Source organism: Helianthus annuus, chromosome 12, assembly GCF_002127325.2.
Source record: "Helianthus annuus cultivar XRQ/B chromosome 12, HanXRQr2.0-SUNRISE, whole genome shotgun sequence".
NCBI classification, from domain to species: Eukaryota; Viridiplantae; Streptophyta; class Magnoliopsida; order Asterales; family Asteraceae; genus Helianthus; species Helianthus annuus.
Window position 1 is genome coordinate 24,244,167 of NC_035444.2, and position 72,089 is coordinate 24,316,255.

General features: G+C 37.7%; 3 protein-coding genes across 3 annotated transcripts; 2 read left to right on the top strand and 1 right to left on the bottom strand.

The window, feature by feature from the left end:
- Window positions 1-33,462: 33,462 nt before the first annotated feature.
- Window positions 33,463-35,801, top strand: LOC110892607 (protein FAR1-RELATED SEQUENCE 5-like). Its single transcript, XM_022139762.1, has 5 exons — window positions 33,463-33,484; window positions 34,138-34,945; window positions 35,039-35,297; window positions 35,512-35,719; window positions 35,773-35,801. Exons 1-5 carry the CDS (start codon window positions 33,463-33,465, stop codon window positions 35,799-35,801), a joined length of 1,326 nt encoding a protein of 441 aa, XP_021995454.1.
- A 6-nt stretch (window positions 35,802-35,807) lies between these two features.
- On the top strand, window positions 35,808-36,936 carry LOC110896494 (protein FAR1-RELATED SEQUENCE 2-like). The gene is made up of 2 exons (XM_022143810.2): window positions 35,808-36,075; window positions 36,247-36,936. Exons 1-2 carry the CDS (start codon window positions 35,827-35,829, stop codon window positions 36,868-36,870), a joined length of 873 nt encoding a protein of 290 aa, XP_021999502.1. The 5' UTR covers window positions 35,808-35,826; the 3' UTR covers window positions 36,871-36,936.
- A 3,322-nt stretch (window positions 36,937-40,258) lies between these two features.
- On the bottom strand, window positions 40,259-57,562 carry LOC110892609. Its single transcript, XM_035981224.1, has 6 exons — window positions 57,229-57,562; window positions 56,547-56,713; window positions 43,756-43,954; window positions 42,703-42,861; window positions 41,870-42,633; window positions 40,259-41,545 (listed from the first exon to the last, which is right to left on the bottom strand). Exons 1-6 carry the CDS (start codon window positions 57,560-57,562, stop codon window positions 40,259-40,261), a joined length of 2,910 nt encoding a protein of 969 aa, XP_035837117.1.
- Between the last annotated feature and the right edge of the window lie 14,527 nt (window positions 57,563-72,089).

Below are 72,089 nucleotides of genomic sequence, written 5' to 3' on the forward strand. Positions count from 1 at the left end.
TGTTTCCCGCTGGGATAGCGACTTGGTGATAACACCTTATAGGTTAAGTCAAGAAAATAATGTATGAGGCTCATAGTGTTTCCCACTAGGATAACGACTTGGTGATAATGTCCTCTGAGTTTAACATAAGATGAAATTGCTAAAGCTCATGAATTTCATCCATTATCCATCTAAATTTGACTTTAAATATTTTTGATTTTTACATAAGATGGTAAGAAAATCCTTTTACCTTATAAACTTAAGGCGGAATCAGGTGGAGTTGTGGCTTCCTTAGTGTGAGACCCACAGAGGATTGAATCATTTGAACTTAAATAATCATGATTAGGGGCCTGGAAATTAGTGGTTGGGTTTATGAGGATAAATATACCTACAATCGTTTTCAATGTGTAATTATATCTAATAAAGTAACCTAATGTCTTGAAACTAAATTAACCTGGTTGTGATTCCATTGTGTAATTCTTTTTCAGAGGCGAAAAAGGTTCAAGTGTGGGGATATTTGATGCGTTACAGAACGCACATTTTTCCCTTGTATTTTGCATATGTTTTTGATAGTTTTTGAGTCGTTTTTTGTCATTTGTAGTTTGTACTTAGCAGATTGATGTTTTGCGTGTGTTCGTGTGTAAAAGGAGCGAAAATCGAGACAAACTCATGAAGAAATGAGCACACAAGGAAAATCTGAGTGAAGGCGTGCGACATAAAAGAGTCTGAACTTAAAACGGCCATATCTTGAGCTTTAAAGGAGTTACGGGATGTATAATATATGAATTTGGGGTAGCACGACAAGTAGAATCCAAATACGAGGTTTTGTAGACTTCTTGCGGACCGCAAGACTTTAGCCATACGGTCCGCAAGGCCATGGCAGTGGAAATCTGACACGGGAAGCCTTGCAGACCGCAAGGCTTTAGCCATACGGTCCGCAGGGATGCAAAAACTGAAAAAGTTAGTTTTTAAACCCTATCAGTAGTAGGGTAAGGGATATATTGCAACCAGACAAACAAGAGCATTTTAGAGGCTATTTTGACGAACTCTTTGAAGATTTGAAGGTTCTGGATCATAGGATTGAAGCAGGAGCGCCCCGGGTTTGTATTTCGGTTGATTTCTAGTATATAAAAATGTGGAACCATGCTTGTCTTTTCTTTCATTATTAATTTTAAGATGCTTTTGAATTTGATGAGTAGCTAAATCATTAAAACTACTTAGGCTTGGATGATTTTTTATGAATGTTTGACAATTATCTTGACTATTTGACTTTGATAATGTTTTGGAGTAAATTGGTTATGATTTGTTTCTAGAATTGATTGTGCATGCTTTTGTTTTGCTGAATTCATTGATATTGTTGATGAGTTTGATGTTTTTGGAAGGGATAAGTCACCACTAGTTGTATTAAACTTGCTTTTGGGTTGTTTATTCGCGATTCTCAATCTAATTGTTTGAAAATTGGTAACAATTCATAACACAAATTAGTTTAAAATCAGCTAGACATTAGTGTGCATCCATCTTCTTTGATTCGAAAGGTAATTAGAAGTTGCTAGGTTATTTTGTGTATTGTTTGGTAGTTTTAAGCACCTGATAACTTGGGGTTCGTCTACTTATTCGTGTGTCAGTCATTCCTAGGATTTTGGTGTGTCATCTTGTAGCTTGCTTTATATCTAGAGGGTTGGTTAAGGGTAATCTTTTTAATCTGATAGTTGTGGGATTTGGGACCTTTAATTAGGCTTGTTTCCTGATAGCACTCCATCACATGTTTTACTTGTTTCCATTGATCGGTTTTTAGGTTCTTGAGTTTGTGAGTCACTTTCCTTGTTACCTAATTACTATAGGATTTATTCCCTTTCACAAGGGAGTAGTTAGTTAGAAACCAAAACCTAAGTCATTGGTCAGATAGTTATCTGCATGCGCCATTAGTGATTCCTACCTAAGTTGTTTGTTCGTCTCTCCTAGTTGAGTTCACAGTTCTTAGTTTCCTTCGTGTTCATTAGTTTCGTTAAGTTAGTTAATTTAGTTAAAATATTAGTTAATTAGTTGTAAAAGTAAAAACCAAATTCTCAAAATAAATTTAGGGATAGAATGGTGATTAGGGTTAATTATTAGAGGAGCTAATAAAGAGTCCATGGTTCGATACTCGGTCTTACTTTTCATACTACTTTCACGTCTCGTTCACTTGTCGTTGTGTGTAGTTAGTGAGTCCCGTTTTTAAAACTTGGTCATAAAAATAGTTGTAAAAATCACATATCACCTATATTACTATTTTAGTATACTAAACTAACTACAAATAAGGATTGCCATAATAATAATAATAATAATAATAATAATAATAATAATAATAATAATAATAATAATAATAATAATAATAATAAACAATTGAGTAGGGGAAGCGTATTCCTTGGACGATACTTGGTTCTTATAAAAAACTATAATATACCCGATGGGTTCTCTACCCGTTGTGTGTATTTAGTTTTAATAAAAAATTATTTAGTACAAATTTAAAGCTAGACAATCATGTTCCTAAGTTATTAAATTAACGCACTTATGTGTGCTCAATACTATTAAATTAATATATATATATATATATATATATATATAATTCGCACGACATCAGGGACTTTAAGGGGTATGGTCCTAAATCTTGCGCAAGGCCTTACAGGCCATGCACGCAGAAGACCATACCCAAACTTAGCAACACAACACTCAATTATCACCATAGCTATTGTGCAAGCCCTCATCCGTAAATGCATAGCAGTGACAACTAATGCAAGTACTAATAGTACGGAGTTTGTAGCCAATTAGCATGCGCCAGGGCCAGGCCCTGCTAACACAACTCCCACGATGATGAATCGTATAAAGGACAACAAGTACAAACGAACAGTGACGTGTAACCAATCAGCGTGCGCCGTTGACTGCTCCATGATCTTCACTCACAGTTGGTGACAGACTCGATAACAAGGGCAATCGACAGGCCATGTGGCTCCAGTCACCGTGCACCAACGCCTCAATCCTTTGCAAGCACTAACGGTCATGTCAAAAGGGACAACCGGATATTCCTTTTCCTACGGTTGCTATGGATGATAATGCCGCTAGACGCCCTGTCCACCAACGTGCCACTAAAGGCTTATTTGGAGGCCAAACTTCCATCACGACACCCAATGCACCCGCTAACCAGAATTGGCGGATCCCATCCCATAACATGACCACGATTTCTAACAGCGCTCAATTCCATGGTCTGGAGGACGAGGATGCACCATGCCACATCACCTGTTTCTTGCGTATGTGTAGCACATTCAATCTTCATGGTGTTACCGTTGATGCCAACCTTCATATAAATTTCGGTTCGATTTCGTATCAAATTTCAGGTTCGTTCATGTGGAGTTGAACAGGTTCGCTCATAGGTAAAAGAAATTCAGGTTCACTCATAAGAGTAGATCAGGTTCGCTTATTTGGTTAGAAGACAGGTTCGCTCATAGGCTTATTTGATTTGAGATGGTTCGCTCCAAATTACGTGTTCAGTCCGCTTATTAGTCAGGTTTATGGTCCGCTCATAGTGACAAACAGATCCGCTCCAAATCATGTTAGTGGTCCGCTTATAAGTTTGTGTGTTGGTCCGCTTATAAGGTTTAATTGGGGTTCGCTCTTTTGTCATCTTCTTCACATGATGTTCTGATCATTAAAGGTTGTCGGCTAGTTGTGAATTGTCCACATTCAATCATTGGATAGGCTAATTGTTCACTACCTATTAAAAGTAATCAGCACGAATCGTGATTATTAAAGGTGGTCGGCAGGTTGTTATTATTTGAATGCACCGACCCACTATATACAGCGGCCCATAATTGCACCGCCCATAGTTGTCAGCTAATTGGGTAGGCTGTTGTTGTTATATTCGGCCCAATCAAAGAAAGCACTCATAAATGGCCCATGTGATAAAGGTTGTAGTCGGCTGAAGTGTGTAAACAAGAGGTCCAATGATAGTTCATGTGTCATAAATATTGCCGCCCATTAAAAGTAATTGGCCCAATCATCCGTATTTTGGTTAGTGTGTTGTCATCGATCAGTGTAGTGTGTTGTCAATGTGCTGCCCCATTAAAAGTAACAGCCCATTAATCTGCCCACTTGTGAGTGATAGCACCGACCCACTACCTTTTGTGGCCCAATCAACAAGTGGTATTTGTGATTATTGTCGGCCCATACACATTATAATACGTATCACCAACCCACTAAAAATTTGGCCCAATTTTTGTGGTGTTAAGTGTTTGTGAGATTGGTGATTAATTCTCGGGTCAAATCATTCTAAGCCCATCAGTGTTTCACAGCCTATTCATTTAGAGATTTTATCTGAACAACATTTATCGGCGAATCTTCGACAACGAGTCTTAGATTGATTTCTTCAAACGTATATTTTTACGTATTCGTTTCATTTTGAACTGATCATTTGTACGTTTGTTTGCAGGAGAAACGTGGTTTGCCAAACATCGGATATTCGTCCAAGCAAATTTCCAACCGATCTGTTTGTTGCTTAGTTTTTATCACTAAATCGGATATTTATCTGATTCAGTGATTTGACAAAGTGATTAAATTGGTTTTAGACTGTGTGAATTTCATTATTGATTGAAAACTCGTCATTGAGAATCTTTTAATACCGAAGATGGATTCTGAAATCTATATTACACTGAACAAGTTTGAAAATTTTACAGGTATCAAGGGAGAATCAACTGAAGAATTGATCAAAAGGTATATCGAGTTGTATTGGGAGATGATGAGATTGAAGATAACCAAGACTGATGAGGAATGGGTTGACAAGTTGGCAAATGCTTTACCGGGTGATATGTGGAAAACGTATTTGTCAGATTTGAAGAAGATATATTTAGATGTGACTTTGGGCTTGTTTATCGAGAAGATTGAAGAACTAGAACTTGAACTCCGAAAGAATAAAGTAGCAACTGATAAAGTAGAATTCAAATCTGAGGAAAATGTTCGAGAGGAAGAGGAGCAGGTTAAAGAAATTTCAGCTATCAAGGTGGAGAAGAAAGCTGAAACTGTAAATATGACTGAGAAGTGCTTAGATTGTGAAAATCTGAAATCTGAAAATGTCAAACTCTTGAGGGAATTAGAGAGTTTGACATTAGAAAACGAAAATCTTAAAAAATCAGAAAATGTTTTGAAAAATCAAATAAAAAATTTAGAAATTGAAAAGGTAAAAACTGAAAAAGATTTTCAAAGTCAAATAAAAATTCTTGAAGATGGGAGAGATGTGTTTAGTAAGAATAACATCGAAAAGCAAAAAATGATAAATTCTCATCTTCAGAAGATTATTCAACTTGAAAAAGAAGGCGATTAAGCTCGAAAGAAAATCAATGAGCTTGAAAACAAATTGAAAGGTTTTGTGATTTCTTCAGCGTATGTGAACATTCCATGTCCAAAACCGATCAATTCTGTTCCAATAAGTGACGATGTCACAAACTTTGACAATGTCAAAGTTGAAGATTGTGATGAGAAATCTGATGATGTAAATGAAAAAATTGAAAAACAAAAATTGTTTTTAGAATTAAAAGAAAAATTCAAAAATACTGTTTTGCGATCTACTGAAATAGGTGAATGCTCAAAGCAAAAACCTGTTAAGAAGATTGTTGAACAAAAACAAATTGTTGAAAAGTCGAAAAATGTTCAAAATAAAAATAAAAGCTCATCAGATCAATCATCCAATCGCAATCAAAAAGTACAAAAATTGAAAACCGAAAACTCAAAAATTGTTGGTAATAAGTGGTGCAGGTTTGACCACAGTGCTCAAAAGTCAAATCCAACAATCAAGAAGAGGAAAGGGTATCACCAAGCCAAACAGTGCTTTGATCTGAGCGTTTGGTATGAAAATGGTGATTGGTACGATAACAGAGTGTGTTACAATTGCGGCTATCAAGGACACATTGCTGTTAACTGCCAGAGACAGAGATTTGAGACGAGGAGATGCTATAATTGTCAAATCAAAGGACACATTGCCAGGGATTGCCCAAGAAGATCAAATGAAAGATTGAGGGGTAATTCTCAGAAATTGGCAAAGAAACCAGTCACTGTCAAGCCCAAGGAACTGAAAGTTTCAGAACAGAAAGTCAAAGAACAGAAGGTTCAAAAACCTAAAGTTCAAGAAACGAAAGTGAAGCTTTCTCAGGGGCAAAAAGACAAAATGCGAAAGAAGAGGAAGAAGGCCAGAGAATATCTGGAGAAGATTTTGTCCTCGGGTTCACCCGACAGATCGAATAAGAGTTCTGATGAATCTACTCCCTCGTCTGCAAAATCAAGCAAGATGAATTCATCAGATACAAATCTGAGGACAAAAGAGGATATAAAGAAGAAGGTAACATTTGGTGGCAATGAATCTGTTTCTTCGGAAGCAAAGGAGCCACATGTCGGCGATGAATCTGGCTCATCAAAGTCAGACAAGCCACATTCAGGTAATGATTCTTGTTCGTCAAAACCAGAAGAGCCGGTTGTTGAGATAAAAACTAAGAATTCAGGTTTAACAATGGATGATACGACCTTTCCTCCATTGATAAACAAGAATTCAAAATCATCCAAGGACAGTCAGGCTTGGGTGAAACTTTTCAAATGAAAAACCTGACTTGCCGGAGTTCCCAGGTTGGTAAGCGTGGAACATGAATCGGCACATTTCTTGAGAAATTTTACTCTGTTGATTTTTCGTCTTTCAAAAGATAAATCAGGGACATAAAGTTGTACTTGATTCATCTTTCCTACAAGTGGTAATTTGAAAAACAAAGTGATGAAACCCCGTGTTTATGAAATGTCACACAAAACTAATTTTCCGGAAAAACCATTTTGATTAAAACAAACTTAAGTGTTTTGAAATCATATTGGGAAAATAGTTTGTTGTGAGGGGAAGTTCTGATTGTTTACACCAAGTGGATGGAGAATTGAAGTGATTCTCATCAAGTTGTCAAGTTTGTACAGTTTGTTTTCAAATTTTCCTAGAAAATCAAAATTGAAACATATTTTGATTTTAGGGGGAGAAAAATTTTAAAAAAATTAGAAAATTTGAAAATGTCAAAAACATCGAAAAAATCAAAAACGAGTTTCGTTGCGAAAAAAGGAAATGATAGTAAATCAGTGGACTATCACAGCATGCTAAAGATATGAATTGTCAAATGTGATAAACGGTCTCACTAAAGATGTGACGATAGGCTCAGCTAGACTAGTAGATTTGCGATAACGATACAAACTTAAATGTAAAAGCCTAGTTCTAGTGGGAAACATGGTTGAAAGCATAGTACTTAGTTTTGTCCTTCTTGACTGTGTGCCTGCTCAGTAATCGCTGATTGTCGAAAGACATAAAACCGGTTAAGTTTGTGAATTTTCACTACTTTGCTGAAAAATCGCTGTGATTGTGCATTTCATTTTGCAAAGATTTAAACTTGTTTGATTTCTTTATTTTGTTTAAGCATCAGACATTGTCACACCCCGAATTCCACGTGTTTCACCGGTGGGCCCGGTGGGGGATTACCGTGACGATGTTGGCAACAATATAGTCAAACCACACAATTATATAAATGCACAGCGGAAGCTTTAAAGATAAATATATACTTCAACCTCTGGTTGTAATATCAAATGTATTACAGAAGTCGAATGTATCCACAGCGGATCAAAATAATAATAAAATATTGTTCATTCAGATACGGCATCGAGTTTGCGAGACTATTCGTGATGCTTAGGAAGCTAATACCAGCCCATTTCGTATAGTACCTGCACTTAATCTTTTTGGGGAAAATACGTCAGTTTACACTGGTAAATACATTCAACTGACACATTTAAAAATGTTTATTAAAATTGATTTGAATGCACAAGGCACAAACTCTTTTATAACTTGGGAAAATTATTAAAATCTTGTGAACGTTTTACATGTTCTTTTATGCGTTCAGTAGCCCCGGTCGTGCCGGGTTAAAGATTTATAGACACACCACATTGCGTAAAACCGTAGTATAAAAACCAACGGCTACGTCTTTTAATTTAATGTCGACAATATATACCGGGTGTACGCCTACACCGGGATGTCGATGGTCGTGGCCATTTCGTAAAATGATGCCAAGGATATCCGGGACAACGGTCATTAAACCCCCCAAAGGCTTTTAAGAAACAAAACTGTTTAAATGAGCCGATCATATTATTTAATTAACCACCTAAGCGATGGAAAAATATAATGCTCAATCAAGCGGTATTAACATACCGTAACCCAAGCCCGTATAGGGGAAATAAGTTAAAGTATTTACCTTTGCAAGTATTATTCCTTAGTTTGATTAAATCACCGATAGCTTTTACCGGGGCTCCTAATCTGGAACGAAGGTTTCAATTAACCTCTTAGAATCCTAACGGGTCTTTATATTGGCCGTAGCCTAGACCGGTTGGTTCCGGAATATAAATATGGTTTAATCGCGCGAAAAGGCGAAAACCGAGAATGGAATGTGATTCTGCCCCAAACAAGTTCAGAGACTTGTTTTATATGGGTTCAAGGTTCACACTCTGGATTTTGGGGTTCAAATAATATAATTTGACCCGTATAGGCTAATTTATGAAAACTAGTTTCATAAGCCGAACCGTGCGCGCAATAGGCGAAACGGTTATCCATGAGAGTCTTACGCTTATTTCCTGAGTCAATATGCCTTAAAGAGGTTGTGGTATCAGTAGGATACCTTCCGTGATGCCCGTAACGAGTTTAAGTTAATATTACGCCCCGTAGGGGTTTTTCGGTCATTTTAAAGACTTTAAAAGGGCTTTTCGAGTTCTACAGGAAATCTGAGTTTCCCGAACAGTTTATAAAGTCTAAAATACTTTATTTGTTATTTAAAATCAGTAGCAACTGGAATCGGGTCAAAAGACCTTGTAGAACTCATGTTTTGGCCAAAAAAGGGCATATTCGGTATTTACCGAACCGTAGCCATAACCGCAGGTTATGAGCAAGGTAAAAATTATTAAAAATCTCTAAAATTCCCAAAATATTATTTTATAACAGTGGGTAAAAGTTTTGGTGACGAAATCTTGGTTTAGATAGGTGTTATGCTAATTGCGCCTTTTATTACAAAAGTTTATTTTAACCGCGCTATTTAGCATAACTCTCATTCTAGACCTCGGATTGACGTGAAACTTTAAGGACATGCTTATAATTTAATAAGCAAGGTTCTGGTCCGTTCACGTGTCCGAAATACTCGTTTTATTTTCAAAATGGCGTTACGGTCAACTTTTAGGCGATTAACGGAAATGCGCAAAAGACTCGGATAACTCATGAACCGATCACAGAGGTTTATACCATCATGTAACCTGGTCCTAAGAGAGTCCTAAGGTATATCTATACCTCACTAAAACGGGTCAGAACTGAAGTCAAAGCAAAAGTCAAACTTTTGCGACATTCGGCTCCGAACCGAGTCAATATAGCAAATGGTCGATTCAAACGAGCGCAAACAAGTTTACATACTTATTTTCATGTTTTATGATTATCAAAACAGGTTTCATAGCATATACATTACAGATTATGTACAAAATGGCAAAACGACTTTCTGTTGACTTTTTAAGTGTGCGTTTGACTTGATATTTGACATAGTTAGAGTGGTGATCAGAGGGAACCCTTTTAGGGGTTTATTACCCACATAAATACCAACTCAAAACTATTTTTGATCCGACAATTCACTGGACCATTTGTGATTTATTGCTATGACAATCGTTAGTTACGACGGTTGAGTTTATAAGCTAAATCTATGGAAATATGAAACCACAAAGGGTTAGACCACTTACAGAAGCTTAATGCAAGACTTAAGAACACAGAGGAACACTTTAGAGCTCTTGGAATGATCAGATAGAAGTGTTTGAGGTGTGGTGAACATATGCTCACAATGTGGCTATTTATAGTGTTCAAAAGGCCTTTAGATCATCACAACTCATTCTACAACTGAGTATGGATGATGGGCAGGTGTCCCTAAGTATTATGGGTCGAGTAGGGGGCGCCCATGCCTCATTTATTGGAGATTTGATCGTTCACAAGCTCAAAAGGCAAGAAACTACAATTATTCTGCATCTGGGCGTCTAATGCGGCCCGCATGGGAGTTCCATGCATGTTTAATGCGGGTCGCCTGAGATTTAAATATCAGGCGAGTAAAAGAGGTGGCTCGCGGCCCGCCTCAACTTAGGCCAAAACATCACGCGGGTCGCGAGGGGCCTGTTTTTCAGATTTTTAAAATCTTTTATAATCATTACGAAATCCTGGTAATTAATAACGAAATCTTTCGTAATTATTAACCTGACCTTTCGGGTTTGAAGGGGTAACTTTGCGGTTTGGCCCTTGGTTAATCATAACTAAGGACCTCGTGTTATTTACCCGCGTTGTTAAGTCCCTATTTAGTTTATTAATTATTCGGAAAGCCTTAACTTTCATTGTTGACGCTTTTAACCCTTCTCATACGAATTTGATCGTAACTTTCTCGTTTCATAACGAAACTTCGCGAAGTTTATATATTATATTTTAGTGAGTGTACAATACCGTTACAAAGCCTTGGGAACGTCAAAGGGTCACTCAGAGGTATAATTAAACATGTTGACACGGTTAACCCCTGTAGCTTGTAATCTCTCACTTTCTTTCGCGTTTCGCTTCTGTACGATCTATGATTTATTCGTTTGAAGGTTCAAGCATTATTTAGGGTTACTATACAGTATATTTACCCTTGTTGACATTTATAACCCTCGAATTTATATACTTTCAAGGTTTGTCAAAATTTGTCCTTTATTTAATATAAATGCCACGTGTAATCAAATGACACGTGTTAACACATTATTGGACGCAAAAATTCGAGGTGTTACATCCTCACCCCCTTAAAATAAATCTCGACCCGAGATTTACTCAAATAAATAGGGGTATTTTTCTTTCATTGTGTCTTCGACTTCCCACGTATATTCGGGACCTCTACGAGCATCCCATTTGACTTTTACAATCGGTACGTGCTTTCTTCGAAGCTTTTTCACCTGTCGATCTTCAATCGACAAAGGTTTTTCTACAAACTTTAAGCTCTCATCTATATGCACATCTGTGTGTGGAATCACCAATGATTCATCGGCGAAGCACTTTTTGAGGTTGCAGATGTGGAACACGTTGTGAATTCCATTGAGCTCTTCAGGCAAGTTCAACTTATAGGCAACTGATCCGACCCGTTCAATGACCTCAAAAGGTCCTATGTACCTCGGACTCAGCTTGCCCTTCTTGCCGAAACGCATCACCCCTTTCCAGGGCGATACTTTAAGCAACACCTTTTCACCCACTTCGAAGTGAAAATCCTTACGCTTTGGATCAGCGTAGCTCTTCTGCCTATCGCGGGCAGCCTTGAGACGTTCCCGTATCTGGACAATCTTGTCCGTTGTCTGGAAAACTATCTCTGGTCCCGATAATTGGACCTCTCCTACTTCCGCCCAACAAACAGGCGATCTACATTTCCTACCGTATAATGCCTCGAAAGGCGCAGCCTTTATGCTGGTATGGTAGCTATTATTGTAGGAGAATTCGATTAGGGGTAGATTCTTATCCCAGTTACCACCTAAATCGATCGCACATGCACAAAGCATGTCTTCTAACGTCTGTTAGTACGCTCACTTTGACCGTCCGTCTATGGATGGTAAGCCGTACCAAAGTTCAAACGCGTGCCCAAAGATTGCTGGAAACTCTTCCAGAAGTGAGACGTGTATCTAGTATCCCGGTCGGAGATAATAGACACAGGTATGCCGTGTAAGGCTACAATCTTATCAACATAAAGTTGGGCTAACATATCGGAGCTATACGTCTCCTTGATGGGTAGAAAATGAGCTGATTTAGTCAGCCTATCGACTATGACCCATATTGTATCGTTTCCTTTCCTGGTTTTGGGTAACTTGGTTATGAAGTCCATAGTTACGCATTCCCACTTCCACTCGGGAAGTTCAGGCTGTTGTAGCAGGCCAGACGGCTTTTGGTGCTCGGCTTTGACTTGAGCACTAGTCAAGCACTTTGCTACGTGGGCGGCCACAGACTTTTTCAAGCCTATCCACCAATAGTTTGCCTTTAAATCTTGATACATCTTGTCTGCACCAGGATGGACAGAATATTTGGAACTATGGGCTTCCTGGAGGATAACATCTCGTAGTCCTCCATAAATCGGAACCCATATTCGTCCGTTTAATCTAAGGATTCCATCCTTGCTAAGAGTTAACTGCTCCTCAGTTACTCCTAACTTTTCATTAGGATAATTAGCTTCCAACACAGCCTCTCGCTGTGCAGCTAATATCCTTTCAATTAAATTGTTCTTGACCTCAATGCTCTTGGCATTGATTCTAATAGGTTTTACCCTTTCTTTCCTGCTTAAGGCATCAGCGACCACATTCGCTTTGCCGGGATGGTACCTGATCTCGCAATCATAGTCATTCAAGGTTTCCATCCAACGGCGCTGCCTCATGTTCAACTCCTTCTGGTTGAGTAGGTGCTGGAGGCTTTTGTGATCAGAATAAATCACAAATTTAATACCATAAAGGTAATGCCTCCATAATTTCAGTGCAAATACAACGGCACCCAACTCCAAGTCATGGGTGGTGTAATTCTTTTCGTGCACCTTTAATTGCCTTGAAGCATAGGCAATCACCTTGCCCTTCTGCATAAGCACACACCCCATGCCCGTGTGTGATGCATCGCAGTAAACTACGAATTCTTCTGTACCTTCCGGTAATGTCAGCACAGGTGCGTTGCTTAGCTTTTGCTTCAGTATTTCGAAGGACTCTTGCTGCTTTGGGCCCCAAATAAACTTTTATTTCTTCTTGGTCAGGGAAGTCAAGGGCGCAGCAATCCTCGAAAAATTTTCAATAAACCTCCGGTAGTATCCTGCTAACCCCAGGAAGCTACGGATTTCGGTAGGCGTCTTTGGCTCTTGCCAGTTCATGACTGCCTCTACCTTAGCGGGATCCACTTGGATACCACGCTCACTCACAACGTGACCTAAAAACTGAACCTCTCGTAGCCAGAATTCACATTTCGAGAATTTGGCGTAGAGTTTCTCACGCTGTAGTAATTTGAGAATGCAACGGAGGTGCTTCTCGTGGTCATCTTGGTTCTTGGAATATATAAGGATATCGTCGATGAAGACTATGACAAATTTGTCCAAATACGGCTTGCAGACGTGATTCATGAGATCCATGAACGCAGCCGGTGCATTTGTGAGCCCAAAAGGCATCACTAGGAACTCGTAATGACCATAGCGAGTCCTAAATGCTGTCTTATGTACATCCTCATCTCTGACCCTTAGCTGATGATAGCCCGACCTCAAGTCGATCTTCGAGAAATAGCTTGCTCCTTGCAGCTGGTCGAACAGATCATTGATCCTTGGCAAAGGATATCTGTTCTTTATGGTAACTTTATTTAGCTCTCGATAGTCGATGCACAACCGCATCGATCCGTCCTTCTTCTTTACAAATAGGACTGGTGCTCCCCAGGGAGATGAACTAGGTCTGATAAAACCTTTCGCCAGCAGTTCATCCAACTGGGTCCTCAGTTCTTTCATTTCCGTTGGAGCTAGCCTGTAAGGCGCTCTTGCTATCGGAGCCGCTCCAGGAATGATGTCTATTCTGAACTCCACTTGTCTATCTGGTGGCAAACCAGGTAGTTCTTCAGGAAAAACCTCGGGGTATTCAGAAATGACAGGAAGATCCTCGATTTTCGGCTTAGGTTCTTCTATTATCACCTGAGCCATGTAAATTACGCAGCCTCTGTTCAAACACCTTGAAGCCTTGAGCATAGATACGTCCTCGGGTAACCCGTACTGCGTATCTCCTCGAACGGTAAGCGATTCACCACTCGGAGTCTTTAATACTATATGCCTTTTGCCGCAAATGATTTGGGCCTGATTACGGGATAACCAGTCCATGCCTAGGACTATGTCGAAACCCGCTAGTTTGAAGGGAAGTAGAGATAGAGGAAAAGAATGGTTCTTAATGGACATTTCACATCCCTCTAATACGGCGGAGACGGTTTCTATCGTGCCGTTTGCTAACTCTACCTCGTATTTCATATCTAGGGTTTTGATCGGCATATTTAACAGTTGGCAAAATTTCTAGTCTACAAAGGATTTATCGGCGCCAGAATCGAATAGTACTCTTGCAAATATATTATTTACGAGAAAAGTACCTGTAAGCACATTGTCGTCCTGAACCGCCTCCTTTGCATCCATGCGAAAGACTCTCGCATTTGACTTCTTGGTCTCCTCCGCCTTTTTGGCGTTCTTAGGGCAGTTACTCTTGATATGCCCCTTTTCATTACAACCATAGCAGGTTGCGTCCTTGATCTTCTTACATTCCACAGTCTTATGATCCTTGGACTTACACAGTCCACAGGAAGGAGTCTTTGGTTGTGACTGTGAATTTGATGCAAACCTGCACTTCCCAGAGTGGGGTTTCTTGCAGATTTTGCAGTTGGGTCTTTCACCAGCTTGCCCATCTTTCTTTGCCTCCGACCCTCTTTTGCCTTCACCGTTTTCACGATGCTTCTTCCCTGATCTTCGTGAGGTATCATCCTCACGTTTTCTCTTCTCAGCCTCCTTGCTCCTTAGTGTCCTCAGACGGACAGCGTCTAAGGTGAGAGACAAGGAGAGGTCAGTAACTGACCTGAAGGTCGTCGGCCGGGAGGCCTTTACACTCGCCCTTATCGCAAGCTCCAAGCCCCCAATGAAACGGGCGATTCTTCTAGACTCTGGTGTCACAAGGTACGGAACCAGGCGAGACATCGTATTGAAGCTCGTCAAATAAGCCTGGCAGTCCAGGTTCGTCATTACCAGTGACACAAAGTCAGCCTCGATCTTCTCAACCTCATGCTAAGGGCAGTAGTTTTCCTAAATGAGAGCAATAAATTCCTCCCATGTCATCTTGTATAAAGCAGACTTACCTGATGCCTGCACCAACGCTCTCCACCATGCCAGGGCCTCGCCCTTAAATGACTGGGACACATATTTCACCACATCCCTCTCTGCACACCCGCTGATGTCCACAATAGTGTCCATCTCATCTAGCCAGGTGATACAATCAACAACACCTTTCTCCCCTGTAAATTCCCGGGGCTTACAAGATACAAAGTATTTGTAGGTGCAACCCTTAGCATTTGATGCATCAGTATATTCCCTATCGCGATGAACGCTGTTCTCAGTGGACGAGTGTTTGTCGTCATCTTTCTTGGGTTGAGAGGGTGGTTTGGAGTGTGTCTTTGGTTTAGAGGGTGGTTTTGATACGGTTCTGCCTTGGGACTCAGTATATTGACGATCCAGAGCTGCCTGAACAGCATTGTCAATCAGAGCCTTTAGCTGTGCGCCTGTCAGATGCACTGGCGCATTGTCGTAGTCATCTCCGTTTGTATGGCTGTTCTCTCCATTGGGATCCGCCATTGTAACTTGAATCTGCTACAGAGGATAACAAAATTTTATTCAGGAGATTATTATATAATTGTCCTTTATGACAATTTGTCAACCATGGTAACAGAGACCATATTTGGTTAACTTATTACTCATTAATTATTAGGATTTGAATATATCCTATTTCAGCTATATCAATAATATTGGCGGCATAAAGCCTAATTACGAGGATGTTTTATATTATTAGCCGAGATTTCAGAGAATCAAAGGCATAGAGATTTGAACCGTAGTTCTTTTATCTCTTTCTGACAGAGAGTCATAGACCACCACTGCCTTTTGTCTTTATAAGACAATTATTATGGCCCATAGGTACTACACCTCTAATGGATGTTTCAATATGGTTGGCCCGTAGGCACTACATCACTAATGGATGTTTTAATAAGATTGTCCCGTAGGCACTACATCACTAATGGATGTTTTAATAAGATTGGCCCGTATGCACTACATCACTAATGGATGTTTAAATAAGATTGGCCCGTAGGCACTACATCACTAATGGATGTTTAACATTATTGGCCCGTAGGCACTACATCACTAATGGATGTTTTAATAAGTGATCATCTCTACTGATGATTTAACCCATGATTTATAAATCATTTAGTTGGGTTTTGAAATCCTTAAAGGGTTATTGTATAAGAATGACGCGCGTGATTTTAACGAATCACATCTGCCATGATTGTTAACATGCTTGCAGCGGTTAACAGGGAATCTGAATCTTTTAATTAAGTCCTACCATCTTGGCCGGATCTTAAAAGACACCAGGCTAGGTTTCACTCTTTAAGATTCTTTATTTAGGCAGATCAATTTAAAAGGATTGGTTTTGATTTATTTCATACATATTAAAACAAAACTCATAACATACATTCCATAATCTCAAATACAATCACATATTGCCCTAAACGGGTCTTCCAAATAGTACATACCTCCATAGAGGTTTAAAATAAGTGACAAGTCCACGCAGGGACTAATACAAGATAGGTGTCCATGCAAGGACTAAAAGATAAGTCCACGTAGGGACTGAAATACGATAAATGTCCACGTAGGGACTTCTTTTAAAATAGAAATTACATTAGTACAACTATTAAGGGCTAGTGGTCACGTTTCTTCTTTTTGCCCTTTAGTAGGTTCGCCAAGCCTTTGAGAAATCCTCGGTGGCTCTTTTTCTCTTCCTCGAACTCTCTCTCCACACGATCTAGTCGATGGAGTATCTCTTCCTGTTCAGGAGGAGAGAACCGTGGTTGTGGCGCTTGTTGCGGAACTGGAGGTCTGGGAGGTATTGGATACCCATGAGTTGAGTAGTCCGGTGGTCCCATGTTTCCATGAGCTCCGTCGGGGTAGCGCGCATTATATCTAGCCGACACCACATATGGGTCGCGCTCATAATTATAGTTGTATTGTGCCTGAGATGGTTCGAACGGGTTGTAAGCCGTTTGACCCGTGTAAGCAGGTATGGGTTGGTCGTACCCAAATGGTGGCGAATTTGGTGCAGCTGGTGCGGAGTTCGCCTCCTGTATAGGACTTGAAGGTCCTTCTTCTTGTAGTGGCGGGTAGTGGCTACTACTAGAGTGTCGAGGAGTGCTGAAGTGTATACCCCCTCCTCCTCGTGTGGACATACGAGCATTTGTTCTCCTACGCCTTGGCGGATCAGGTATTACTGGTTGCGCCGATGGCGGAGGTGGTGGCGTAACTGCCACAAAGCGTGAATCCTCAGAGGGATCCTGTGGATGTCGCGGTTGTTGTGATGCCTGTTGAGGTGGCGTGTAGTACCACTCATGTCGGTCGAACAACGCTTGGAAACTGTCTGGTCCCTGATAGGGTGTGCCATGGAAGGATGACCCATCAGAGACTTCTATCGGATGCGTGGGCGTACCACGAGCAGGTTCAGTTGGATCAGTATCTTCATCCATATGGTCTTCGGAGAAGTGATCTTGTGGCCCTAGTGGAACAAAGCCTGAAGGTTCCTGTATGTAGTCAGCCGGATTAAACTGACCTATGAAGTATGGAGTAGGGTCGTCGTAATTTCGGTGCGATACCGAACGTTGTAGAGGTATGAAGGAAGGTTGTGGGTTGTTGGGATCATTTTCTGAGTTTGGCCCAAAGGAGTGCCGGTAGGATGGCGTCGAGCTGTACGAGGTGGAATGCCTCGCGGGTTCGTAAAGGTCTCTTCGTCGTTGTGGTTCTTCGCTCCTTGTCATTGAAGGAGGTCTTGTACCTGACGGTCCAGCTTCGTGATCGTGATGTGTCACGATATCTCCTCTGCCTCTTCTTCCCCTTCCTCTTCCTCGGAATATTACGGGCGGCATTTTTCCTGCTTTATAAAACTTTAAATTCCAATAATAAAAGAAAAAGACAAAATTGGAATAACAATTCGATTTTGTCTTAAGTTCTTGTCTAGACTCAAGTATGTGCAATTGTGTCATTGAGATTAAACACATTAGGATAGTGTTTAATTCACTCAAGGTTGGCTCTGATACCAACCTGTCACACCCCGAATTCCACGTGTTTCACCGGTGGGCCCGGTGGGGGATTACCGTGACGATGTTGGCAACAATATAGTCAAACCACACAATTATATAAATGCACAGCGGAAGCTTTAAAGATAAATATATACTTCAACCTCTGGTTGTAATATCAAATGTATTACAGAAGTCGAATGTATCCACAGCGGATCAAAATAATAATAAAATATTGTTCATTCAGATACGGCATCGAGTTTGCGAGACTATTCGTGATGCTTAGGAAGCTAATACCAGCCCATTTCGTATAGTACCTGCACTTAATCTTTTTGGGGAAAATACGTCAGTTTACACTGGTAAATACATTCAACTGACACATTTAAAAATGTTTATTAAAATTGATTTGAATGCACAAGGCACAAACTCTTTTATAACTTGGGAAAATTATTAAAATCTTGTGAACGTTTTACATGTTCTTTTATGCGTTCAGTAGCCCCGGTCGTGCCGGGTTAAAGATTTATAGACACACCACATTGCGTAAAACCGTAGTATAAAAACCAACGGCTACGTCTTTTAATTTAATGTCGACAATATATACCGGGTGTACGCCTACACCGGGATGTCGATGGTCGTGGCCATTTCGTAAAATGATGCCAAGGATATCCGGGACAACGGTCATTAAACCCCCCAAAGGCTTTTAAGAAACAAAACTGTTTAAATGAGCCGATCATATTATTTAATTAACCACCTAAGCGATGGAAAAATATAATGCTCAATCAAGCGGTATTAACATACCGTAACCCAAGCCCGTATAGGGGAAATAAGTTAAAGTATTTACCTTTGCAAGTATTATTCCTTAGTTTGATTAAATCACCGATAGCTTTTACCGGGGCTCCTAATCTGGAACGAAGGTTTCAATTAACCTCTTAGAATCCTAACGGGTCTTTATATTGGCCGTAGCCTAGACCGGTTGGTTCCGGAATATAAATATGGTTTAATCGCGCGAAAAGGCGAAAACCGAGAATGGAATGTGATTCTGCCCCAAACAAGTTCAGAGACTTGTTTTATATGGGTTCAAGGTTCACACTCTGGATTTTGGGGTTCAAATAATATAATTTGACCCGTATAGGCTAATTTATGAAAACTAGTTTCATAAGCCGAACCGTGCGCGCAATAGGCGAAACGGTTATCCATGAGAGTCTTACGCTTATTTCCTGAGTCAATATGCCTTAAAGAGGTTGTGGTATCAGTAGGATACCTTCCGTGATGCCCGTAACGAGTTTAAGTTAATATTACGCCCCGTAGGGGTTTTTCGGTCATTTTAAAGACTTTAAAAGGGCTTTTCGAGTTCTACAGGAAATCTGAGTTTCCCGAACAGTTTATAAAGTCTAAAATACTTTATTTGTTATTTAAAATCAGTAGCAACTGGAATCGGGTCAAAAGACCTTGTAGAACTCATGTTTTGGCCAAAAAAGGGCATATTCGGTATTTACCGAACCGTAGCCATAACCGCAGGTTATGAGCAAGGTAAAAATTATTAAAAATCTCTAAAATTCCCAAAATATTATTTTATAACAGTGGGTAAAAGTTTTGGTGACGAAATCTTGGTTTAGATAGGTGTTATGCTAATTGCGCCTTTTATTACAAAAGTTTATTTTAACCGCGCTATTTAGCATAACTCTCATTCTAGACCTCGGATTGACGTGAAACTTTAAGGACATGCTTATAATTTAATAAGCAAGGTTCTGGTCCGTTCACGTGTCCGAAATACTCGTTTTATTTTCAAAATGGCGTTACGGTCAACTTTTAGGCGATTAACGGAAATGCGCAAAAGACTCGGATAACTCATGAACCGATCACAGAGGTTTATACCATCATGTAACCTGGTCCTAAGAGAGTCCTAAGGTATATCTATACCTCACTAAAACGGGTCAGAACTGAAGTCAAAGCAAAAGTCAAACTTTTGCGACATTCGGCTCCGAACCGAGTCAATATAGCAAATGGTCGATTCAAACGAGCGCAAACAAGTTTACATACTTATTTTCATGTTTTATGATTATCAAAACAGGTTTCATAGCATATACATTACAGATTATGTACAAAATGGCAAAACGACTTTCTGTTGACTTTTTAAGTGTGCGTTTGACTCGATATTTGACATAGTTAGAGTGGTGATCAGAGGGAACCCTTTTAGGGGTTTATTACCCACATAAATACCAACTCAAAACTATTTTTGATCCGATAATTCACTGGACCATTTGTGATTTATTGCTATGACAACCGTTAGTTACGACGGTTGAGTTTATAAGCTAAATCTATGGAAATATGAAACCACAAAGGGTTAGACCACTTACAGAAGCTTAATGCAAGACTTAAGAACACAGAGGAACACTTTAGAGCTCTTGGAATGATCAGATAGAAGTGTTTGAGGTGTGGTGAACATATGCTCACAATGTGGCTATTTATAGTGTTCAAAAGGCCTTTAGATCATCACAACTCATTCTACAACTGAGTATGGATGATGGGCAGGTGTCCCTAAGTGTTATGGGTCGAGTAGGGGGCGCCCATGCCTCATTTATTGGAGATTTGATCGTTCACAAGCTCAAAAGGCAAGAAACTACAATTATTCTGCATCTGGGCGTCTAATGCGGCCCGCATGGGAGTTCCATGCATGTTTAATGCGGGTCGCCTGAGATTTAAATATCAGGCGAGTAAAAGAGGTGGCTCGCGGCCCGCCTCAACTTAGGCCAAAACATCACGCGGGTCGCGAGGGGCCTGTTTTTCAGATTTTTAAAATCTTTTATAATCATTACGAAATCCTGGTAATTAATAACGAAATCTTTCGTAATTATTAACCTGGTTAATTATAACTAAGGACCTCGTGTTATTTACCCGCGTTGTTAAGTCCCTATTTAGTTTATTAATTATTCGGAAAGCCTTAACTTTCATTGTTGACGCTTTTAACCCTTCTCATACGAATTTGATCGTAACTTTCTCGTTTCATAACGAAACTTCGCGAAGTTTATATATTATATTTTAGTGAGTGTACAATACCGTTACAAAGCCTTGGGAACGTCAAAGGGTCACTCAGAGGTATAATTAAACATGTTGACACGGTTAACCCCTGTAGCTTGTAATCTCTCACTTTCTTTCGCGTTTCGCTTCTGTACGATCTATGATTTATTCGTTTGAAGGTTCAAGCATTATTTAGGGTTACTATACAGTATATTTACCCTTGTTGACATTTATAACCCTCGAATTTATATACTTTCAAGGTTTGTCAAAATTTGTCCTTTATTTAATATAAATGCCACGTGTAATCAAATGACACGTGTTAACACATTATTGGACGCAAAAATTCGAGGTGTTACAGACATCCTCTGCGTATACGGGAGTATTGTAACAACTCTCATTAAAATCCATAATTAGGATGATAATTAGGCGATAAGAAAACCCTAATTGAGACACCCAAGTAATTCTGCACTAACCCTAAAAATTTCAGAACAATTGGAATTAGGATCAGGGCCCCTAAAACTCAGGGGGGGTTAAACCCTAGTGATAATTATCTCTAAAATACGTTGTCCAATTTGAAATTCGTTTTCATGTTGAGTCATGCAAGCTAGTCCCGAACCCAGCTAGCCTATATAATTAGACTGCATCCCTTACGGACCGTAAGGGGAAATGGCATACGGTCCGTAAGCATGTCCCAAAAATCAGTATAAATAGCAGACATTGGGACTTGCTTAATTCGACGAAGAAATTCGTTGTGTAGAGTACGTTATAAGCAGAAACAGTCCCAAAACACACACTAATATCGAATTGCTGCCGCAAAACAGGGTAATCACTCGATCGCTATTACGATTCATTTTCTGACTGATCACTATATCCAATGGATGTTTAAGTGCCGCCCACATAGGGTTATACTTTGTCGTTCGTCGTTAAATCGATGGATGTTTAAGTATTGCACTTTGTCGTTCGTTGTGAGAATTTGATCTCGTGAGTTATCGTAAATGCTGTATTGATCACTAACCCGGTTTTGTGTGCATTATTATTTAAATTAGGTTCACAAGGCTAAACCATATTCTGTCCGTGTTAAATCTGCAATGTGAGTCATTCTCTTTTTATCAACTGTTTTACAATACTCCAAATTATTTTCAGAATTATAAATTACAGTGATTAAGTTTATGTAATCACCAAATTACAGCCAGTATGTGGGGTATTGTGCACATTACTACTGTTTTAATCACATTAGGTGGGCGAACCTAAAATTAAGTGATATACGTCATTCATTGGGGCAGCCAATGGTGATATGACCACAGTCACAGATCCGGTCGAGTGACAAATACTGTGGGTAGTTGGTAGATATCAGAAACATATGTAAAAACTCTTAATACTGTAAATTATAATAAACGAGTCATTTTAGTAAACTGAATGATTCACTCAGTATTTCCCGCTGACAAAACCTTTTTCAAACATGTTTCAGGTGATCTATTGTAATTCAGGAAAAGTGCTGGGGAGCATTTCAAGCTTAAGAAAGTGGCTAATTATAAAATAGAGAAATATGTTTTCTAAAAATAAAGATTTATCAGTAAAATCATGTTATTGTAAATTACCGGGATTTTATCCCGAATTGTGAAATAAAATAATCGGGAAAAGTTTTTAGCTTTACAACGATCCTGATGATAAACTTCCGCTGTTAACTCAATTAAATAAATATCACGGGATTTCTGTCCCGCGGCTCCTGAAACGGGTCAAACCGGGTCGGGGGCCGTGACAGAAATGAGGTGGTATCAGAGCCACTGAGTTAAGTTAATTAAGTATTTAGAGATACTTAATTTTTCCTGATTACTATTTATGTGATTATGTGTTATATTAAACTGACTATGTGTTAGTTACAGTATGGGTAAGCAAAAGCTACAAAATATCTATCTTAAATTAGATAGGTCAGTCTATGAAGAGGGAAGTTCATCCCAAAACAAATCTTCAAAACTCCCTACAATTCCTGAAGAAGGAATATTTGTGCGAAAAGCACAATATGAGAAACCACTTTCTCCTAGAAAAAGGAGTTTGATTATTAAGAAAAGTAAAGAGCAAATCTGAGAAAAGAAGATTAAAAAGGAAACCCAGGAATTAATCAATAAATCACCTTGGGAAGACAAGCTAGATGAGAAATGGGCAAATTTATATATGTTAGCCACAGTAGCAGAACATGCAGATCTTTAAAAACCCTAAGTCTAGTAATAGCACTTCCCAGAAAATAAATAAATAAATCCGAGTGTGTTCTTTCCTGTTATTTTGTACAAATAGTGTGCAATAAAACTTCAATGTTTATTTGTTAAACTTTGTTCCAAAGTTTTAACGTAGTATTTTTGTGCATTTTGCATATATGCTACACAGCATGAATGAGATATCTGAAGCCTTTCAGAACCTCGATCTTTACCCGGTGAATGTAGAAGTTTCCAAAGAATTCACTGGATACTTTGCTGATGTGGAACAACCCGTAGAATTCAATGCTCCACCTTTGACAAAGCCAAAACGAAAGAAAAGAAAGAATTATGTATGGGGTAGTCGTATCCGTAGGAAAAAGCCAGCCACAAAACTTCCTAAAATAAACAACCCTTTAGGAAAAGGAAAAGAAATTGTAATCAAAGAAAATACTAAACAACAAGAGATGGAAACTGAAGTCAAGAAAGACTCTAGGCAAATGGAAAAACAGTTTGAGGAATATTCTAAAGATATAGAAATGGAAGTAGGACAAGGTTCTAGACCAACTCAGATAGAAATTGGAGAGAGCTCAAACCAAAACCAGGGAATAACTTTTCAGGAGGAAATAGATTTCCTATTGGCAAGCTGTGAGACTATTCAGCCTGTCAATACTAATGTTTTTACCTATCCTAGTGAAAATCCACTCCCTATGAATCTTGAACCAGCAATCCCAGAACCAATAGTCCATTCCCAACCTGTAGAAATGGACGAATGGTGGACAAATGATTGGAAATTTCAAAATATTGTCAACGACCCTTATTCCTTTCTTCCACAATTCGATCCAGAACCCCTACCTAATCCACCAATGAGTAACGAAAATATGGCGGAACTTCGTCATTATGGTGAAGAATTGATGGATGCAGGAAATAGAATTAGGGAGATAGGGGGACAAATTGCCTGGAAGTATGATGAAAGGGAACTTCGTTTTTAAGACGACAAGTGGCGAGAGATAGGAGGGTGGTAAAACTATAGTTGTGTAATAGTGAAAGAAATAGTGAAATCAGTCTGTAACATAACTACGAATAAAACTTTGTAAAATATTGGTGTGTATTGATGCATACTATAACAGATATAAAATGAAATCGAGAAATAGATAGTTTTGACTATATGTGTATTGTAAATTGTCTGATTGTTTGTGTATAATTGCTATTTATCAAATACTAATAAAAATTATATATATATTATCAGATGGCAAATATTGGTAATGAACCGGTAAATGAGGTTAATCAGTCGGAGCAACATCCAGGGGATCAATATATGACTAGACAAGATATTGAAAATATTGTTGCTCAAGGGATAGCTAATGCTATTCCAGCATTCGTTGCTGCTGTAAAAAGTCCAATCGAACCGCAACATATCATTCCTAGTAAACGTACTTCTGAAGATAACTTCAGTAACAGTATAAATGGGGGCAATAATCACGTTAATCATGATAATGAATCCCAGCACACGCCGCTCCCTAAGAAACTGAAAGCTGCAACACCTGGTTGCACTTTCAAAGAATTCCTTGCTTGTAAACCCACTGAAATTGCAGGCAATGAAGGGGCAACTGCATCACTGCGTTGGTTAGAGAAAACCGAAGCAGTAATTGCAATCAGTAAGTGTGCCAAAGATGATCAGGTCATGTACGCATCAAATCTATTTAAAGAAGTAGCACTCGAATGGTGGAACACTGTGTTACAAGCTAAAGGAAGAAATAGGGCTTATGCTATGACTTGGGAAGAATTTAAGAATCTTGTAGAAAGAAAATTCTGTCCTGAGTATGAAAAGGAACAAATGGCAAATAAGTTCCTAAATCATCGAATGATAGGTGTGGATTGTCGTGGTTATACTTCGACATTCTTTGAATATGCTAGAGTGGTACCAACACTGGCTTCGCCAGAACCGGTACTCATTTCTCGCTATATTTGGGGATTAATTAGCGAAATTCGCAATATCGTTAAGGCTGCGAGACCTCGCACTATTGACGATGCTGTAGAATTAGCTAACACTCTGACTGATGAATTGATACGCACAAGAGATGAAGACAGGAAGAAGGAACTAGCTCAGAAAATTACCCAAGGATTTAGGGTGGGTAATAGTAGTTTCAAGAAAAGAGGAACAGGGCAATCTTCAACTTTGCCATTTTGCAAAATTTGCAAAAAGAAACATTTTGGAAAATGTAATAAAATTTGCAATTTTTGCAAAACGATAGGACATCGTGAAGAAAACTGCAGAAAGAAATCCATAATTTGTTACAATTGTGGAGAAGCCGGACATTTCAAAACAGAATGTCCTAAGTTAGTCAAACCAGTAGACAACAAAACCAAGGCGACCGAAGGAGCTACTAAGAAGAATGCCAGAGCATTCCAGCTAACCACTCAAGAAGCAGAACTCATCCCGGATGTGATAGCCGGTACGTTTTTAGTTCACGACGTTTATGCAAAAGTATTGTTTGACTCTGGTGCAAACCAAAGTTTTATAAATACTTCATTCTGCCAAGCTTTTAAGTTACCCTTAACTACCATTAGGCAGATTTTTATAGTCGAAACCGCAGATGGGAATTCAGTAAAAATCAATCAGGTTTTGCAAAAAGTAGAAATAGAACTTTCAGGTCATAAATTTGATGCAAACCTATTACCTATGAAATTAGCTGAATTTGATGTTGTGTTAGGAATGGATTGGTTAATAACCAACCATGCTCAAATCATTTGTGATAAAAACTCTATAGAAATTCAATCATCTACTGGAGAAATAATCATGATTATAGGAGATAAACCTCGAAAGCCACTGAAGTTCATATCAGTAATGAAAGTTGCTAATTATGAACGAAAACAAGGAATAGTATATATGATTTCAGTAATCATTAGTACTAAAGGTAAAGAACTTAAGGAAATTCCTGTAGTCTCAGAATACCCAAATATATTTCCAGAAGATTTACCTGGGTTACCACTAGATAGGGAGGTAGAATTTAGGATTCATCTAATTCCAGGAACTACACCGATAGCCAAAGCACCTTATCGATTAGCTCCTACCGAAATGCTAGAATTGAAGAAGCAATTAGATAAATTACTAAGTAAAGGATTTATACAACCTAGTTCATCCCCTTGGGGTACACCAGTGTTGTTTGTGAAAAAGAAAGATGGATCAATGAGAATGTGTATCGATTATAGAGAGCTAAATAAGGTTACAATTAAGAATCGATACCCATTACCTAGGATTGATGATCTTTTCGATCAATTACAAGGCGCTAGGTACTTTTCTAAGATAGACTTGCGCTCCGGATATTATCAATTAAAGGTTCAAGAAAAAGACATACCTAAAACTGCTTTTAGAACTAGGTATGGACACTATGAGTTTACAGTTATGCCCTTTGGGTTAACTAATGCACCTGCAGCATTCATGGACAAGATGAACAGAATCTGTAAACCATATTTGGATAAATTTGTAATTGTTTTCATAGACGATATACTTATTTATTCAAAAAGTCAGGACGAACATTGTCAGCACTTGCATGCACTCTTAACTTTGTTAAGGAAAGAAAAATTGTATGCCAAATTTTCGAAGTGTGAACTTTGGCTACAAGAAGTGCAATTCTTAGGACACATGGTGAATCATGAAGGTATTCACGTAGATCCTGCTAAGATAGAAGCAATTACCAATTGGAAGGTTCCACAAACCGCAATGGAAATTAGAAGTTTTATAGGTTTAGCCGGATATTATAGACGGTTTATTAAGGATTTTTCCAAGATAGCTGTACCATTAACTAAGCTAACCTGTAAAGCCATTAAGTTTGAATGGGGACCTAAACAAGAAGAAGCCTTTAGAATCTTGAAGCAGAAATTAACCAATGCTCCAATCTTAGCCTTACCAGAAGGAACAGAAGACTTTGAAGTATATTGTGATGCTTCAAAATTAGGATTCGGATGTGTGTTAATGCAACGCAAGAAGGTAATTGCGTATGCTTCCAGACAATTGAAGAAGCACGAGGAAAACTATACGACTCATGATTTAGAATTAGGAGCTATAGTTTCTGCCCTTAAGATATGGAGACATTATCTGTATGGAAGTAAGTTTACTGTTTATACAGATCATAAAAGTTTAAGGTATATATTTGGGTAAAAAGAGTTAAATATGAGGCAAAGAAGATGGATGGAAATCCTGAGTGATTACGACTGTGATATTCAATATCACGAAGGAAAGGCAAACGTAGTCGCAGATGCCTTAAGTCGTAAGGATCATGAGAAGCAAAGGCGAGTCCGTGCTCTTAGAATAAATCTACAAGTAGATTTAATGGAACAATTAAAGGAAATTCAGGAAACGGCAATCAAGGACGATGCCAAAGGAATGAAAGGTTACCTAAAAGAATTGGAACAAGGAAATGATGGAATTTGGAAATGCCACAAAAGCAGAATTTGGGTACCTGAACAGGGAAATTTAAGATCAAAGATTTTAGAGGAAGCTCATAAATCTAGGTATACTGTACATCCAGGAAACAATAAGATGTACCAAGATTTAAGAAAGAATTTCTTGTGGATAGGAATGAAAAAGGATATAGCCGAATACGTATCTAAGTGTCTAACTTGTTCACAAGTTAAAGCCGAACACCAGAAACCTTCAGGACTACTACAACAGTTAGAAATGCCTGTATGGAAATGGGAACTCATAACAATGGACTTTGTTACTAAGTTACCCAAAACCAGAAAAGGTAATGATGCGATTTGGGTAATTGTGGATCGATTAACCAAATCTGCTCATTTTCTACCCATGAAAGAAACCTTTAGCATGGAAAGGTTAGCCAAGTTGTATGTGGATGAAGTAGTATCCTTACATGGAGTCCCACTCTCCATTGTATCGGATAGAGATAGTCGTTTCACTTCCCGTTTCTGGACAAGCTTCCAAGAAGCAATGGGAACCCGACTCAATCTAAGTACAGCATATCACCCACAAACAGACGGGCAAAGTGAAAGGACGATCCAAACTCTAGAAGACATGCTCCGAGCATGTGTAATTGACTTTGGTGGTAATTGGGATAACCATTTACCATTAATCGAATTCTCCTATAACAATAGTTATCACTCAAGCATCGAAGCCGCTCCATTCGAAGCACTGTATGGACGCAAGTGCAGAACTCCCGTATGTTGGGCAGAAATAGGAGAAAGTCAATTATCAGGTCCAGAGATCGTACAAGAAACCACAGACAAGATAACTCAAATCAAAGAAAGATTGAAAACAGCCAGAGATCGTCAGAAAAGCTATGCAGACAATCGCCGCAAGCCACTAGAATTCCAGATAGGAGACAAAGTACTATTGAAAGTTTCTCCTTGGAAAGGAGTAGTACGATTCGGTAAGAAAGGAAAACTAAGTCCAAGATATGTTGGACCATTCCCAGTGATCCAACGAATAGGACCAGTAGCTTATCGCTTACAACTACCAGAAGAACTAGCTGGAGTACATGATGTATTTCATGTATCCAATCTCAAGAAATGTCTATCAGACGAATCCCTGGTAGTACCTCTTCAAGATGTGGAGGTAAATGAAAAGCTGAAATTCATAGAGAGACCCTTACAAATAGAAGACCGGAAGGTCAAGTTTCTCAAACACAAGCGACTAGTACTGGTGAAAGTCAAATGGGAATCCAAGAGGGGACCAGAATATACTTGGGAACTGGAGTCAGAAATGAAGCGGAAATACCCTCATCTATTTCAGTGAATCTCGAGGACGAGATTTTTCTTAAGGTGGGGAGGATGTAACAACTCTCATTAAAATCCATAATTAGGATGATAATTAGGCGATAAGAAAACCCTAACTGAGACACCCAAGTAATTCTGCACTAACCCTAAAAATTTCAGAACAATTGGAATTAGGATCAGGGCCCCTAAAACTCAGGGGGGGGGGGGGGTTAAACCCTAGTGATAATTATCTCTAAAATACGTTGTCCAATTTGAAATTCGTTTTCATGTTGAGTCATGCAAGCTAGTCCCGAACCCAGCTAGCCTATATAATTAGACTGCATCCCTTACGGACCGTAAGGGGAAATGGCATACGGTCCGTAAGCATGTCCCAAAAATCAGTATAAATAGCAGACATTGGGACTTGCTTAATTCGACGAAGAAATTCGTTGTGTAGAGTACGTTATAAGCAGAAACAGTCCCAAAACACACACTAATATCGAATTGCTGCCGCAAAACAGGGTAATCACTCGATCGCTATTACGATTCATTTTCCGACTGATCAGTATATCCAATGGATGTTTAAGTGCCGCCCACATAGGGTTATACTTTGTCGTTCGTCGTTAAATCGATGGATGTTTAAGTATTGCACTTTGTCGTTCGTTGTGAGAATTTGATCTCGTGAGTTATCGTAAATGCTGTATTGATCACTAACCCGGTTTTGTGTGCATTATTATTTAAATTAGGTTCACAAGGCTAAACCATATTCTGTCCGTGTTAAATCTGCAATGTGAGTCATTCTCTTTTTATCAACTGTTTTACAATACTCCAAATTATTTTCAGAATTATAAATTACAGTGATTAAGTTTATGTAATCACCAAATTACAGCCAGTATGTGGGGTATTGTGCACATTACTACTGTTTTAATCACATTAGGTGGGCGAACCTAAAATTAAGTGATATACGTCATTCATTGGGGCAGCCAATGGTGATATGACCACAGTCACAGATCCGGTCGAGTGACAAATACTGTGGGTAGTTGGTAGATATCAGAAACATATGTAAAAACTCTTAATACTGTAAATTATAATAAACGAGTCATTTTAGTAAACTGAATGATTCACTCAGTATTTCCCGCTGACAAAACCTTTTTCAAACATGTTTCAGGTGATCTATTGTAATTCAGGAAAAGAGCTGGGGAGCATTTCAAGCTTAAGAAAGTGGCTCATTATAAAATAGAGAAATATGTTTTCTAAAAATAAAGATTTATCAGTAAAATCATGTTATTGTAAATTACCGGGATTTTATCCCGAATTGTGAAATAAAATAATCGAGAAAAGTTTTTAGCTTTACAACAATCCTGATGATAAACTTCCGCTGTTAACTCAATTAAATAAATATCACGGGATTTCTGTCCCGCGGCTCCTGAAACGGGTCAAACCGGGTCGGGGGCCGTGACGAGTATCGACCTGGATGTTGTTGCCTAAACATTCTGCTTTATTTTCTTTGGTGTTTCGTTTAAGCTTTGGACCTCCTCTGCGTATACGGGAGTATCGACCTGGTGGTTAAAGCCTAAACAACTTCAACTTGTTTTATTTTCTTATTTTGTTTAAACATTGGACTTTCTCTGCGTATACGGAAGTATCGACCTGATTGTTAATGTTTAAACAGTCTGCTTTATTTTCGCACATATCACAGTTGATGAAAGTTTAAAGGCATTACTTGAGTTAGTGTATTGCATGATGAGGGGATATGCTGAGATTGTGGGGTCCATAAGAACTTAGTGCATAATTAATAGACCTTAAACGTATCGGTAAGCATTTCGAAAGTTTTTAGATTGAGCTTAAGTGGACAACAATATCGTCAATCAACGTGAATCGTTTAGAACTTAAAACGATTAAAAGCTTAACGATGCTTGTGATGTGTCTCAAAAACTGATATGATTCTCTTACACAAACTCACAAAAATATGTTTGTACATATTTCATTTCTGCATTTAATTTCTGTTATTGCATTTATGTTTCTTATTTTGAAAAATCCAAAAAGATTTTCGATAACTGATATTGGAGAGCTGATATTCAAAATCTCAAAGGCTAAACATGATGAACAGACAGGTTGGTTAATTGGTTTGAAATGTTTAAGATGATTCGTTAATTTGAATCAGAATTTGGAATGTTTCGAATTTTTGATCATTTTTAAATGAAAATGATTCTCAAATGTTTAGTTGATTCATTAAGTTGAATCACAACTTTATTGGTTTGTAATAGAGAGGTTGAGATGTGCAGGTTTCTAAATATGTTGATACGGAAAGCCAGGCGTCGATCCCAAAAGCACGGAAGCTTGACGAAAGGGGGAGCCTGAAGAGTCTGAAGAAAAAGAGCAACGGAAGCTGAAGACAGATCCACCGGGATTCTGTTCAAGCAAGAAGACTCAAGAGAGAGAGAAAGACAAGTCGCTACGAGTTTCACTACGGATTGACTACGGCAATATCCAAGGGGGAGTTTGTTGATGCATTTATTGTCTATCGCCTTCGTCAATTCGAGTCGTAGTGAAAAGCCGGAAGAAATCAAGCACATAATGTCACAATTAGTTAGAAATAACAAGGTGGCGTTTTGGTAATTAATGAGAAGTCTCATTAATTCCAAGGCCTATAAATAGGATTGTGATGTCATAACTTTAAAAAACTCTTGGAAGACTTTAGATCTCATTTTGTACATTTGGTGATTCAAGTTTAGAGAGAGAAAGTCTAGAGAGAGAAAGTCTAGAGAGAGAAAGTCGTTGTAAACGTGAATCTTGTACCGGATTTGTCATATCTTTCAATAGATTCTCGTTACTAGTACGTTATTGTGTGTTCGGTCACGCACGTTCACGGATTCCGCACGTGAAACGTTCGTTACGCAATCGAACGGCGTCAAAACCGGTCCTACAAACCACAGGTCCAAGGATCGGCTCTCTTACTATCTCATGATTAACAGACAGTCATTTACTCTTCCTAAACGATACTTACTTATGTCAGAGAGTGGTTACAAGGAGAACACCCCCTACACACACGCACACCTCTCCTTGTAACGAGCTTCACGATGTTCTTTTTTTTTTTTTGTAGGTTCACACTCATTAGTATTCAAGTCCTTGATTGAGAAAAGATTAAAGATTAACCTTCTTAACAAGACCATTTCCATAAAAACAAACCCACAGTTTAGACTTGCTGTTTCTTCACTATTCAATTCAACACTTTTATTATTAAAATTCTATTTAATTCACTCAAGGTATTTTGACTCGTATAAATTTATAAGTTGGGTAAAAGTGGAAAATAGGTCATTTGTTTGTCTATAGGAATAATATAACTTAGTACTAAATGCTAATAAGTGTGTTTAGAATTTGATTGGGTTCGAAAAAATTGAAATTCGACTCAATTCGAGTCTAAGAAATTGAATACGAATTTATAATTTTATATTGGATTCGATTAGAATTTCGAATTTAAATTATACATATTTATTTATGATATTTATATATAATACACACATATAACTTTAACTTGGGCTATAATATAAACTAATCTATAAATTTAATCGAAGTCCTAAAATAGCTTATTATCAAGCCCAAATAGCTCATAATGAATTTTCATATTTTAAATGAATTTAAAATAAAAATAATTTATTCAAATTTATCTTAATTCGATTCGAATTTGAATTTTTAATCGAATTCGAATTGGTGTTTTAATTCGAGTACGAATTCGAAACTAATTGCCCAATTTTTAATCAAATTTAATCGAATTCGAATTGGTGTTTTAATTCGAGTACGAATTCGAAACTAATTGCCCAATTTTTAATCAAATTTGAATTCAGATAAAATAAAAAATTATTCGAAAAATTCAATTCGAGTAATTCGAAAAATATTTTTATTCGATTCGACGAACACCACTAAGTCTAATGAATCAGCGATTAAACCAACTGCCTTAGTATGTCCTTAATTCATAATTTGACATTTCTTTCTTCAAATTTTCCTAACTCCAAAATGAAAAAAGAAAACCTAAAACTAAAATCGTATCACTTTGGCTCGCATTTTTGTCGACTCGTGTCCTATATGATACTGGCTCAACTCAAACAAGCTAATTAAAACCGATCCTCTTCACCTACAAACTACAACAAAATTATGTCTCCGAAATGTCAAGTTATTTATCATAAAAGTCAAAACAATCACACAATTTTTTTTTTATTATTATTTATGTTTATCTAGACACCATTTGGTAACCTTCTTTTGTATTTAATTTTTTACAATATTTAAAATTTTAATATATGAAATCTTGTTGAACTTGATAAGACATGCACGAACATTATGGAATGACTATACATTTGACATTATGGGTAAAGATCAAATAGGAAGTTTATTTTGGCTAGGAAGTATAGGAAGTAATCTTAGCCGTTCATCATATTTTTTTAAATTTTTGTACGCGGTGGCATTTTCGTCTTTTTACATTATCATATCTTCGTTCTAATTCAATTACAGATTCTGTTACTTCTTTTCTTAGTTCATCACTCTCATAACATAATTGAAGGTTCTGTAACCCTAAATCACCGTCGATTGCAAATTCATCTCTTTTCAAACATTAATCTTGTATCGTTCGTCAATTCGATAACTTCAATGTCTTCTTCAAACTCTGCTGGTATGTTTAGCTTCAATTCGGAGTAAAATTTTGTTATTTTTTCTGAATTTCTTTGTTTTACGTTTTATAATTCGTGGTTCTGTAAGTAATATTTGATTTTTCATAAGTTTAATAGTTATTGTTGTATAATTAAACATAATTTGTTTGTTTTTTTTCTTCATCATTTATTGCGTTTTAGTGAAGAGTTGCGTTTTATGATATTAATTAAATTGTATGAATATAAAACTTTTATTTTTATGTTATATAAAGCTTTAACTGTCTATAACTGTTATTGTTGTACAATGTTTTGTTTATTCATCATTTTATGCGTTTTACTGAATGTATTGCGTTTTATGATTTTTTAGATAATAGTTCATATACAAACCTTAAAGGTTTGTATTTCATATATTATTTTTAACTTATTTTTATGATTTAATATTAAACACATTATTATATAGGATGTATTGCGTTTTATGATTATTTGTTAAGTGTTTCAGATCATATGATGCGTTTTACTGAAGCTGTTGCTTTTTATGCTTTTTATCCATATTAGTCTATATATAAACTTTAAATGTTTGAATTTTAAATTTTTATTAATATATTTTTTGGTTTATCAATAAAAACATTATTATGTAAGATGAATTGCGTTTTAAAGTTTTTTTTAATTGTTTCAGATAACATTTCCAAGTGGGAGGAACGTGTATGCATAAACAGTGGAAGAAAGTTTTTCAAACCTAAAGTCAGTGGATCCATTACACCTGCTGTTGGAATGTTTTTTAAGTCATTTGATGAGGCTTTTGCGTTTTATCAGAGATATGCACTTGCTGCAGGTTTTTCTGCAAGAAAAAATACCTCTTGGAAAAATGGTGATGGTTTAGTGAAAATAAGATATATTGTCTGTTCAAAAGAAGGATTTCATGTTAGCAAAGAAATAGATTCTGGTTCAGTTGAGAATAGTAAAAAGATTGTTAGACGTAATAGAGGTTCAAAAAGAGTTGGATGCAATGCTCATGTGAAATTAATATTAGAGAACAATAATATGTATAAAATCTACTACTTTGAAGAAGAACATAATCATATCTTTGTGGAAGATGAAGATATTCATTTCTTGCCGGCTGCACGAAGTATCGATTATGTGAAAGAAAGTTTTATATCTGGATTGTCAGCAATCAATATTGGACCTGTTAAAGCATTCAATATTATGAAAACAATGTATGGTGGTTTTGGTGAAGTTGGTGCTAGTAAAGTTGATTGTAAGAATTATAGAAGGGATTTGAATCTTTATATCGGAGAGTATGATGCAGAAATGGTAGTTAGGCGTCTTATTAGGAAGAAAGAATGTTGTCCGGGTTTCACATGTGATTATGTTATTGGTGAAGATAGAAGATTGAAAGGGCTTTTCTGGGCTGATGAGCAATCAAAAAAAAATTATACAGTTTTTGGTGACATATTTGGTTTTGATGCTACTTATAAATCAAACAAGTAAGTTTTTTTTCATTTATTGCGTTATATATTCTATTGCGTTATACATTCTGTTCTAATTTCTAATGCTTTTTTAATTTGTTTTTTATGCAGGTATGATTTGGTTTTTGTTCCATTTACTGGTATTGATAATCATTATAGGAATGTCACATTTGGTGGTGCATTACTTGGTTCGGAGACTGCAGATTCTTATAGATGGCTTTTAAGGTGTTTTGTTAATGCTTTTGGAAGTGAGCCTAAAGTTGTTGTTACTGATCAAGATGCTGCAATGAAGAGAGCTATTAAGGATGTACTTTCAAGAAGTAGGCATAGGTTATGTATGTGGCACATATGGGAGAAATTGAAGACAAAGGTATTAACTGCGTTTTATGATATAACAAACTGAAATTTTAATTGTTTTATTATTGCGTTTTATGTATTATACAATAAGATCACCAAATATTTTTATCAATAGAATTACAAAACAATTGCGTTTTACCATCAATTCATTATGTTTATCATTTTCAATATATTGTTTTTAAATTATTGCGTTTTATGTTTTATAATATTATTACTTTTTTATTCAGGTTGGTCCTGTTTTGTCTGCAAACACTGATTTTAATACAAGAATGACTCATGTTGTTTGGAATGATACTATTAGTCCAGAAGATTTTGAAACTGAGTGGCATTCAATAATGTCTACTTTTGGATTGGAAAATCATGAGTGGTTAAAAGATATGTACGATCTTCGATTTGACTGGATTCCTGCTTATTACCATGGAGAGGATTTGGCTGGTCTTATGCGTACTACTTCGAGATGTGAAAGCGAGAATTACTTCTTTGGTCAGATTTGCAATCCAAGATGTACACTTATTGAATTTTTCACTCATTTTGAGACTGCAATGGATATTCAAAGGCATGAGCATAGGAGGAATGATCATGATACAAGGTATATTGAGTCTAAGCCCTGGAGTGACTTTGTATTGGAGAAACAAGCATCAGAAATATACACCAAAACAATTTTTAAGGATATTCAGATTGAAATTGATGCTGCCATTACAAAGTGTATGTCAAAGTCTCTTGATATTGTGGGTGATGTTCAATATTTTGAAATAAAGGATTTCAGACAGCCATGCACATCTTTTTTGAAGGTATTTTTTAAATTTATATATTTTTAAATATCTATTGCGTTTTATTATTCCATCATTCATTGCGTTTTATCATTATATGAAAATATAGTTTTATCTGTATTATAATTAAGATTCATTGCGTTTTATATTTAATTTCACTAATTTTATATAGCTTTTTAATCTTATTTACAGGTGCAATACAGCAAACAAGAAGATGGATTAACAATAAGTTGTTCTTGCAAACGGTTTGAACAATTTGGTATATTATGCCGGCATATATTTTACGTTTTACGGTATGATGATATAAATGAGTTTCCTAGAAGATATGTTCATAGAAGATGGATGAGAGATGTTGTTTCTGTTGGATCAAATCATTCAAATATTCGGTTTGATGAAATTGGTAGGAATAGTGAAATTGATAAAGTTTATAGAGAAATCGTTGTTGCAAATGAGTATGTGGTTAATAGGCTGGTTGGCGATATAGATGAGTTGTGTCGTTACAGGGATCATATTAAAAGTTATATTGATAAAGCGGATGAGGTTATGGTTGCTGCGCCGCCTCCTAGTCGCAAAGAAAGATTTGCTGAAATTGGAGGGAACATAGAAAAATCAGATTCTATTATTCGTGTGCCGATCAAAACAAGGACCAAAGGATGCGGTGTACAAAAAAGGATCAAGTCAAATCGTGAGATTGCAATTCAGAAATCATCAAAGATCCAGAAATCGTGCCGTGTATGTGGTGAAAAAGGACATAACAGTCGCACATGTAAAGATAAGGTTTCTTCTAATGCTATAGGTTCTAGCAATGCAATGTAATTATGTATAGAAATTCTGACAAAATCAGATATCAATAAGTAAAAAAAAATTTGTCATTGCGTTTTATGATGTATATGTTTCATCTCATTTTATTACTGAGTTTTATAATATCCATCATATTTATCAGTATGTTTTGGTTAATTGCGTTTTATCATACCAACAATATATTGTAATTGCGTTTTATACATGAACAATATAATTTAAATTGTATTTTTTGATTAATGCGTTTTATTGTAACATAGATCATAGAACAAATTAAACACGAAATGATGACAACACTAAGATTCCAAAAGGGATTTCAAAATCACATGACAGCTTTTTTTGGAAAGTTGCGTTTTATGATAACAGTATATTGTTATTCCGTTTTATAGATAGAACAATATACTTTAATATGTTTTTTTTTTATTATTGCGTTTTATTGTAACACATATTAAACATAAAATTAAACAAGAAATTCAAGTAGATATAATAAACATTGCGTTATATAGATAATGATAGTTCTAAACAAAGATGATTTTTTCAAGCAACAAAAATAACAAAAATAACTAGCATGATCAGCTTCATGGATCAAAGTTTGTTTCTTCATCGGATGAAAACCCTAAGCTTCCATCAGGGATTTCTTCATCACTTTCAGATTCAACCCAAAGTTCAACCTGTGAGAGTACTGCGTTTTGAAGCTTCTCTGCAAATTTGCTAGCAGAGTTGTTGATGATTGGTATTTCGGATAACTGCTTCAAAAAACTTATATCCTCACTGGTAGATATGTCCTTTGGGTCATACATCTCCACCTCACCATCGTCCCAAGTCACTGAAACTTTGAAAGTTTCTTCAATGAACTCCCAAGATGTAACCTGGGCATCTTCAGTTTCTGTTTGATTCGGATTACCATATCTTTTGTGTAGAATTCTGAACAGTGCGGCTGTTTGATCTGTGTAACAAGAAGGTGGTATACCTATTTCGTTCATCCTTTTCAAAACATTTTCATTGCAGTTTTGAAGGACAGAAGCAACGGAATGGTATTTTATTTTTTTTCCATCAAGGAATTGAAGAAAGAAATTGCCTCTTTTAACCCACCAAACTGATAGTTGTTGATTATCCATTTTAGGGTTTGTGTGTGTTGGGTATTTTGGTGTTTTTTGGTGTATGATGAGAGAAATGTGAAAATAGTTTAGGGTTTCTGTTCTTATATAATCTACTGGTAGAGGAATTTGAATCAATTTGTCTTAATAATAATAATGATTATTTTTTATTTTTTTCTTTTAATTGATATTTCCATCATATATACAGTATTTATATCAGGAATCTAAAAGGCTTTTTAAGGCTTTTGGTCTAATCATTTCTTGTCATTAAGATATCAGTTTATTTTATTTGTTTTTTGTATTTTATAAATTTAAAAAAAAATCAATGCGTTATAAATATATTGCGTTATATGTTTGGAAAAGAATAATTAGAAAAAATATTGCGTTTTATAGTTTTTAGCATTTTAATACATTGTAATAATTTAAAAAGACAATAGCATATATTAAAATGTTGCGTTTTATAAATTTTATATAATTGTATAAATTGTTTACAAAATAATGATTTAATATTTTTAAATGATACATATTGCGTTTTAAGATAACAAAAAAATAACTGATATTTTAAAATAAAAAACATTGCGTTTTATAGTAAGTAGCATTTTTAACTCAAAGTAACTAGCATGATCAAGAAAATAATGATTTATATAAAAACCAAGATAAATGAAAAAACATTGCGTTTTATAATAAGTATCATTTCAAAATCAAAGTAAACCAGCAAGAGCAAGCCTGTCTTTAATCCTATCTAAACTAGTTTCATAAGATTGTTTTTTAAGTTTCGCACTGAGGTCTCGAAACGTCTTTGAGTCTTCAATAACATAATCTCTTTGTTCGTTGATTTCGTGCAATAATATCTTTGCGATGAACTTTCTTCTTAAATCTTCAAGTTGTGCGGTCTGCTTGTTGACTGGTTTTTTGTTTTTAACCTTCTTGATATTTGCAGGTACTTCATATTCCACGTTAAACCCACAATCCCATTTTTCGACCGGTTCTCCTTTATAACATTCCATATGACGCATTGTGAATATACCACAATCAATGCCATTATGTTGTGTCCTCCATTTCATCTGCATTCTAACAGGGATTATTCCCTTTATATCATCTGCTTTTTCATGTCCAACAGATTTAAGGTAAGCTGCCAAAGCATCCCTCTATAGAAAAAAAAAACAAAAAACAAAACAAAAAGATTAGATGGTTTATATTTGTGTTTTAAAAGGATAATTAAGAATACTTACTGTATTTTCAGGGACATTTCCATATTTAGATTCATTTGTTTCTTCTTTCGCACTGTTGTCAATGATGAATATTTGTTTCTCTTCAAGATTGAAAGATATAACAAAGAAATGCTGTATATGGAGAATCGGGACAAGGATAATTTTAAAATCCTTTATGCTTTTTAGCTTTGCACCTTTAAGAATTTTTTCTATGTTCATTGTGAATGCTTTTATCATCTTTCCTTTATTTTCAGATTCTTCCTTGTCACAATTTGGTAAAGCCTGTATAAAATAGAACAAATTAACATATTATTGCGTTTTATGAAGGTAAATAAACATAGAGCTGCGTTTTATGAAGTTAATAAAACATACAGCTGCGTTTTATAAAACATCATTCAAACAAAGAAATCATTGCGTTTTATTAAAGAAATAAAAATTCTATTGCGTTTTATAAAACATAATTCAATCAAACTTCAAAATTCTTCATTATACGAATAAGAAAAATTGCGTTTTAAATATCATACCAGCATTCGAATAGTACAGAAAAATCGTGGAGATTTGTTGTCTTTTGATCTTCTTTTTTCTTCTTCATTCAAAATATAAGACCAACAATTGATTACTTCTCCGGTGATTTCCAATCCTGGCCTCATTGTTTCAGCAGCATATCTATATAGAAATGCATGTTCTTTAATTTCAAAGAGAATATCCCTGCAAAAAAAAATATAATAATAATAATTAAATTATAATATTTTGATTTTTGTTTTTTTGTTTTAGTGTATATAAATGAATTTTTACATCATTTCTCCTTTTGCATGGAACGCATATCCCGATATGTTGTTTTCGTGTGCTGTTCTTGATTCCTTCATTGCTACTTGTCTTAGATAATATGGTGAACAAAATACTTCAGGAACATTTTTCTCTCGATCTGGTCGTACCATCTTTGTGATTATTTCTTCTGTTTTGCTTATATCAGTTGTTGGTTGTTCTTGATGAACTGATTTTGCAGGTGTTTTATACTGATCTTCTTGTGGGTGTAGGAATGATGTGTTTTGAAGTAGATCACTGATTTCCTTTTCAGTATCCTGTTCTTCAATTCTATCAAACATTGTTTGTATTCCAGTAATTTGAACATCTTGTTCGATTGTTTTTTTTTTCAGATTCCGCTTGAATTTCGGTTTGTTCACCGTGTCCAGTAGCATCAACTTCAACTTCATTTTCATCAACATTTGAAGACAACTGAGAAATTTTCAAATCAAAGGATGGTACCTCATCATCATTAAATTTCTTTAGATTTGATTTTTTTTCTTCTTCATCTGTCTTTTTGATAATCTCCAACATTAATGATGGAGTTTCTTCGCTAAATGATGATTGTACCATTGAAGGTTTTTCAATGTGTGTTTGCAGAACAGATGCAGGTTCATTCTCACTGATTGTTTCTGGATTGGATGATTGAACTAGAGGTGAGCTATCCTCATTGTGTTTTGTATCATCATCATTGCGTTTTACAATCAATGGTGTTGAAATGATTTGATTTTCAGTGTCTTCATTTTGGCTCAAATTTAGAAATCTTGATGGTGTTTCAATCATAGTTGAATCAATATTAACTTTCTGGTGCTTTTTTGCTTGATGGTGGAATTTTTCAATCAATGACACCCATTCGTTAACTTTGTTATGAAGAGCTTCACTCGTTGGAGTTTCCTCCACAATCTCATCTATGCGTGATTGAATGCTTTCGAAAACTTCTTCAATTCCTTTAAAATGTTGATCCAAAGCAGTCACAAGATATTCTTCATGTGATTTTTTATCTTTAATGTTCTTCATATTTTCATCGCCACTTTTTGTTGAATGAATGTCAGAAAGACCTTCACTTTGATTTTGTGATGGTATGAAATTACGCAGTCGGCTTTGACTGTCTACCCACATTTTATCTTTATTTCCTACTGATGGTTTAATGAAGAATTGCCCCCATGATCCTCCACTTTCTGTATTTGTTTTCTCAGTTTCATTTGTTATAATTTGGCTGTTTTGAACATTCTCTTGATTCTCTTGATCAATCCAGTCTGTTGCAGCTTTAAGTAAGGAGATTGGTTGTTCTTCAGCATCGTCTTCATGTTTTTCTTCAGATTCATCTTCAAAAATTTCTTCGTTTTCATTCTCGGATTCACTTGGATAAACATAAAATTCATTCTTTTCATCTTTCTTTTTTTGTTTAGTCTTTCTGACTTTTTTAACTTTATCATTTACAAGACATCTGCCGTCATTTTGTGCAGCAATTTCCAATTCATCTTCAAATTCTTGTAATGTTGTAGAATCAATTTTATCAAGTGAGAACTCTTCAGTGTTTTCAGTATCATCAAATCCTTGTTTTTTGTATGCATATAGTATCTGTATGATTCATTGCGTTTTAGATAAATAATAAAGTCATAATTTGTTGCGTTTTAAAATATAAATCATTGTAAACAAATTAAAAAACTATTGTTTTGTAACTTTAAATATATTGCGTTTTACAAAAACATTGCGTTTTACTCAAGCAAAGAAGAGTTTTAAAGAAACAAATAACTTAAATAAACAAAAATGAAAGATAATTGCGTTTTAAAATATACATTGCGTTTTATAAAGTCTAGTTTTAAACAAACAAATAATATAAACAAGCAGCCTAAACAAGCATTCAGCAAATATGTAGCAATAATGAAAGATCAGATTTCATACCGCTAACAATGCAATAGGTCCATTGAAGAGCTTCTCATTTCCAGGCCATTGTCTTCTTGTATGCTTTAAAACGGTCAGCATATATTCACACCAATTAAAATTCTGGGTTTTTTTGTCACTTTTCATTGATGGCAGGAATCTTTGATTAACATTACTACTCTGCATTGCCTCCGCCATGATCGTAAAAAAAATAACCAAGAAATTCAGTTTGAACAATCTTCCAAGCTCATTTCTTGATTTTAAATAAGTAATCAAGTTGTGCGCATACATTCTTTGCAAAATATCTTTGGGGAATTGACCGCGCCAGAATTTAATTATAAGATCAGTGTCTTTTGGTCTCAGTTTTTCCACAATCTCTGTTTTTCCATTTGGTATTTGAAATACCTTTTGGATGAATTCAGCTGTGATCTTAATCTTTTCATCTCCAATATTTATCTCATCATTTTCAGCATCAAAGTTTTTTACCAGCCAATAACCGAATTTCCGTGGAACTGAATGCAGCTTGAATTTTAGTATGCTCTCAAACCCTATTTCTCTAACAACATTCCTTTGCTCTTTTGACAAACCTTCAATATAATCTTTTAGATTATTGACTGCACATCTAATGTTAATTTTTTTTCCGTCGTAATCATAATATGGTTGTTGTTCTGGTTGTTCTTTTGTTTTATCTTTCCTCTGTGATCTCTTTGGTTTTGATTCTGCCTTTTCCTTCTTTTGATTTTTTGTCAGGTTAACTCTTGGTTGTGGATCAACAAAATCATCATCTGATACAATGAATTGTGTTAAAAACATATATTTTTTTCATGAAATATGTTAAATGCGTTTTATGTTACCTGAATTTACTTGTTGTTGATTGGAAGTATGCAGAACAATTGCTCGACTAGATTTTTCATCCATTGAATCAGAAACTGTTTCTTCTGATGATTCTATCACCACTTTCTTTCTTCGCCTTTTTTGTTTTTCCTGTTGTTGTTTTTCCTCTTGTTTTTTAACTTTAAATAGAATAATGAAACAATGTCAATTAACAAATTTATGATAAAACGCATTAGCTAACACCATAAAGTTAAAAGCAGTGATTCACAGGTTTAAGATAAAACGCAATACTTTACATCATATTATTTAACAAACCAAATTAACATTACATAATCTCATTTGTTTTTTATGATTTATTAATGTAAAACGCATTAGTCAACAATGTCAATTAACAAATTTATGATAAAACTCTCTAGCTAACACCATAAAGATAAAAAGCAGTGATTCACACAGGTTTAAGATAAAACGCAATACTTTACATCATATTATTTAACACACCAAATTAACATTAAATAATCTCATTTTGTTTTTTATGATTTATTAATGTAAAACGCATTAGTCAACAATGTCAATTAAGAAATTAATGATAAAACGCATTAGCTAACACTATAAAGATAAAAAGCAGTAATTCACAGGTTTAAGATAAAACGCAATACTTTACATCATATTATTTAACACACCAAATTAACATTACATAATCTCATTTTGTTTTTTTATTTATATTAATATAAAACGCAATAGTTAACAACACATGTATCTCAGCAAATTCAAAGATAAAACGCAATGTAGTAAAATTCGATTACAATTATCATAATAATAATCTCATTGTTTCTGCAAATTTATTTAGGTAAAACGCATTAATTCACAATATATAAATCCCGTAAGAAGCATTAGTATCTTAGATCATAGTTTTAACATAAAACGCAATATAGTCTGTGGTAACAAAAATGTAAAGATAGGGGATAATATTACTCATTAACTATTTTTCGGAACGGATATGATATATTAGGTCTATTGTACTTCATAAAACGTAACATGAATTCAGTTAAAGAGCAAAAAATAGATAAATATACCATTGTCTGAAATATCTTTGCGTTTTCTAGTTCTTTGTTGTTTGATTGTTGATTTTCGGCTAATATTTTCTTGTTCATCAATGTTCTCTTCAGCTGTTGATGTTTTTCGCTTCTTTGATGATTTAGGGTTTTCAGAGACTGATTTGTTTTGAGTAACTCGAATGTAAACCTTCAAATTATCTCTCGACGACGCCATGAACTTCAATGGAGTATGATTTTCTCAAATTTCTGTATGTGTTTGATCGTTCAATGGAAGTGTAAAACGTAATGCACTTTGTTTCGAAGCGTTTCTGTGTATAATCAACGGCGGTTATTTTGAAATTTGACGATAATACCCCTGAAACTCCGGAGAGCGTGTTTAAATGACAGTTTTTAATTTGATTTTGATCTTGACCGTATATTGTGCAATTGGACGGTTATGATTACTTCCTATCCTTCCTAGCGAAATAAACTTCCTATTATATCTCCACCCTTGACATTATATCGTTGTTTAATAATAAAAGACACTTATTATTTGCTATGTAAAGAATCTCAAATATACATTTGACATTATAACGTTGTTTAATAATAAAAGACGCTTATTATTTGCTATGTAAAGAATCTCAAATAAAATATCAACCAAATGGGAATAATATTATAATATGAATATTTAGATTTTAATATTATTGGTTTGAAAGATAGATTTTAATATTATTGGTTTGAAAGATATTTATTGAATATTTGCAAAGAAAGCAATGTGTAACATGGGGCTATTTGATTTAATGGACCACCAACGTGCATTTACGATCATAGCTCAAGTTTGACCACCATAATTTATTTCATAAAGTTAAACTTTAATTCTAATTAAGGGGACACATTAGAAAATAATATCAAATAATAATAATAATAATATGGTTACAACCACCAAAGTATGGCTATTTTATCCATTACAAAAACTAAGATATTTTTTTAAATCAATAAATATCATATAATTTTCTTTTATTTTTCTACGCTAAAAATACATCCTCTCTACTAATTTCCTAAAAAAAAAAAAAAGAGTAAACCTCAATTTTCGTCTCCGTGGTTTGGTAATTTTAACACTATTAGTCCAATAGTATAAAAATTGCATTTATCATCTAATAGTTTGCATATTCTAACACTTCTAGTTCACCACTCTAATAATCATCAAATGCAGTGGTGGACTAGATAGAAGTGTTATCATCCAATGGAGTGGAGGACTAGAAGTGTTAGAATATGCAAATTATTTGATGATAAATGCAATTTTTTAACTATTGGACTAATAATGTTAAAATCAGCAAACCACAAGAACGAAAATTGAAGTTTACTAAGAATACACATTTTCTACTCTTCATGAATTTCCAAAAACTCAAAAGTCGATTGAAGCAAAAAAAAGGCTAGATTGAGAAGTGGTTCTAGAAAATTCGATTGAGACAACAACTAATACAATCATTCTTTGATCACCAACCATTATATATCCCGTATTCTCAAGTACCCAAAAACTCAAAAGTTGGTTCAAGCTAAAAAGACTAGATTGAAAGGCGGTTCTAGCAAAAATCAATTGAGCCAGCAACATAAACAACTGATACAACAACCAATCTTTGATCACCAACCATTTTATATCTCGTATTCTCAAGTACCAACAATGCCCACTCAAATGACACCGGCTCGATACAACTTTTCCCTATTAGATCAACAAACATTTGGTCGACGTTGTTGCAAATTACACAATGGTGAAGGAAAGAACTATAAAAAGGTTGGTGGATTCAAGAAAGAAAAAAATGAACAAATTCTTAACCTTTTGGATGAGCAATGGGAGGCTAGGCGGTGGATCATATGGACCGGGATTTAAAGATGTTCACAGATCTGCATGGTCATATTGCCGGTTGGAATGCATGGCACCAAAATTTTAGTGAAAGACGAACATTACGGAGAAAAACTGAGCCGGTTTCAACAATGTGACCATGGCGTCTTTCAGCAACACCATTTTGCTCGTGTAAGGGGGAGTGGTGAGATCGCCACGATTATCCGAGAAGCCACAAATAACATAAGTAACCAAAAGGTTTAAGGTTGTCATAGTTGGGAGATTGGCCATACAAGATATGGAAAGGACTCTTTTAGTTTAGGATGTTGGTGGAAACCAATTAATGAGATTTTTAGTGGAAGACAAGTAAGATGGAGCAAAGCTAAACCAGTTTTAACAATGTGACAGTGGCATCTTTGGGCAACACCATTTTGCTCGGGGGTACGAAGGGGAGAGTAAAATGTGAGATTCTTAATGATTTTAGTAATGGGATTAGCTTTTGATATTCACCACCATTATCCAAGAAGCCACGGATAACATAAGTAACCAAAAGGTTTAAGTTTAGAGTAAATTTCACTTTTAGTCCTTTATGTATTATCTGAATTTTGAAACGTACTCTTTAAAAGTTTTAATTTCATTTTATATCCAAAAAACACATATTATATAACACTTTAAGTCCTTTACACCAAAATAAGTTAAATTACTCAGCTAGGATTTATTTAAGGCAAGGGAAAAAATGGTATTTCATAAATAAATGCATCAGATCTCCTTTCTCTCTCTAACTGTGCATCACCCCACCCATTCTCTCTCTCTAACCGGAAAACAAGCGCATAAAAACAAGGGACCAGCAAGGGATGTTTCACCTTCTCTTTAACGCTCTCATCGTTGTCGTCGGAACTTGCCCCACCATCGTTGCCGACGCACAAACATTGAACCACCACCATCACAACTACCACCCTATTTCTTCCCCTTGTTTCAAAGAAATAACAACCACCATCAAAACCATCATCACAACCACACCATTGTCGTCGGAACGTGCCCCACCATTATCACCGATGCATCTCCTTAAAAAATTAACAACCACCATCACAGCCACCCCATCTCCTTAAATCCCTGGTTCAGAAGATGGTGATAATGGTGATACCAGATGCATCTCCTTCAATTTCTGTTTTGTAACACCACTTAAAAACATGTCCAATTATGTATAGACACGTGTCCTAAACTCTAAATATGTGAAAGATTGAGTTTGAAGGACTAAAGTTGACAAACGGTGAAAATATGTATGCGAAGGGACTAAAAGTGTCAACATGCCAAACTTGTGCCTCTGATTGACCATACACGGAGAATATATTCTTAAAGGAGTAATTAATTGGATATAAGAAGCCGTTTGTGAAAATAATCGGAAGATTATAAAACTACAGGGGTTAAACGTGTCAACATGTTAATTCTTATCTCTGAGTGACCTTTTAACGAACCCAAGGCTTCGAAATATTCAAATATACTCTCAAGAATAAGTGGTATAAACTTCACGTGGTTTCGAGATCATTAAACAAGTTTTCAAGACTTTGGGTGAAAAGTGTCAATTTGATGAAACTTGTGTTTATAGTGATATTTAACGAAACCGAGCCTAACGAAGTTTGATTATACTTCCTTGAGCCTCTACAAATTAACTACAAGGGCCTTTTATGTCAAAAATGAGGTTGTATAAGGTTTTAAATGGACAGGGACTGAATCTGTCAAGTTTGAAACATTTTTAACCTGAACAATCGGTTTACGCGGGGCGCGTAAGCCCCCTTCTAATCCTATGCAGGCCGCGTAGAAGTCCCCAGTGCAGAAAAAGTTGGACAGATGTGAGTTCAGCTGCAGAACCGACTTTAACTTGTTCTAATCAATTCTAGGGGCTGTTTGTCGGTCTTATTAAACCACTAGGACACCTGGGGTGATCCTAGGTACTTCTAAAACAGATGCAAACATCTTAGGTCATGCCAAATTTGTATATAAGAGAGCCTAAGTTCTTGTTCATATGCACACTTGGTTACAACAATTCAAAAACTCACATCTGGATCTAACAAGCATTAGGAGAAGATTGTCAAGTGTAGAAAAGATAGCAAGGACCTTAAGTAAGAGTTTTAATCCCTGGTTAGTCCTTTTAATTAGCTTAAAAACCGAAAAGTCAAACATATCGTAATTAAGCTTTGACTTTCGGTTTAATGTTAAATGGTCCAGCCACTGACCGAAATGAAAGTGGTTATGGAACTATATTAAGGTAGGTGATTAACCCTTAAAAGGGCACCTCCTAATTATTTCGTTTGACTAGTTAATTGTCGGGTCAAACTAGTTAGTCAAAAAGTCAAACTGGACTGAAAGTTTAAAAATGATTTAAACTAATAAAACAGAGGTTCTAAATTATATTTTAACATTCTAATGACTTGGTAATTAGTATTAGAACATGTTTAATCAGGCCCGACAATTATCAGTCTAAGGCCAGTTTATAATCGAAAGTCGCAAAAGCTTGACTTTTGCTTTAACTTTCAGTTCTGACCCGTGTAAGCTTAATTCTCCCATGTTTTAAGCTTCCATTAGGACCACATTATTCAGTAGTATAACCCTCTGGAGTTATATTGCTTGGTCCTTAGTAGTTTGAATTATATGCTCTTGTTTGTTAATATGCTTATAAATGCCGTAAATGCCCTCTTGACACATAAATGAGATTTTTAGAAATGTGAGAGGACAAAAACCTTTGCTACTAATATATAAGCTTGTCCCGAAAATTTGACATCAGTTCTTGGTCTCAAATAGAAGTTATGCTCGATATCGTAAGTAGAAGCTTTTTGTTAATTAAATTGCGATATCTTGCATAATACATATTTAAACTTGGATTTTGAACCAAAACTCATTACCTACTGTTAAGATATTATTTTAAGGAATTTTAAGATTTTTGGCTAGATAATAATCTGTTTAAAACATAGAGTTCTTGTGTAATTCGGTTAATGACGATAATACCCTTTTCATGCATAAAATGAGAGTAACAAATGATTTGAATGCCAAACCTTTTCCTACTGATTTCATACATTAAATAAATTACTTTGAGCATTTAAAACTGATCAAAATCTCAGATTTACATAAACATCTTGATTATCGTCAATTAGCGAGTTTTACACTAATTAGGTGCATGGTATGGTTTAAAACCATATTTAACACATAAGACTTGTTACCTACTGAATTTTTAAACAAATTTTAATATTATTACAGTAGGTATAAGTTATGAACTCAGATTTCCAAAAATGTCCTTAAAAGCATATGTGAAATGACCAAAATGCCCTTTCGGGGCATAGTTTGGCCATAAATGGTAAACCTCAAATATATGTAATATCTTATTGATGTAATGAGATAAAATAAATATTTTTACTGATTACCAAAGACCAGAACTTCAGTTTGTTATAAAATCCCTTTTATAATTACTAAAATAACCAAAATGCCCTTACGGGACTTAAATGGTTTAAATTACTTTTTGGGCATATATGTTAACATCCTACTGATGTATTAACATATTTTAAGCATAATAACATTTGAGACCTGTATATAATTCATTTGGTTACCCGTTACGCGTTTATGCGTTCGGATCGGTTTATGTGACTAATTTACGTAAAATAGCTGAAACGGGTTTAACCTTATCATTAAATCCTCAAATTCCAGAATGTGTTTAGTTTACCCATATTATACAAGTATCCAAGCTTGTCGGGTCTAAACCACATTCTATTCCTGTCACACCCCTAATTTCCACGCGTCATCGGTGGGCCCGGTGGGGGATTAACGTGATGTAGTTGATATCATCATAGTCAAACAACACAAATTATAATGCACAGCGGAAGCAAAGATAGATTCATTTCAACTTAAATTATTGTAATATTCGAGTATCACAAAGTGTCGAAATAGAATCCACATGCAGAATCAAATAAAAAGGAAACTTCATTTCAACAGACTTCATGCATCCTAAGCTTGCGAGACTTCTATGGATGCTTAAGGAGTGGCCAGCCTATTACGCGTAGTACCTGCACTTAGTCTTTTTGGAAAATACGTCAGTTTACACTGGTAAATACAATTTAACTGACTCATTTTGAAAATGTTTAAAATTGATTTAAATGCTTGTGGCATAAAACTTTTTATAACTTGGGATAATTATTTGCTTAATAATCTTGTAAAAGAATTACATGTTCGTTCTGCGTTCGGTAGCCCGGGTCATGTCGGGTTAAAGATTAATAGACACACCACTTAATATAATTCCGCCGCGAGACTTCTCTCGTACCGACGATTATACATGTTGTACAACACTACGGGTGTACGCCTACACCCGAGTGCTAAGGTCGTGGCCATTCTTTGAATGATGCCAAGGATATCCGGGACATGGTCAATAAGCCCCCAAAGGCGTTAGACAAACAAAACAACATTTTCAAACGGGTTAATTTGACTGCGCATAACCAAGACCGGTTAAGGTCAATTCCCCGACCAAGCGGTATTTTATATACCGTACCCCAAGCCCGTATAGGGAAAATAAGTTAAACGTATTTACCTGAGCAAAGTATAAACCAAATATAACGAGTTCACGTAGCTTTTACTGGGCTCCTAGATCTGGAAATTAAGGTTTTAATAACCTATTAGAATCCTAACGGGTCTTAAGCTTAGACCGGTTAGTTTTATATAAAGATTACGGTTTTAAATGCACAATAAGGCGAAGACCGTTTTAGAATGTGGTTTTGTCCCAACAAGCTTGCACACTTGTTTTATATGGGTAACATAATCACATTCTGGATTTTGAGACCAAAAAGATATGGTTTGACCCGTTTCGGCTAAAATGGCCAAACTAGTCACATAATCCGATCCGAACGCGTATAATGCGTAACGAGTAACCATAAGAGTCAAATATAAGTTTCTGAAGTCAATATGCTTAAAATATGTTGTGATATCAGAATGATACCTTCCATTATGCCCCAAATGATTTTAAACCAAAACTATGCCTCATAAGGGCGTTTTGGTCATTTTATAAGGAGTAAAAGGGTTAAAATGATAACCTGAGTAACAGGTCTGAATAAATTAGTAAATATACTTAATTTACTAAGTTATAACAGTAGGGTATCAAATTTATGTGAAATTTATTATCTTTAATCTTACTATGCACCGTAGGGGCATTTTGGTAATTTCACATGTGCCTAAAAGGTCAATTCTGGAATTCTGGGTTCATAACATTTGCCTACTGTTTAAAATATAAAAATTCACTAATTACATCAGTAGGTTCAATCCTTTAAGCTTAATAAGGTTCTAGAGCACACTTATGTGTTAAAAATGCCTAAAAAGGCGATTTGGAGCCATTTCCGGGTTTTCTGTAAAAAGCTGATCTTTTTAATATTCCAGAAGGCTCAAAATAATTTATTTATCATAACAAATTAGTAGAAATTGGTTTGAGGTCAAAAGGTTTTGTAAAACTCATTTTATGGCTAAAAAGGGCAAAATCGGCATAAACCGAATTAATCTTAGAACACTAAGTTATGCTCAGCCTAAAAAATAAATAAAAATCTCCAAAAATCCCAAAATATTATTTTATAATAGTTGGTAAAAAGTTTGGTATAAAAATTTGGGTTTTGATAGGCTATACATAGTTTACGCCATTTAATTATCAAAGAAGCTCTTAATTACGCTATTGAGCATAACTCTTAATCTAGACCTCAAACTGACTTCAAATTTTGGGTGCAAGTTTATAAATCAGTAGCTAAGGTGCCTACCCTTTTACATTTTCAAAAATCACGTTTTAAGGTCAAATGGGCATAATGGTCAACATATAAGCGATTAACGGAAACATGCATGTGAATAGGATATCCAATGAACCAAGTTGTATAATCTCAGAGAGTTATACTAACATGTAAATAGGTTCAAAAGAAGCTCTAAGGCAATCCTAATCTTGTCTTAAACGGGTCAGAACTGAAAGTCAAAGCAGAAGTCAAACTTTGCGACTTTCGGTTCCAAACCGAGCCTAAACTGAAAATTGTCGAGTTGAACATGTTGGAACATGTTCTTACATTAATTACCAAGTTATTTAAATGTTAAAACAGGTTGCATGCATCCTATATTGCTAATTATAAGTTAATTCGGATTTAAGCATTCTGTTGACTTTTTAAAGTTAGCTTTGACTCGACAATTGACATGCCTAGAGTGGGAATCTGAAAATACCCTTTTAAGGGTTTGTTACCCACATAATTACCTACTTAAAGGTATCTTAAATTCGTGATTTGACAGAGCACATTTTAATTAATCACGAAGTCAAACCTTAATTACGACGGTTTGACTTTTAGCTAATTAACTAAGCTAAAACAACTTAAAAGAGGTTAAGGACACTTACAAGAGTCCTAAGAAGGATTAGGGATTTAATGAGAACTTGTTGCTGTCCAAGGAAATTCCAGAGAAGTCTTGAACCAAAGTTGCAAGTGAGCATGTAAAGTGTTCACAACTTCAAGCCCTTATATAGTGAACCTTGAGGTCCAAGATGATGCCAAGATAGTCTAGAGTGGTTACAAGATCACCCCAGGTGTCTCTATGATGCTATATACTGCCTAGCAAGTCCCTGGTTTTGAAAACCATTCATTTAAGTCGGTGTAACAGGTTGAACAGGCAGCTGTCCATTTTCTGCTGCCATCGACTGCCTTACGGACCGTAAGCTTAAGGCCTTGCGGTCCGTAACCGACCCTTGCAGAAATCACCCAGGTATCCTCCTTACGGACCGTAAGACTAGGGCCTTGCGGTCCGTAACCGGTGGTCAGAAAAACAAAAAATTTCACAAACTTCAAGTCTTGACCATGCAACCTCGTGGATTCCGAATTACATGCTAACTTTCTCAGTTGTGGGACTTAGTGGCTCAGCCATTGCATGCTTGTATGTCCCTTACATGTTTCTACAACCTTGGCATCTTGTAATCTCTTAAAGTGACGGATATTTCCAAGGATTTAAGTCTTGGATTCTCACAAGAGTTGGTCATGTTAGTTAACTACTATTAATTTCTTTTACACAAGAATTTTATTCAGCATTTTAGTAGCAACACTCCCAATAATCCAAATTCCATATAAAAGATGGAACTTTAGAAACGACCAGCTAATATATATATAAGATGTTTGTCAAATGATTTAAGGATCTCGGGATTTATAAATTTGGGTCGCTCAGAGGTATTTTAATAACATGTCACCCTTGGGTCGTTCAGAGGTATTTTGAAATAACATGACGCCCTTGCATTTAAAATCCTACCATACATCTTTATATTTAATCCGGTTTTCCTGACACGTTTGTCCCTCATGACACGTGTCTTTATTTTATTGGACAGGAATTTCCGAGGTGTTACATCCTCACCCCCTTAAAAGAAATCTCGACCTCGAGATTTAAGGAAACAAATGAGGGTATTTTTCCTGCATTTTGGACTCTAACTCCCATGTATATTCAGGACCTCTACGAGCATCCCACTTTACTTTGACAATAGGCACAAGCTTTCTCCGAAGCTTCTTTACCTGTCGATCCTCAATCGACACAGGTTTTTCCACAAATTTTAAGCTCTCGTCTATATGCACATCTGTGTGTGGTATGACTAGCGACTCATCAGCTAGACATTTCTTTAGATTGCAGACGTGAAATACATTATGAATACCATCGAGCTCTTCAGGTAAGTTCAACTTATAAGCCACTGATCCTACACATTCGATGATCTCGAATGGTCCTATATACCTTGGGCTTAACTTACCTTTCTTACCAAATCGCATCACCCCTTTCCAAGGCGATACTTTTAGCAACACTTTATCGCCAACCTCAAATTTAAGAGGTTTTCACCTATCATCCGCATAACTCTTCTGCCTGTCTTGAGCAGCCTTCAGGCGGTCGCGGATTTGGACAATTTTGTCCGTTGTCTCGAAGACTAAGTCAGGACCTGATAATTGCGTATCTCCCACTTCTGCCCAGTAGATGGGCGTTCTGCACTTTCTACCATATAGTGCCTCAAAAGGCGCAGCCTTAATGCTAGTATGGTAGCTATTATTGTAGGAGAACTCAACCAACGGTAAATGCCTGTCCCAACTACCTCCTAGATCAATTACACATGCACGCAGCATGTCTTCCAACGTCTGAATAGTACGCTCACTATGCCCATCCGTCTGAGGATGGTAAGCCGTACTGAAATTCAATTGAGTGCCCAGAAACTGTTGGAAACTCTTCCAGAAATGAGATGTGTATCTAGTATCTCGATCTGAGATAATAGATACTGGTACGCCATGCAAGGCCACAATCTTATCCACGTACAGTTGGGCTAGCATGTCAGAGCTGAAGGTCTCTCTAATGGGTAGGAAATGTGCTGACTTAGTCAGTCTATCAACTATGACCCATATAGTATCATTTCCCTTCGGCGTCTTAGGCAATTTGGTGATGAAGTCCATCGTCACCATTTTTCATTTCCAAGTGGGAATTTCAGGCTGTTGCAGTAAACCTGACGGCTTCTGATGTTCAGCTTTGACTTTAGCACACGTTAAGCATTTAGCTACATAAGCAGCTATAGACTTTTTCAAGCCTATCCACCAATAATTCGCCTTTAAATCCTGGTACATCTTATCAGCTCCAGGATGGACGGAATATTTGGAACTGTGGGCTTCCTTGAGGATAACATCTCGAAGTCCTCCATATACAGGAACCCATATTCGTCCATTTAATCTCAACATCCCGTCTTTGTCGTAGGACAACTGTTCTTCAGTTACTCCTAATTTCTCCTCAGGATAGTTAGCTTCCAACACAGCTTCCTTTTGTGCGGCTAACAACCTTTCATTCAAACTACTCTTGATTTCAATGCTCTTGGCATTGATCCTTATCGGCTTCACCCTTTCCTTCCTGCTCAAAGCATCTGCGACTACATTGGCCTTGCCTGGGTGGTACCTTATTTCACAATCATAATCGTTCAAGGTTTCCATCCATCGTCGCTGCCTCATGTTCAAATCCTTCTGATTGAAAAGGTGTTGAAGGCTCTTGTGGTCGGAATAGATTACACACTTCGTCCCACACAAATAATGCCTCCAAAGCTTTAGTGCAAATACAACGGCACCCAACTCCAAGTCATGGGTGGTGTAATTCTTCTCGTGCACCTTTAGTTGACGTGAAGCGTAGGCTATGACCTTGCCCTTTTGCATTAACACACAACCCATTCCGGTGTGTGATGCATCACAATACACCACAAATTCTTCAATGCCTTCAGGTAGAGTCAGTACTGGAGCGTTACTCAACTTCTGCTTCAAGATATCAAAGGATTCTTGCTGCTTAGGCCCCCAATTAAACTTAATGTTCTTACGCGTTAACGAAGTTAAGGGTGCAGCAATCCTTGAGAAGTTTTCAATAAAACGCCTATAGTATCCAGCCAAACCTAGGAAGCTACGAATCTCTGAAGGTGTCTTTGGCTCCTGCCAGTTCATGATAGCTTCTATCTTTGCGGGATCCACTTGAATTCCACGCTCACTCACAACGTGTCCAAGGAACTGGACTTCGCGAAGCCAAAATTCACACTTAGAAAACTTGGCATAGAGCTTCTCTTGATGGAGCAGCTTAAGAATACACCGAAGATGCCTCTCATGGTCAGCTTGGTTCTTTGAATAGATGAGGATGTCGTCGATGAAGACGATGACAAATTTATCCAGATAAGGCTTGCATACGCGATTCATGAGATCCATGAATGCGGCAGGTGCGTTAGTGAGCCCAAAAGGCATCACTAGGAACTCGTAGTGACCATAACGAGTCCTAAACGCGGTCTTATGTACATCCTCCTCCTTAACTTTCAATTGATGATAGCCTGACCTGTGATCTATCTTAGAAAAGTAACTCGCTCCCTGTAGCTGGTCGAATAGATCATCGATTCTAGGCAAAGGATATCTGTTCTTGATAGTAACCTTGTTTAGCTCACGGTAATCAATGCATAGACGCATTGATCCGTCCTTCTTTTTAACGAACAGAATTGGCGCTCCCCATGGAGATGAACTAGGTCTAATAAAACCTTTAGCTAGTAAATCATCTAGCTGTGTCCTTAATTCCTTCATCTCTGTTGGTGCTAATCTATATGGTGCTCTGGCTATTGGTGCAGCTCCGGGGATGATGTCAATCCTAAATTCCACCTGCCTATTTGGTGGCAAACCAGGTAGTTCCTCCGGAAAAACCTCGGGATAGTCAGAAATGACTGGTATGTCTTCGATCCTGGGCTTCTTCTCGTCAATGGTTACTTGTGCCATATAAATGACGCAACCCTTACTCGTGCATCCTGATGCCTTAAGCATGGCCACTTGCTCTGGTATTCCGTGTTGAGTATCACCCTGAATAGTGAGTGGCTCACCAGATGGGGTCTTGATTACTACCTGCTTCTTGTTGCACACTATCTGGGCTTGGTTACGCGATAACCAATCAATTCCTATTACTACATCAAAGCCTGCTAGCTTAAAAGGTAACAAGGACAAAGGAAAAGAGTGGTTCCTAATGGATAGGACACATCCATCTAACACAGTCGAAACTGTTTCTATTGTTCCATCAGCTAATTCCACTTCATATTTCATACTTAAAACTTTAACAGGTAATTTCAACAGTTCACAGAACTTATTATCTACAAAGGACCTATCCGCCCCAGAGTCAAATAATACCCTTGCGTAGACATCATTAATGAGAAAAGTACCTGTTATGACATTATCGTCCTGAATAGCTTCCTTTGCATCCATGCGGAAGACCCTTGCATTAGTCTTCTTTCCTTCTTCTGTTTTCTTGGCAAGCTTCGGGCAGTGGGTCTAATATGTCCCTTCTCATTACAATTGTAGCAGGTGGCATCCTTAAGTTTCTTGCAATCTAATGCCTTATGATCCGGGGACTTGCAAATCCCACATAGTTTCTGCTGAGATTGGGATCTAGACTCCTGCCTGCATTTCCCGAAATGGTGCTTCTTACAAACCTTGAACCTGGGCTTTTCACCCGACTGTTGATCTCCCTTCTTGGATCCCGACCCTTTCTTGTGGTCGTCATTGCCCTTACGCTTTTTATCTGAGCGTCGCGAACTATCATCTTCGCGTTTTCGCTTCTCGGCATCTGCGGCTCTCATTGATCTCTGTCTAACTGCGTCTTTTGTAAGGACAGAGATATGTCAGCCACTGATCGAAAAGTAGTGGGCCGAGAGGCCTTGACGCTTGCTTTAATTTCTGGGGCCAGACCCCCAATGAAACGGGCTATCCTTTTTGGTTCAGGTGTTACAAGGTAGGGAACTAGCCTTGACAAGGTATTGAAGGTTGTGAGGTAAGCCTGGCAGTCCAGGTTCTTCATCACCAGAGACAGAAAATCAGACTCTATTCCTTCGACCTCGTGCTGAAGGCAGTAATTCTCCTTGATTAAGGCAACAAATTGTTCCCAAGACATGTTGTATAGCGGTATCTTTCCGGTGGCTTGAATCAGCGACTTCCAGCATTGCAGTGCATCACCTTTAAAAGATTGTGTCACAAACTTCACAATATCTTTTTCAGCACAGCCACTTATATCCACTACTGTCTCCATCTCATCAAGCCAAGTCATACAGTCCACTGCCCCCTTCTCCCCAGTGAAATCCCGGGGTTTACAAGACACAAAGTATTTATACATGCAACCCTTGGCACGTGGGGCATCATAAAGCACAATCTTCTTGGAATGATTATCATTTTCATTCGAAGAATGTCTATCATCCTCCTTCTTAGATTCCTCCTTTTTAGACTTGGGTTGGACAGAAGGTGGCTTACTGTGAGCCTCCGAATGAGTCTTAGACTTATTATGCGGTGTAGACAGGGTTCTACTATGGGTCCCGCTGTACTCACTGTACTGTCTTTCTAATGCCTTAGTGACCGCATCATCCACCAGTGCTTTCAACTCCGCACCAGTTAACTGTATTTTTGCATTATCGTGGTTCTCCACCGGACGACTATTCACTTCATCCGACCCCGCCATGTAGCTTCAAATGCTACATATAACAATAATGGGCAAGGTTTTATTTAACAGGAAATACAGTATTTTACGTATCTTATTAACCATGGTTTTAAATAGCCATTGCAGGTTAATTTATTAATCAAATATTAATTCAGGATCTATATTGTAATCCTATATTATAGTTAAGAATTAACATATAACTTAGTCACAAGGACAGTGTTAGTTTATAACCCGGATTCTTACCGAATCAAGGTATTAGGGTCTGAATCACAGTTCTTTACCCTATTCTAGAAAGTGAGTTGCAGACTCAAACTGTCTCTTAGTCCCTAGGACACTAATTATTACCCGTAGGCACTTCATTCTCAAGGAATGGACATTTACTTACAGGGAATTTTAAATTAACCCAATTTTCAATGATGGCTTATGTGACTTTTACTGTGTCACAATTTGCCCAGCATGTTAACATACTTACAGATGTTAACAGAATTTGGAATCTTCTAGACAGGTTCTACCATCTTGGCCATGTCTGCGACGACACGTGGCTAGGCTTTACCCCTTAGATTCTCTTTATAACGCAGATCAATCCTAAGTTGAGACGTTAATTATAGACCTGAATCTAATTATGGAGATACCATCTTGGCCTTGTCTTAAAATGACACGTGGCTAGGTCTTGTCCCTTTTTAGATTTTGCCATTTTAAATTAATGGTAGGTCTTCTTTATTTTAGGAAATGTTATTTTCATTTTTACCTTTTTATTTTAAGTTTATTCATATACTTATTTATAGCAATAATCATGAAAATTTTAAATGCAACATTTCACTAAATAAAGATTCAACAGTACAATACTTGCCCTAAACGGGACTTCTACAAATAACATGCCCACGCAGGGGCGAAACATAACAAACAAATAAACACTCTAACAAACAACAAACCCACGCAGGGGTTAACTGAAAGACATGCCCACGCAGGGGCAGAATACAAAAGACAAGCTCGCGCAGGAGCTGAATACAGAAACAACAAGTCCACGCAGGGACTGACTACAACTAAGCAACAAGCAACAAGGTCTTCAGTGACCCCTCCTCTTGGACTTCCCCTTTAGCAAGTCTGACAGACCCTTGAAGAAGCCTTGCCGCTCTCTGCGGTCTTCTCGAACTTCTCGTTCGACCTGGTTCAACCTATCAAGAATCTCCTGCTGACGCTCCGGCGGGATAAGTTGTGGCTGCGGTGGCTGGTACAACGGCTGAGGAGGTGGTGGCTGCTGGAACACATATGGAGGGTACCCGGTAGTCCAAGGACCACCATAGGGCCCTTCAGGGTGTCGAGCGTTGTAATCCCAAGCCTCCTGATATGGGTCCACGTTGGCATAGTTAAAGCTGTTGTGGCCCGGCATTTCAAACGGGTTGTATGCCGCAGAATAAGCAGGAATTGGGTTGTCAAAACCCAACGGAGGCGCCCCAGGCACTGAGTTGACATCTGGAATAGGGTTTGATGGAACCCCCATCTGTGGTTCTTCTTCTTCCTCCTGAAGTGGCGGATAATGGCTGTCACTTGATGGTTGGGGTGTGCTGATACGGACACCCCCTCGCACGGACATCCGTGCGTTCGACCTCCTCCGCCTCGGTGGCTCCGAAGGCGGCTGCTGTTCCACTGGTGGTGGTGGTGGCGGAGTGACTGCCACGAATCGTTGATCCTCAGAAGGATCTTGCTGCTGCTGTTGCTGATACGGGGAGGAGTGTTCAGAAGGCGTGAAGTACCAGTCCCACTGCTTGAACCTCTCTTGATAACTATCCGGACCGCGGTATGGTGATCCGTGGAAAGATGACCCATCCGAGATTTCGATGGGGTGGTTCGGCGTTCCTGTAGCAGGCTCCATTGGATCAGTATCCTCGTCCATGTCATTTTCCCCAGAGAAGTGGTCTTCCGGTCCGATTGGGTTAAAACCCCCGGGTTCTGGAAAAATGTTGGCCGGGTTGAATCGGCTTTGGAAAACTGGGGTTGGGTCACCAAAGGAATGGTGCGAGTTGGATCTCTGTAACGGTATGAAAGAGGGTGGTTGTTCGTTGGGCTCATTTTCCGATTGGGGCCCAAAGGAGTGTTGGTAAGAAGGTGAAGAGCTGAGGGAAACTGACCGTCTCCCGGGTTCAACATAGAGCCTCCACGACTCTTGTGGACTAGTGCTCATGGTGATGGATGGGGTACGCCGGTGCGAAGGCCCGGCTTCGTGATCGTGACCCGTGACTGGTGCTTTGCCTCGACCGCGAAGAAATCTTGGTGGCATGTTGACCTGCATACAAGTTTTAGGTAACAACAACAACATATAATAATAAGACCCAAAAATAAAACAAAACAGAGTTTGTCCTATGTTCTTTGTCTAGACTCGGAACTCGAAGAATGTGCAATTCGTGCACTGAGACTAAACACAAAAGGCTAGTGTTTAACTCACTCAGTGTTGGCTCTGATACCAACCTGTCACACCCCTAATTTCCACGCGTCACCGGTGGGCCCGGTGGGGGATTAACGTGACGTAGTTGATATCATCATAGTCAAACAATACAAATTATAATGCACAGCGAAAGCAAAGATAGATTCATTTCAACTTAAATTATTGTAATATTCGAGTATCACAAAGTGTCAAAATAGAATCCACAGGCAGAATCAAATAAAAAGGAAACTTCATTTCAACAGACTTCATGCATCCTAAGCTTGCGAGACTTCTATGGATACTTAAGGAGTGGCCAGCCTATTACGCGTAATACCTGCACTTAGTCTTTTTGGAAAATACGTCAGTTTACACTGGTAAATACAATTTAACTGGCTCATTTTGAAAATGTTTAAAATTGATTTAAATGCTCGTGGCATAAAACTTTTTATAACTTGGGATAATTATTTGCTTAATAATCTTGTAAAAGAATTACATGTTTGTTCTGCATTTGGTAGCCCGGGTCATGCCGGGTTAAAGATTAATAGACACACCACTTAATATAATTCCGCCGCGAGACTTCTCTCGTACCGACGATTATACATGTTGTACAACACTACGGGTGTACGCCTACACCCGAGTGCTAAGGTCGTGGCCATTCTTTGAATGATGCCAAGGATATCCGGGACATGGTCATTAAGCCCCCAAAGGCGTTAAACAAACAAAACAACATTTTCAAACGGGTTAATTTGACTGCGCATAACCAAGACCGGTTAAGGTCAATTCCCCGACCAAGCGGTATTTTATATACCGTACCCCAAGCCCGTATAGGGAAAATAAGTTAAACGTATTTACCTGAGCAAAGTATAAACCAAATATAACGAGTGCACATAGCTTTTACTGGGCTCCTAGATCTGGAAATTAAGGTTTTAATAACCTATTAGAATCCTAACGGGTCTTAAGCTTAGACCGGTTAGTTTTATATAAAGATTACGGTTTTAAACGCACAATAAGGCGAAGACCGTTTTAGAATATGGTTTTGTCCCAACAAGCTTTCACACTTGTTTTATATGGGTAACATAATCACATTCTCGATTTTGAGACCAAAAAGATATGGTTTGACCCGTTTCGGCTAAAATGGCCAAACTAGTCACATAAGCCGATCCGAACGCGTATAATGCGTAACGAGTAACCATAAGAGTCAAATACAAGTTTCTGAAGTCAATATGCTTAAAATATGTTGTGATATCAGAATGATACCTTCCATTATGCCCCAAATGATTTTAAACCAAAACTATGCCTCATAAGGGCGTTTTGGTCATTTTATAAGGTGTAAAAGGGTTAAAATGATAACCTGAGTTACAGGTCTGAATAAATTAGTAAATATACTTAATTTACTAAGTTATAACAGTAGGGTATCAAATTTATGTGAAATTTATTATCTTTAATCTTACTATGCACCGTAGGGGCATTTTGGTAATTTCACATGTGCCTAAAAGGTCAATTCTGGAATTCTGGGTTCAGAACATTTGCCTACAGTTTAAAATATAAAAATTCACTAATTACATCAGTAGGTTCAATCCTTTAAGCTTAATAAGGTTCTAGAGCACACTTATGTGTTAAAAATGCCTAAAAAGGCGATTTGGAGCCATTTCCGGGTTTTCTGTAAAAAGCTGATATGTTTAATATTCCAGAAGGCTCAAAATAATTTATTTATCATAACAAATCAGTAGAAATTAGTTTGAGGTCAAAAGGTTTTGTAAAACTCATTTTATGGCTAAAAAGGGCAAAATCGGCATAAACCGAATTAATCTTAGAACACTAAGTTATGCTCAGCCTAAAAAATAAATAAAAATCTCCAAAAATCCCAAAATATTATTTTATAACAGTGGGTAAAAATTTTGGTATAAAAATTTGGGTTTTGATAGGCTATACATAGTTTACGCCATTTAATTATCAAAGAAGCTCTTAATTACGCTATTGAGCATAACTCTTAATCTAGACCTCAAACTGACTTCAAATTTTGGGTGCAAGTTTATAAATCAGTAGCTAAGGTGCCTACCCTTTTACATTTTCAAAAATCACGTTTTAAGGTCAAATGGGCATAATGGTCAACATATAAGCGATTAACGGAAACATGCATGTGAATAGGATATCCAATGAACCAAGTTGTATAATCTCAGAGAGTTATACTAACATGTAAATAGGTTCAAAAGAAGCTCTAAGGCAATCCTAATCTTGTCTTAAACGGGTCAGAACTGAAAGTCAAAGCAGAAGTCAAACTTTGCGACTTTCGGTTCCAACCGAGCCTAAACTGAAAATTGTCGAGTTGAACATGTTGGACATGTTCTTACATTAATTACCAAGTTATTTAAATGTTAAAACAGGTTGCATGCATCCTATATTGCTAATTATAAGTTAATTCGGATTTAAGCATTCTGTTGACTTTTTTAAAGGTTAGCTTTGACTCGACAATTGACATGCCTAGAGTGGGAATCTGAAAATACCCTTTTAAGGGTTTGTTACCCACATAATTACCTACTTAAAGGTATCTTAAATTCGTGATTTGACAGAGCACATTTTAATTAATCACGAAGTCAAACCTTAATTACGACGGTTTGACTTTTAGCTAATTAACTAAGCTAAAACAACTTAAAAGAGGTTAAGGACACTTACAAGAGTCCTAAGAAGGATTAGGGATTTAATGAGAACTTGTTGCTGTCCAAGGAAATTCCAGAGAAGTCTTGAACCAAAGTTGCAAGTGAGCATGTAAAGTGTTCACAACTTCAAGCCCTATATAGTGAACCTTGAGGTCCAAGATGATGCCAAGATAGTCTAGAGTGGTTACAAGATCACCCCAGGTGTCTCTATGATGCTATATACTGCCTAGCAAGTCCCTGGTTTCGAAAACCATTCATTTAAGTCGGTGTAACAGGCTGAACAGGCAGCTGTCCATTTTCTGCTGCCAGCGACTGCCTTACGGACCGTAAGCTTAAGGCCTTGCGGTCCGTAACCGACCCTTGCAGAAATCACCCAGGTATCCTCCTTACGGACCGTAAGACTAGGGCCTTGCGGTCCGTAACCGGTGGTCAGAAAAACAAAAAATTTCACAAACTTCAAGTCTTGACCATGCAACCTCGTGATTCCCGAATTACATGCTAACTTTCTCAGTTGTGGACCTAGTGGCTCAGCCATTGCATGCTTGTATGTCCCTTACATGTTTCTACAACCTTGGCATCTTGTAATCTCTTAAAGTGACGGATATTTCCAAGGAATTTAAGTCTTGGATTCTCACAAGAGTTGGTCATGTTTAGTTAACTACTATTAATTTCTTTTACACAAAGAATTTTATTCAGCATTTTAGTAGCCAACACTCCCAATAATCCAAATTCCATATAAAAGATGGAACTTTAGAAACGACCAGCTAATATATATATAAGATGTTTGTCAAATGATTTAAGGATCTCGGGATTTATAAATTTGGGTCGCTCAGAGGTATTTTAATAACATGTCCACCCTTGGGTCGTTCAGAGGTATTTTGAAATACATGACGCCCTTGCATTTAAAATCCTACCATACATCTTTATAATTTAATCCGGTTTTCCTGACACGTTTGTCCCTCATGACACGTGTCTTTATTTTATTGGACAGGAATTTCCGAGGGTTACATCCTCCACCCCCTTAAAAAGAAAATCTCGACCTCGCAAGATTTAAGGAAAACAAATGAGGGGTATATATATATCCTGGCATTTTGGAACTCTAACTCCCATGTATATTCAGACCTCTACGAGCATCCACTTTACTTTGACAATAGGCACAAGCCTTTCTCCGAGCTTCCTTCCTGGTCGATCCTCAATCGACACGGTTTTCCACAAATTTTAAGCTCTCGTCTATGCCACATCTGTGTGTGGTAATGACTAGCGACTCCTCAGGCTAGACCATTTCCTTTAGATTGCAGACGTGAAATACATTAATGAATACCATCGACTCTCAGGTAAGTTCAACTTATAAGCCACTGTCCTACACATTCCGATTAGGTATAGGGAATAGGTCCATATATACCTTGGGCTTTAACTTACCCTTCTACCAAATCGGATCAACCACCCCCTTTCCAAGGCGAACTTTTAGCAACCACTTAATCGCCAACCTCAAATTTAGAGGTTTTCACCTATCATCCGCATAACTCTTCTGCCTGTCTTGAGCAGCCTTCAGCGGTCCGGATTGGACAATTTTGTCCGTTGTCCTCGAAGACTAAGTCAGGACCTGATAATTGCGTATCTCCCACTTCTGCCCAGTAGATGGGCGTTCTGCACTTTCTACATAATAGTGCCTCAAAAAGGCGCAGCCTTAATGCTAGTTATGGTAGCTATTATTGTAGGAGAACTCAACCAACGGTAATGCCTGTCCAACTACCTCCTAGATCAATTACACATGCACGCAGCATGTCTTCCAACGTACTGAATAGTACGCTCCACTATGCCCATCCGTCTGAGGATGGTAAGCCGTACTGAAATTCAATTGAGTGCCCAGAAACTGTTGGAAACTCTTCCAGAAATGAGATGTGTATCTAGTATCTCGATCTGAGATAATAGATACTGGTACGCCATGCAAGGCCACAATCTTATCCACGTACAGTTGGGCTAGCATGTCAGAGCTGAAGGTCTCTCTAATGGGTAGGAAATGTGCTGACTTAGTCAGTCTATCAACTATGACCCATATAGTATCATTTCCCTTCGGCGTCTTAGGCAATTTGGTGATGAAGTCCATCGTCACCATTTTTCATTTTCCAAGTGGGAATTTCAGGCTGTTGCAGTAAACCTGACGGCTTCTGATGTTCAGCTTTGACTTTAGCACACGTTAAGCATTTAGCTACATAAGCAGCTATAGACTTTTTCAAGCCTATCCACCAATAATTCGCCTTTAAATCCTGGTACATCTTATCAGCTCCAGGATGGACGGAATATTTGGAACTGTGGGCTTCCTTGAGGATAACATCTCGAAGTCCTCCATATACAGGAACCCATATTCGTCCATTTAATCTCAACATCCCGTCTTTGTCGTAGGACAACTGTTCTTCAGTTACTCCTAATTTCTCCTCAGGATAGTTAGCTTCCAACACAGCTTCCTTTTGTGCGGCTAACAACCTTTCATTCAAACTACTCTTGATTTCAATGCTCTTGGCATTGATCCTTATCGGCTTCACCCTTTCCTTCCTGCTCAAAGCATCTGCGACTACATTGGCCTTGCCTGGGTGTACCTTATTTCACAATCATAATCGTTCAAGGTTTCCATCCATCGTCGCTGCCTCATGTTCAAATCCTTCTGATTGAAAAGGTGTTGAAGGCTCTTGTGGTCGGAATAGATTACACACTTCGTCCCACACAAATAATGCCTCCAAAGCTTTAGTGCAAATACAACGGCACCCAACTCCAAGTCATGGGTGGTGTAATTCTTCTCGTGCACCTTTAGTTGACGTGAAGCGTAGGCTATGACCTTGCCCTTTTGCATTAACACACAACCCATTCCGGTGTGTGATGCATCACAATACACCACAAATTCTTCAATGCCTTCAGGTAGAGTCAGTACTGGAGCGTTACTCAACTTCTGCTTCAAGATATCAAAGGATTCTTGCTGCTTAGGCCCCCAATTAAACTTAATGTTCTTACGCGTTAACGAAGTTAAGGGTGCAGCAATCCTTGAGAAGTTTTCAATAAAACGCCTATAGTATCCAGCCAAACCTAGGAAGCTACGAATCTCTGAAGGTGTCTTTGGCTCCTGCCAGTTCATGATAGCTTCTATCTTTGCGGGATCCACTTGAATTCCACGCTCACTCACAACGTGTCCAAGGAACTGGACTTCGCGAAGCCAAAATTCACACTTAGAAAACTTGGCATAGAGCTTCTCTTGATGGAGCAGCTTAAGAATACACCGAAGATGCCTCTCATGGTCAGCTTGGTTCTTTGAATAGATGAGGATGTCGTCGATGAAGACGATGACAAATTTATCCAGATAAGGCTTGCATACGCGATTCATGAGATCCATGAATGCGGCAGGTGCGTTAGTGAGCCCAAAAGGCATCACTAGGAACTCGTAGTGACCATAACGAGTCCTAAACGCGGTCTTATGTACATCCTCCTCCTTAACTTTCAATTGATGATAGCCTGACCTGTGATCTATCTTAGAAAAGTAACTCGCTCCCTGTAGCTGGTCGAATAGATCATCGATTCTAGGCAAAGGATATCTGTTCTTGATAGTAACCTTGTTTAGCTCACGGTAATCAATGCATAGACGCATTGATCCGTCCTTCTTTTTAACGAACAGAATTGGCGCTCCCCATGGAGATGAACTAGGTCTAATAAAACCTTTAGCTAGTAAATCATCTAGCTGTGTCCTTAATTCCTTCATCTCTGTTGGTGCTAATCTATATGGTGCTCTGGCTATTGGTGCAGCTCCGGGGATGATGTCAATCCTAAATTCCACCTGCCTATTTGGTGGCAAACCAGGTAGTTCCTCCGGAAAAACCTCGGGATAGTCAGAAATGACTGGTATGTCTTCGATCCTGGGCTTCTTCTCGTCAATGGTTACTTGTGCCATATAAATGACGCAACCCTTACTCGTGCATCCTGATGCCTTAAGCATGGCCACTTGCTCTGGTATTCCGTGTTGAGTATCACCCTGAATAGTGAGTGGCTCACCAGATGGGGTCTTGATTACTACCTGCTTCTTGTTGCACACTATCTGGGCTTGGTTACGCGATAACCAATCAATTCCTATTACTACATCAAAGCCTGCTAGCTTAAAAGGTAACAAGGACAAAGGAAAAGAGTGGTTCCTAATGGATAGGACACATCCATCTAACACAGTCGAAACTGTTTCTATTGTTCCATCAGCTAATTCCACTTCATATTTCATACTTAAAACTTTAACAGGTAATTTCAACAGTTCACAGAACTTATTATCTACAAAGGACCTATCCGCCCCAGAGTCAAATAATACCCTTGCGTAGACATCATTAATGAGAAAAGTACCTGTTATGACATTATCGTCCTGAATAGCTTCCTTTGCATCCATGCGGAAGACCCTTGCATTAGTCTTCTTTCCTTCTTCTGTTTTCTTGGCAAGCTTCGGGCAGTGGGTCTAATATGTCCCTTCTCATTACAATTGTAGCAGGTGGCATCCTTAAGTTTCTTGCAATCTAATGCCTTATGATCCGGGGACTTGCAAATCCCACATAGTTTCTGCTGAGATTGGGATCTAGACTCCTGCCTGCATTTCCCGAAATGGTGCTTCTTACAAACCTTGAACCTGGGCTTTTCACCCGACTGTTGATCTCCCTTCTTGGATCCCGACCCTTTCTTGTGGTCGTCATTGCCCTTACGCTTTTTATCTGAGCGTCGCGAACTATCATCTTCGCGTTTTCGCTTCTCGGCATCTGCGGCTCTCATTGATCTCTGTCTAACTGCGTCTTTTGTAAGGACAGAGATATGTCAGCCACTGATCGAAAAGTAGTGGGCCGAGAGGCCTTGACGCTTGCTTTAATTTCTGGGGCCAGACCCCCAATGAAACGGGCTATCCTTTTTGGTTCAGGTGTTACAAGGTAGGGAACTAGCCTTGACAAGGTATTGAAGGTTGTGAGGTAAGCCTGGCAGTCCAGGTTCTTCATCACCAGAGACAGAAAATCAGACTCTATTCCTTCGACCTCGTGCTGAAGGCAGTAATTCTCCTTGATTAAGGCAACAAATTGTTCCCAAGACATGTTGTATAGCGGTATCTTTCCGGTGGCTTGAATCAGCGACTTCCAGCATTGCAGTGCATCACCTTTAAAAGATTGTGTCACAAACTTCACAATATCTTTTTCAGCACAGCCACTTATATCCACTACTGTCTCCATCTCATCAAGCCAAGTCATACAGTCCACTGCCCCCTTCTCCCCAGTGAAATCCCGGGGTTTACAAGACACAAAGTATTTATACATGCAACCCTTGGCACGTGGGGCATCATAAAGCACAATCTTCTTGGAATGATTATCATTTTCATTCGAAGAATGTCTATCATCCTCCTTCTTAGATTCCTCCTTTTTAGACTTGGGTTGGACAGAAGGTGGCTTACTGTGAGCCTCCGAATGAGTCTTAGACTTATTATGCGGTGTAGACAGGGTTCTACTATGGGTCCCGCTGTACTCACTGTACTGTCTTTCTAATGCCTTAGTGACCGCATCATCCACCAGTGCTTTCAACTCCGCACCAGTTAACTGTATTTTTGCATTATCGTGGTTCTCCACCGGACGACTATTCACTTCATCCGACCCCGCCATGTAGCTTCAAATGCTACATATAACAATAATGGGCAAGGTTTTATTTAACAGGAAATACAGTATTTTACGTATCTTATTAACCATGGTTTTAAATAGCCATTGCAGGTTAATTTATTAATCAAATATTAATTCAGGATCTATATTGTAATCCTATATTATAGTTAAGAATTAACATATAACTTAGTCACAAGGACAGTGTTAGTTTATAACCCGGATTCTTACCGAATCAAGGTATTAGGGTCTGAATCACAGTTCTTTACCCTATTCTAGAAAGTGAGTTGCAGACTCAAACTGTCTCTTAGTCCCTAGGACACTAATTATTACCCGTAGGCACTTCATTCTCAAGGAATGGACATTTACTTACAGGGAATTTTAAATTAACCCAATTTTCAATGATGGCTTATGTGACTTTTACTGTGTCACAATTTGCCCAGCATGTTAACATACTTACAGATGTTAACAGAATTTGGAATCTTCTAGACAGGTTCTACCATCTTGGCCATGTCTGCGACGACACGTGGCTAGGCTTTACCCCTTAGATTCTCTTTATAACGCAGATCAATCCTAAGTTGAGACGTTAATTATAGACCTGAATCTAATTATGGAGATACCATCTTGGCCTTGTCTTAAAATGACACGTGGCTAGGTCTTGTCCCTTTTTAGATTTTGCCATTTTAAATTAATGGTAGGTCTTCTTTATTTTAGGAAATGTTATTTTCATTTTTACCTTTTTATTTTAAGTTTATTCATATACTTATTTATAGCAATAATCATGAAAATTTTAAATGCAACATTTCACTAAATAAAGATTCAACAGTACAATACTTGCCCTAAACGGGACTTCTACAAATAACATGCCCACGCAGGGGCGAAACATAACAAACAAATAAACACTCTAACAAACAACAAACCCACGCAGGGGTTAACTGAAAGACATGCCCACGCAGGGGCAGAATACAAAAGACAAGCTCGCGCAGGAGCTGAATACAGAAACAACAAGTCCACGCAGGGACTGACTACAACTAAGCAACAAGCAACAAGGTCTTCAGTGACCCCTCCTCTTGGACTTCCCCTTTAGCAAGTCTGACAGACCCTTGAAGAAGCCTTGCCGCTCTCTGCGGTCTTCTCGAACTTCTCGTTCGACCTGGTTCAACCTATCAAGAATCTCCTGCTGACGCTCCGGCGGGATAAGTTGTGGCTGCGGTGGCTGGTACAACGGCTGAGGAGGTGGTGGCTGCTGGAACACATATGGAGGGTACCCGGTAGTCCAAGGACCACCATAGGGCCCTTCAGGGTGTCGAGCGTTGTAATCCCAAGCCTCCTGATATGGGTCCACGTTGGCATAGTTAAAGCTGTTGTGGCCCGGCATTTCAAACGGGTTGTATGCCGCAGAATAAGCAGGAATTGGGTTGTCAAAACCCAACGGAGGCGCCCCAGGCACTGAGTTGACATCTGGAATAGGGTTTGATGGAACCCCCATCTGTGGTTCTTCTTCTTCCTCCTGAAGTGGCGGATAATGGCTGTCACTTGATGGTTGGGGTGTGCTGATACGGACACCCCCTCGCACGGACATCCGTGCGTTCGACCTCCTCCGCCTCGGTGGCTCCGAAGGCGGCTGCTGTTCCACTGGTGGTGGTGGTGGCGGAGTGACTGCCACGAATCGTTGATCCTCAGAAGGATCTTGCTGCTGCTGTTGCTGATACGGGGAGGAGTGTTCAGAAGGCGTGAAGTACCAGTCCCACTGCTTGAACCTCTCTTGATAACTATCCGGACCGCGGTATGGTGATCCGTGGAAAGATGACCCATCCGAGATTTCGATGGGGTGGTTCGGCGTTCCTGTAGCAGGCTCCATTGGATCAGTATCCTCGTCCATGTCATTTTCCCCAGAGAAGTGGTCTTCCGGTCCGATTGGGTTAAAACCCCCGGGTTCTGGAAAAATGTTGGCCGGGTTGAATCGGCTTTGGAAAACTGGGGTTGGGTCACCAAAGGAATGGTGCGAGTTGGATCTCTGTAACGGTATGAAAGAGGGTGGTTGTTCGTTGGGCTCATTTTCCGATTGGGGCCCAAAGGAGTGTTGGTAAGAAGGTGAAGAGCTGAGGGAAACTGACCGTCTCCCGGGTTCAACATAGAGCCTCCACGACTCTTGTGGACTAGTGCTCATGGTGATGGATGGGGTACGCCGGTGCGAAGGCCCGGCTTCGTGATCGTGACCCGTGACTGGTGCTTTGCCTCGACCGCGAAGAAATCTTGGTGGCATGTTGACCTGCATACAAGTTTTAGGTAACAACAACAACATATAATAATAAGACCCAAAAATAAAACAAAACAGAGTTTGTCCTATGTTCTTTGTCTAGACTCGGAACTCGAAGAATGTGCAATTCGTGCACTGAGACTAAACACAAAAGGCTAGTGTTTAACTCACTCAGTGTTGGCTCTGATACCAACCTGTCACACCCCTAATTTCCACGCGTCACCGGTGGGCCCGGTGGGGGATTAACGTGACGTAGTTGATATCATCATAGTCAAACAATACAAATTATAATGCACAGCGAAAGCAAAGATAGATTCATTTCAACTTAAATTATTGTAATATTCGAGTATCACAAAGTGTCAAAATAGAATCCACAGGCAGAATCAAATAAAAAGGAAACTTCATTTCAACAGACTTCATGCATCCTAAGCTTGCGAGACTTCTATGGATACTTAAGGAGTGGCCAGCCTATTACGCGTAATACCTGCACTTAGTCTTTTTGGAAAATACGTCAGTTTACACTGGTAAATACAATTTAACTGGCTCATTTTGAAAATGTTTAAAATTGATTTAAATGCTCGTGGCATAAAACTTTTTATAACTTGGGATAATTATTTGCTTAATAATCTTGTAAAAGAATTACATGTTTGTTCTGCATTTGGTAGCCCGGGTCATGCCGGGTTAAAGATTAATAGACACACCACTTAATATAATTCCGCCGCGAGACTTCTCTCGTACCGACGATTATACATGTTGTACAACACTACGGGTGTACGCCTACACCCGAGTGCTAAGGTCGTGGCCATTCTTTGAATGATGCCAAGGATATCCGGGACATGGTCATTAAGCCCCCAAAGGCGTTAAACAAACAAAACAACATTTTCAAACGGGTTAATTTGACTGCGCATAACCAAGACCGGTTAAGGTCAATTCCCCGACCAAGCGGTATTTTATATACCGTACCCCAAGCCCGTATAGGGAAAATAAGTTAAACGTATTTACCTGAGCAAAGTATAAACCAAATATAACGAGTGCACATAGCTTTTACTGGGCTCCTAGATCTGGAAATTAAGGTTTTAATAACCTATTAGAATCCTAACGGGTCTTAAGCTTAGACCGGTTAGTTTTATATAAAGATTACGGTTTTAAACGCACAATAAGGCGAAGACCGTTTTAGAATATGGTTTTGTCCCAACAAGCTTTCACACTTGTTTTATATGGGTAACATAATCACATTCTCGATTTTGAGACCAAAAAGATATGGTTTGACCCGTTTCGGCTAAAATGGCCAAACTAGTCACATAAGCCGATCCGAACGCGTATAATGCGTAACGAGTAACCATAAGAGTCAAATACAAGTTTCTGAAGTCAATATGCTTAAAATATGTTGTGATATCAGAATGATACCTTCCATTATGCCCCAAATGATTTTAAACCAAAACTATGCCTCATAAGGGCGTTTTGGTCATTTTATAAGGTGTAAAAGGGTTAAAATGATAACCTGAGTTACAGGTCTGAATAAATTAGTAAATATACTTAATTTACTAAGTTATAACAGTAGGGT

What these genes read in the sequence shown, in the direction of transcription:
- LOC110896494 (XM_022143810.2), top strand. Translation starts at nt 35,827, where the DNA reads ATGGATATTCAAAGGCATGAGCATAGGAGGAATGATCATGATACAAGG. An exon ending in CATGCACATCTTTTTTGAAG is followed by an intron (nt 36,076 to 36,246) that starts GTATTTTTTAAA and finishes TCTTATTTACAG; the next exon opens with GTGCAATACAGCAAACAAGA.
- LOC110892609 (XM_035981224.1), bottom strand. Translation starts at nt 57,562, where the DNA reads ATGGCGGGGTCGGATGAAGTGAATAGTCGTCCGGTGGAGAACCACGAT. An exon ending in GTGAAAAGCCCAGGTTCAAG is followed by an intron (nt 43,955 to 56,546) that starts GTTTGTAAGAAG and finishes ACTCCATTGAAG; the next exon opens with TTCATGGCGTCGTCGAGAGA. An exon ending in CAAAGATATTTCAGACAATG is followed by an intron (nt 42,862 to 43,755) that starts GTATATTTATCT and finishes TTCTATTTAAAG; the next exon opens with TTAAAAAACAAGAGGAAAAA.
- LOC110892607 (XM_022139762.1), top strand. Translation starts at nt 33,463, where the DNA reads ATGTCTTCTTCAAACTCTGCTG. An exon ending in GTCTTCTTCAAACTCTGCTG is followed by an intron (nt 33,485 to 34,137) that starts GTATGTTTAGCT and finishes TAATTGTTTCAG; the next exon opens with ATAACATTTCCAAGTGGGAG. An exon ending in GGGAGAAATTGAAGACAAAG is followed by an intron (nt 35,298 to 35,511) that starts GTATTAACTGCG and finishes TTTTTTATTCAG; the next exon opens with GTTGGTCCTGTTTTGTCTGC.